General features: G+C 27.8%; 3 protein-coding genes across 4 annotated transcripts; 2 read left to right on the top strand and 1 right to left on the bottom strand.

Moving 5' to 3' along the window:
• Positions 1-3,957: 3,957 nt before the first annotated feature.
• Positions 3,958-11,559, top strand: LOC111042262 (epididymal secretory protein E1-like). Its single transcript, XM_022326808.1, has 3 exons — positions 3,958-4,155; positions 5,367-5,483; positions 11,210-11,559. The coding sequence occupies exons 1-3, from the start codon at positions 4,065-4,067 to the stop codon at positions 11,473-11,475; spliced, it is 474 nt and encodes a 157-aa protein (XP_022182500.1). The 5' UTR covers positions 3,958-4,064; the 3' UTR covers positions 11,476-11,559.
• A 175-nt stretch (positions 11,560-11,734) lies between these two features.
• Positions 11,735-23,067, top strand: LOC111042261. Of its 2 annotated transcripts, none has more exons than XM_022326806.1 (8): positions 11,735-12,302; positions 14,094-14,369; positions 15,411-15,543; positions 16,712-16,851; positions 17,715-17,846; positions 18,484-18,666; positions 20,620-20,889; positions 22,835-23,067. In XM_022326806.1, the coding sequence occupies exons 1-8, from the start codon at positions 12,167-12,169 to the stop codon at positions 22,963-22,965; spliced, it is 1,401 nt and encodes a 466-aa protein (XP_022182498.1). In that variant the 5' UTR covers positions 11,735-12,166; the 3' UTR covers positions 22,966-23,067. The 2 variants fall into 2 exon arrangements, with proteins under 2 accessions (XP_022182498.1, XP_022182497.1); XM_022326805.1 differs by having other exon boundaries at positions 14,064-14,369; positions 22,835-22,965.
• Positions 23,068-28,432: 5,365 nt separating this feature from the next.
• LOC111042260 lies at positions 28,433-29,921 on the bottom strand. The gene is made up of 2 exons (XM_022326804.1): positions 28,708-29,921; positions 28,433-28,614 (listed from the first exon to the last, which is right to left on the bottom strand). The coding sequence occupies exons 1-2, from the start codon at positions 29,390-29,392 to the stop codon at positions 28,433-28,435; spliced, it is 867 nt and encodes a 288-aa protein (XP_022182496.1). The 5' UTR covers positions 29,393-29,921.
• Positions 29,922-55,839: the final 25,918 nt, after the last annotated feature.

Here is a 55,839-nt window from a genome sequence, read left to right as displayed (position 1 = left end):
TATTTGTTTTTAATGTACATTTTTTTAATTTGATTATTAAAATTAATTTGCCTGCGGGCGCCCATGGCTCCCTTCAAATTTTTTTTTCAATTATTTAACTATAGTTCAATTTTTTAAGCTCATTTTTAAATTTTGATAACAATAGTTAGTACCCTTAAAAATCCATTGTTTAAATATCTAATTATTGACAATGAAGCTATGAGTTTAGGAATACTGATATTGTAGACTTCAGTCTTTAATATTTGTTTTTAATGTACATTTTTTTATACTTTTTTAAAATTTGATTCTTAAAATTAATTTGTCCTCGGGTGCCCATGCCCCCTTCCCATTTTTATTTTTAAATTTCAATTCTATTAAATTTTTAATATTTTATTTTATTTTGAATCTTAAAACTCATTTGGCTGCAAGCGCCCATAATCCCCTTCAAATTTTTTTTCAATAATTTAACTCAAGTTCATTGTTTTATGTTCTAACTATCGTAAATTAAGCTATGAGTTTAGGAATACTGATATTATAGACTGCAGTCTTTAATATTTGTTTTTAATGTACATTTTTTCATACTTTTTTTTCATTTCATTCTTAAAATTCATTTGCCCGCGGTCGCAAATGCACCCTGTCCCATTTTTATTTTTAAATTTATATTCTATCATATTTTTTTACAATTTTTTTTATTTTGATTCTTAAAATTCATTTGTCTGTGGGCGCCCATGCCCCCTTCAAATTTTTTTTTCTATAATTTAACTCAAGTTCATTGTCCTAAACCCATTTTTTAAATTTTGATAATAAGTTAATACCCTTAAAAATCCATTGTTTCAATATCTAATTATTGACAATGTAGCTATGAGTTTAGGAATAGTGATATTATAGACTGCAGTCTTTAATTTTTGTTTTTAATGTACGTTTTTTCATACATTTATTTTATTTGATTCTTTAAATTCATTAGCCCGTGAGCGCCCATGCCCCCTTCACATTTTTTTTTAAAATTTAAATTCTATCTGATATTTTTATAATTTTTTTTTTATTTTTTAAAGAATTCTGTAGTTTGATGTGACACTCATCATCTTTTGAATTTCTACCGCTTGAAAAACTTTATGTGGGAATCCTAGATTAAAGTAAGTAAAATAATGCTTCAAATAATTTTTTGAAGTTGCTTAAACATATTTTGAACTAATATATTATAGTTAAAATATTTAGTTTGTACAGATGTTATAGACATTTAAATTTTTTTCACAATATATTACTTAAAAATAAAAACAAAAAATAAAATAAATGTTTTCAATTCAAAATTACGTATTTCAGTACTTGTAGTTACAGTGTATTATGTATAATGTATAATGTATAATGTATAATGTATAATGTATAATGTATAATATATAATATATAATGTATAATTACCTTTATATTGTAGACAATTTAGCATAAATAAATAATATTTGGCATAATTTTGATATAATTATTCAGTGACTGCTTGACAATGACTAATGAAAATAGCGCACGTTCTATTTCAATAAAACAATATTAGTCATGTCTATAGACAGAAATGTATTGTTTTGACTACGCTTTATTAGTGTGCGTGTTTTCCATAAAATATTAAGGTTTTATTTTTGATTAGTCATAATAAAGCGACTTTAGTCGCTTTATAATAGTTTTGCTTTACCAGTGTGCGGTCACCCTTAGAGTTAGTTCAGCCTTAGGGGTATAGTAACAAAACCAGGAAGCAATAACGTAATAATTTCAGTAACATTTACTAGTTGCACTAGATTTAAATATTAATTTCTATTCTAATAAAATAAAACGAATTACTAAGAAATATTACCTATAACTGTAGTAAATTTTAAGTCTTATACGCTTAAAAATGTAATAACTAAAAAGATTTTTAAAAAAGTTCGTGATACTTAAGAAGTATTTATACTTGTAATTCACAATTAATATTAATTTACATCTGTTTCTTATAAATTCTTACGGTAACTTAAAAAAAAAAATATGACTACACAAGATAATACACTTCTTAAACTATAGAAACTGTTTATACAGATTTGAAAAATGTTCATTGAAATAGTTGCGAACAATATTTGCATTATGGGCCGGTTAGGTTAGGCATCTTGTTAAAATATTAAATTTGCTCTTGTATAGGTTTCTAGTGAAAGGTCATCTAACTTAGCTGGGGCTGAATTATGAACATTTTCAAGTATTAATATTTTACATACTCTGCAGAACTCACTTAAAAATTAAAATATCGTAAAAACACAGATAAATTTCCTACCTTAAAGTTTCATAGTATACTATTGAATTGAATTCACTTTAAATATATCAAAACTAACATCATGCTATTGAAATTAGTGAACTGAATTTTGCAATGTATGGGTGCAAGCGGAGACAACACATAATATGGCGTACGACGTTTTCTTAAGAAATAGTTTCCTATTATTTGTATAATGTATTCAGTATCTATATTTTTTAATGTTAATAACTAATAACTTATATCTAGAATCAATACATATAATAAAAACTATAAACTGAACATGTTCTTATATACAGTGGTTTGAGTGGATCCAAGATATACTATTGGGTAGAAGATTAAAAAAAATTGAAAGTGCAGTGGATAAAATCATAAATAGATAAGGAGTACTTTTATATTAATGCAATATACATTTAAAATTATTATGGATGACTCATAATATTCTGATTATGTATAATGTTCTTAATTAAAGTTATTAAATAATTCAAATCTAAAACAATCTTAGGAAAAACACTATAATTAAACAAATATATTTATTTATGCAGGTATAATTACTATTTCAGCATTTTAAATATTTATCTCTATAGATAAGAGTGAAGGTTTTACTTTTCAAGATCATCATAATTTATCAAAAAAATGTTAAGTACTTACCTTGATATCTTTACTGGCTATTTAAAATATGTGAAAAATCAAAAAATGTATAAATTGTTATTTAAATTTTAGATGGTTTTGAATCGTTCATATTATTAATGTAATTAGGATTACTTGATAATCAGAGAACGCATTTTTGAGCATATTTGATAGAATTTAACTACCTACCCCTTACTCCTATTAGGTGAACACGAACAGGCTTGATTTTCTTTAGATAATGAATTACCTACATTATTGTTGGTTGAAAATAATCGAAACTGCTCCGAATAACTGCAACTAATCAAAATAGCTGATTTAAATTGATAAAATTCAATATTTAATTTTTCTGTTTCGAATATCAGTTTCGTTTATCCGTTATCCGCTATTGAATGGTTATTGAGTATACATTAGTGTTTTAATACATAGATTAAATTGACCCATCTGCTTTCTAAAATAAATCTTGTACAGGATAATAACCTATATACAAGTAAATTTATAATAAATACAGGATAGAATTTAAAATAGACAATTGTATCGCTAGTGTTTAAAGTAGAATAACTCAGAAAATGCTAGTTTAAATTTCGATCACAATACATCAAGATTTTCAGAAAAATCATCTGATTCACAAATTCCAGTAAAACACGTGGTTCTCATTTGAAAAAACTTTCTAAATGTCGTAAAACAATTTTAGTAGACGCCTTGGATATTTGGAAATATCTTCTTTAACTACATTTAAAAAGTTCAAAATTCAGAATTTGAATTTATGCACAATTTAAACATAATAATATGGCGTGCACGCTTATAATTCATCCTGTATGGCTAAGTACTATATTTGCAGGTATAATGTACAAAAGACCCAAGTATTGAAGTATGCTATAAAGTATAAACAAGCTTCGTATTATTTGAATTATCCAACCAATCTAATGTATAGGTACACACCAATACACTTTATCTATAATACATATATTATAATCTATATATGCACGTTACATGATATATGAATTAAAATGTATCAGATAAACTCCCACTTTAAATACTGTTTTAACATAAAAAATTGAGTGCTCCACAATATTTATAAACGACAACCTCACCGTGGGTTATTGTCGTAGTATGGTAAATTGTACCAAACCACTTGCACTGAAATCAAAGTTGGCTCGTGCTAGTCATTATTGCACGTTACTAATACATAGACACAATGGCGATTTTCGTGTTAACAGTAGTAGGATTAATGTTTGCTGCATGTGCAGTGAACGCCGAAGAAGTCACCGACTTTCGCATGTGCAGGAGTGAGTATTGCATTGATACTCACATTGGTTGTAACTTATAAATTATATTATTATGTCGAGCAAATATTTCTGAGCGGAGCAATAAATGCATTGATTATGTTAAAATTTTGTGGGTGTGTTTTTTTAAATTGTTATTTGTGTCAGAGTACACAAAAAATAGTAGAACGAATGCTTCGGTTTTCAATTTTTGGGTTAGTTTTTGAAAGTAAAATTAATCTAGTTGAAACTTTTAAAAGCTTTGAAAAATTCCCATTAGTTTCCAAAACAAAAAAAACAATAATAAGAAAAATGTATTTTACGCAAAATTAGTTTTCGATAATTTAATCGATTTTGTTTTTTGAGTAACTCAAAAACGAATAACTGTAGTTTGATACTTTCATTTTCATCAATGTCTTTATGACCATTTTCCATATAAAATCTAATTTTCAAAATATTTTGACTCTTTTTAAGCCATTTCAATAGTTTTGAAATTTGAATGTTTTTTCTATGAATGATGATTCTTATAGCTAGGTACTAGTTTTTTTTCAAATTATTGTCGATAAAAAATTTTTCACCTGGTAAAAAACCTTGAAAGGGTAGATTCACAATTATTTTCTTGATCGTCTAAATTTCGAATTTGACAAAATACGTAAAAATTATTTTGAGTTAAAAATTCATAAAAATTTTTATTTTTAAGTCTAAGATTTAAAAATTTAATACAAGATTTCTCATAAGTTTGTCTACTTTTATAAAATAAAAAATATCATTGTATAATAAATTTCTAATTATTACAATATTGGATATTTGATCGATCTCATTTAATAATTTTCCTATTGTATTGTAATTCAAAAACGAATAACTGTAGATACTTGAAATTTATACCGAATATTTATTTTATTAATTCCTATACTCGATTAAATTTTCAAAATATTTCTACTTTTTTTGACTTGTTTACTGACATTTTCAGTTTTCAATGTTTTAGTTTTTTTTCTGTGAATATCAATACAATTTTATTGTTTGGGTCAAAAAACTTGAAAATTTAACACAAGGCTCCTGATATATTGTTACAATAGCAGTTTAAAAATATTAAAAATATATAGCTCGAAATTTTTTTTTAAAAGCATTTAAAGTTTAATTTTGACAAAATTTGATAAATTGAAAATGTACAAATTATTTAGTAGTTAAAAATGAATACAACTTTCAACTGTTCACTGTTTATATATTTTTTTCAGATGCTAGATGTGAAGTTTATGATGTGTATATTGATCCATGTCCCGAAGCTTTAAACCACGAACCATGTCAAGTACCACAAAACAGTACCGCGTCTATCACATTTAAATATATTGCTAGTATGTATATAAATATTCTTCAAAAAGTTCAGTAACAGTTAATACACTATAACAGGATAAGAAAGAACATCAAAAAACTTGGTATAATATTATGTTGTTACGTACCTATGTGGTAATGGGTAATATTATGTATATAGAACACCAGGAAAAGCATTCGTCATGTATATCTATGGTTCATAGCCGAAATCAACAGTGCATTCATCTTGCAGCATGCATAAATGCACAATGCACATAACACATTGAACGCATATTTATAATAAATGTAAATTATCTTATAAACATAAGAGAACAACGCAAGTTCATACTACAGTGACATTAGTATTTATCAAAATATTTATTACATTATGTATTGGAATAGTAAATACAATAAATACATTTTTTCTTTCAACAAAATTTAGTTGAAGTCCAAACTAAAAAAAAGATAAGTGTAGAGCCAAAATTAAAAATTACATATGTAGGTATTTATAAAAAACATTCTTTCATTAACTACCTTTCTTCTCGTATGATGACTACTTACTATTACTTCTCTTAATAACTCAATGATCAACTTATGTAAATATTAAGGCGAATGATAAGTTAATGACTCTTAAATTATACACAAATTCTAAGTTTTTATTTATCGTCGTAAATACCTATAGGGCCATCCAGGTTGGAATAGTATAGGCTATACATACATAATATATCCATCATATAAGACACATACATATCATTTATTAATTATTGTATTATATATAAATGCATGGTAATTACTTTACATGTTTCAACTTTCAATGTCCAACCTTAAAAAAATAAATGAATCCCTATTTATGATATAACACAATATACATACAAATATACAATGGCTCCATGACAGTACCTATTCATACAGATTTGGTGGTGCCTAATATACGAACTACCTTAATAATGTATAAAACAACTTTAATATCTAACTATATAGATTCGAACAAAAACAATTTAAGTAATATCTATAAGTTATAATTGCAATGATAAAAAAAAGTATTTAAATCAACATCTTTTTTAGTATTTCCTAAAGCTATTGATTTATTACATTGATGATTCATTATGTTATTTTTTGTTATACCTATTCTTTAATAATGTAATCGTATTATTATTTTTAATGATTCAAAACCAAACATATAGTAACCTATATCATTGAAATACCTTTCTCCGAAGTTTTAAAATCTGATTGCGTTGAAAATAGAAAAATAGCACTTTTAATATACACATTACAGTCAAGTAAAATAAATACATTTTTCTCTGATCACTACGTGCAGAATCTATGAAATAAAAAATAACATTAAATTTGGTTAGGTCATTAATTAATATGCTGCTTAAGTGAGTAAGTACATCATATTCATTAAGTTTAAAATACAGGTACCTAATAATGACCGCACACGTGTGCATAAAAATGAATTGTTTACAAAATGAAATATAGGTAGAACTTATTAACAAAATACAAATTACGTACGTATATTCACCACGTTGGTGATTTTTTTTTTTAAGTTAAAACTAAAAGCTTTCACTCTTAACTATACTAGGGCTATCGATATTTTATGTTGATATAAAGCAAAGAGCTTAATACCTTAATGGAATATTTAATTGAACAAACAAAGAGTTAAGTTTAAAGTTACACTGTTAAACTGTAATGCTTAAACATAAAAAAATGCACTTTAAAATCACAAGTGCCTTATGGCTATTGTGTTATTACTATTTAGTTACTATAAATGAGGCCAAATAAATCAAATAGTTCGCATTGTAATATACCTATTATTTGTAAGTGTTTATTTTTACATTACCTATATTATTTATTTGTTCCTACGCCTGACGGATATTGTACTAAGATAAATATAAGTATTGGTAAAAATCAAAGATTGCATATTAAAATATATATGATTACCTGTAATAATTTATTGTGTTGCAAAGTATATTTATCAGGTGGGTAATAATTATTAAAAGTGCAGTATTGTTTTGATATCTTCAAATATGTAAAAATGAATAAGATTATATTTTGTCCACCCAGACACATTTTTAAGCTATGAAGTATTATTAAATGTTATTTTTTTTATAACTATTCGACAATAAATAGATGCATACTTGACTTGAATTTAACAGTAATTAATTTCAACTTCAGTTAACAAGTTGATCATCTCGAATGGTTTATGCCTGAATCACAAATTATCAATTACCTACCTATTAAATATATACACACTGATTAGATATAGGTAGTTACTATAATTTCACTTAATTAATTTTAAATGGGTTTTAATTGATACTTAAACAATTAATATAACTTAATTATTAACATCTTGAACATTAAACAATCAAAGCATAAACTGTTTTTTATTTAATTTCATCCTTATGTCTGTTGAGTTAGATACATAGTACTTATAGAATAGGTAAAATTTAAAGTTAATTAATGTCATTCTGCTGTATATGGTAGGTTTCGAGCGTACCCATAATCCTTGAGTGAGTTTCTGAATAATTGATGTGTTAGTGGGTTAATACTTAAATTTGAATTCAACGATGAATCATTGCATTCAAAAATTAATTTTGAGTGGAAGTTGTAGCTTGTTATAAATGTATATGTATTAAAATTTACTCTTACACACTTACTGAAACGTTCTAGATAAAACACAGTTATTATAAGTTTATAATTTACATAGTTTTTTTTTTATTTCTTACTAAAATACTCATAAAGGTACCTACTTCTTCTATTTTACTAGATCTATACGTGTACCTCAGTTCAGATATTATAGTTATTAGTATATATCCAATAGTAGGTGCTCTCTATACACATCCCCGATGTCTTAGAACAATTTCTAATGTTCAAAACGGTTGAGTTGTCGAATCTATACGCATATATAGAGAATTATAGAAGAATCATTTTATAAATACATTATACCAAATAGCTGTATATAATTTGTTTATTTGAGGTGATCAACACGACGATTTGATGCATGCTTTTAAATCTTATGCCCGATTAACCATTGGCAACCAATAATCATTTATATACAAAAAAGTACTAATTTACACCATGACTATTATATCATATGTAAGCAAGAGCAAACATTTATAAACAAAACACAATTTTATATTTCCATTGTGAATCTCAAAATCTTTGTGCGAGTACCTTTTCAAAATTCGAATTTTGGAATATCCTTTCTTAATGCACATAGTACACGGTAGTACGATTGTACCATGAAAATGTCAAATCTCTTCTTCCATAATTTAAGCTCTATATTGATCAGTTAGTTAGTCAGGACACGTCCAATTATATATAATTTATATATATATTATGTTGACTTGACTGTATTAGATATTGACTATTGCCGGATACTTATGGATTGTACAGCATAAATAACTTTTACCTTATTGGATCATACCTATTATTTCCTTTTTGATTACTTCGTGAGTATACAATTATTTATTGCATATTTAAAAATCATACTTTCAATTATTTAATTTAAGCAAATAATTATTATAATAATTATATACCTAATAATAATTATTATTATTATAATTATTATAATGATTATATTTATTAATTAAAAAAGGTATTTTTACTTAATTTATGCATGTGAATAGTATATTAAAACGTTGTTCGTGTATAGATATCATATTAGAAAAATAAGGCTTAATTGATATTATAGTGAGTACCAATAATTTCGACTACAATAGCATAGATAGAATTCGATAATATTATGTTTCTATAAAATAGAAACATATAGGCAAGTTTATAATATTTATAACTGCAACACAAATTCAATACACAAAAAATTACTTTATCCTTTGTGGATATTATTTGTAGGCATATAAGCTTTACGCTGTAAAACTGTTTTCTATGCACAATTTTCCCCACATAATTACATTCGAACAAACACATTCAAATACAATCAGTAAAAGGCTAAACACTAAATACAATCAATAAACATATCCTATTACATAACTACAATTTAACAAATGGAATTTAAGAATTCGCAACGAATAAAATCCTTAATACCAATATAATAGCATCAATACGAACAACTAAATTTATTGTCGACATACATTTTGTTTAGGATTTGAATCATAAGAGAATATTTACAAAGCTGCAATAGAAATAATTTTACCTAATTATAAAACTATTATTTGGAAAAAGTTTCTCAAAAAAAATTATAATATCCATAATTAAAATATAATATGACTTATTATTGTCGTATATAATAAACAGTGTTCATACGATTAAAAAAAACTGAAAAATATACTGACACAGTTTTCATTGAATAGCCATTTGAATAGGAAACATAGGTAGGTACCTACTTTTAGTTATAATAGAACACGGTTGTATAATGATACGTAGGTACATCCGCCGACATTCCTCGTCTGCAGTATCCCCGGATGCGAATAAAAATTAAAAATGCTACAAGGAATTCTGATGGCGATGGGTTTGTTGTCTGGCTGATGTACGTAAAACTTGTCAGGTATCTATAATTATCTATTATTATCACCTAGTAGACAGTAGACTGTTACAAATTTTCCATCATACAACAATCAAAGCATTCTACAATCCAAACCCAAAATAGTTTTAATAGTTTAAAGTTACCTAAACATAAATTTAACTTTACATTCAAATTCTGCAAATATGAATTTCTGTTAATTGGAACTTGATTTATAGAATATTAAAAACTATTAATGTATATATGTTACAGTTAAAGTGTTGAATCAGTTCGTTTATGAAATAACTAGTTAATTCATAAAATAACTAAAACTTGTAGGTAATGTGTATAATTTATACTTTAACTAGTTATTTTATACATTCCCTGGTATCACTTCGTTAATGTGTCAAATTGTAAATAACAAAATATAATAAATATAGTTCTAACATTTTCATCAATTTAATATAACAAAATCAGATAAGATTGACCTCACCTTTTATTTTTTATTTATTCGATACCTACCTACACATTATAATTACAAGAGTGTTATTACAACTTACTATACTCTCGATCCCAGTTCACAGTTCACAGTATGTTCAGAAAATTTGTTAGCTGTAGAAGTTCCAAATAAAAGTATTACATTAAGATCTGCGGCAACTGCGCAGTCACTGGGAACTGGTCAGGGTTTTTTTAAGTGAACTTTTACCAAAACATGTGGCACGAAGCGATATGTTTGTAGAAAAAAAAAGTATTGTGCAACTCTAAATGCCATAATAGCCTTACATGAACAAATATAAATAAATAATATAACTATAATTAATTCAGTAAAATAAAATATTTTAATATATAGGTGCTTTAAATTTTAATGTATTTTATACTTTAACGGGTATCAAACTGAAATTGTATATAATAACTAGATATTCTATGAAATAACTAGTTAAAGTACAATTTTCATGTATTGTTTCATACTTTAACTAAAATTCGTAGGTAATTCATGAACTACCTAGTTAATTCATTAGGTTAGTTACCTTAAGTCCAGTACAATTATGATATACCGTTTACTGCGTAAAATGTTTATGAAAGTAAATTAATTTTTACATGAATGTTATTACACCTACTTATTTTAAACATTATACATTTCAAGTTATAATTCTCTGAACACTCACAATTATAACTCATATACGTATTATTATATTTATAATTTAAATGCCGTTTGTAATATTGGATAAATACCCATAGTTTATATTATTGTTTGTGATATTAAAATGTTTGATTTCTCTTTTCATTTATATACTTAAAAAATAATTTCAGAATTCGGTTCGAAGACACCAAAGACAAGACTATACGCTGAAACTGCTACAGGGGACTTGCCGTTTATGGACATGGACCCGAACGCATGCTTATACACAGATTGTCCCATTGTGATGAACGCCGAACAAAATTGGCTGTACAATTTATACATTACCACAAAATATCCTAAGGATGATTACACAGTTAAGTTGAAGTTCTGGGATGACGGACCTAAAGCCAATAAGAAGGACGTATGCTGCTTTAAATTCGATATTAAGATCGTTTAACTTGAATGGAAAATACTCACAACCTAAACATATATATATATTGGCACCCATAATGGCATATAATATAAATATAATACATCATTATTCGTTGTATAATTTAATATACACATGTATAACTTCAAATAATCTGCGTCTATATGCTGTACCTCTACGGCTATACCCACATTATAACAATTTATATACATAATTATCATATAATAGTAAAAAAAAATTATATATTTATATATTATACATATTATGAACTGTTGGCATTGTTATATTTTTATTTGATGTTTAACAGACTTTTTTTGTCTGGTGTGTAATTACAAAACAAAAATGAAACGTAGTCCGTCTCTGTTTGGGGACCATAAAGTACATCTCTCCGCTCGCAAACACGCACTCACACACACACACACACACACACACACACACACACATGAACTAATGTATAAAGGTGAATTGCGTCTGCGATATGACATAGTGGCGACAAACTGTTAGGTTGAGAATAATACTTCGAATAGTAATAATAATTACCTTTTGAACAATTGATTTTTAACGGTCCGGAAAGAGGAAAGTTTAATGATCCTTTGAGAGACGCACTGGGTGTCCCAATCCGAATAATAACGACGATTAATTAAAATACGCTGACGAATGCCGTACGCACATTTGGGTCGTTGTATATAAGGTGGAGTTATCTTCCGGAAACGATCACATGTTTTCGCGCAGTAGACGGGTGAGCACCGAAGCTCTAAACATGATACGTATCAATAAATTTACCCTGTTATTGGTGATGGTGTGTTCGTGTTGCGTGACCAGTATCAAGCTGGACGAGCTCAAGAACGATAAAAGTAAGTACGAAATGCCGGAAGTAGATCTCACTTATCGATATTATTATTTTCGTTAACTGTAATATACTATATAAAATATAAATTGTAACATATAAGCGTCATTTTGAGTAAAAGCAGATACCTAATTATGCCATGAGATATTCAATGTTTTTACTTTTAATCATCAATAGGATATGCAATTACAATATTAATAACATTGTTATTACTAAGTAGGGTATTAAAATATACTGTCGTACAATAATACCCATTATAATTTTGTGTATTTCTTAAATAATGATTTTACGTGTTTCTTTTCTCATAAATAATAAACATAGCTATGCCGTGTTTAAATGCTATGTAACAATAATAGTTTTAAATGACGTTACGATCTTTGCCTCAGACTGATACGCCCATATAACGCATTAACTGTACAATTACATTATTATTGACACTGCCAATATGTAAAATTAACCAACCTCCAATTGAACAGTATATATTACTATTATCATTATTATAATTAGGGGGAACGAGTTTTCGTATATAATTTCCACTCCTCCATAAACTTTTATAGATATTCTAACATCTGGTTAAATACATTTTTATTTTAAATTAGACAACAAATTAGAAAAATATTCAATTCAATATTATATTTATTAAAAAATATTTCGATAATGTCTTAGACAAATTATTTATTACTTATCCTTAAAATAATATGCCTATACCAACTTCAATAATATGTAAAATAAAATAACTTATAAAACAATCTATTAGTTCATAATAAAGTCATGAAGCGTGATGATACTCACAATATTTTATTAGTATAGAGATATCGAGTCGCTTACACCTTATAAAAAAATATGTATTTACACAACAATCCGTTCGTTAGAAGAAAATGATATTACAAGCTGTTTAAATTTTAGTTTGTTAATCTAAAAAACATTTTTAAAAGCAGTTTGAATTTTCTTGGTATACAATATCCATTATGAGTTTTTATGATTTCGAGAACAATTAATTATACATTTATGTGTTTTACTTTAGAATTGATCAAAGTTTTATAATTTTTCAACTCATGGTCTCTAATCCAATAAGTTTTGCTAGTAATGAAGTATAAATTGTCTAAATAGACAATTACCGTAAATAATGACACAACTATGCACAGTATCACAATCATTAAAGTACAAACAGTTTAACAGTTTAACAGTTTATCTTCACAATAACAATTAAATCTTAACATATCTTTATATATTATTTATATTATAATATAGCATATTATTTTACTGCCTATATTAAATTATTATTAGACAGTACGTACCTTTATTTTTTTAGTCGTATACTAGTTTATACACTAATGATTCGTATTATGATAAATTATGGACAAGACATTTCGGAGGTTTATAATATGGCCCCCAACATTGCAATTGAATAATATAGTTTATATTTTACTGCCATAATGTAGGCACTTCTGAGATAAGTTTTACTTCAAAAAAATAAAAATAGAAATAACAAATTATTCCCATCAATCCTGTTCCTGTGTATTGATTGAAATAAAAAGTTATGTTGTAAACAAATTTGGAAATGTATCATGCAATACGGACATTATTGACAAAAATCAGTAAGCTATATAAGTAGTACCAAACTACCTTAAGTATCTACTATACATAATTACACATACATATTATAATACATTATTCAGGTGACAGTACAGTTCAGGTACACTCGTACCAACTTTCGGCGCTTCTTTAAACATCTATAAAAAAAGGAAAAAAAACACTATAATTTCAGACCTGTTATATCAGAATCTATTTAAACCAGATCAGCTGGGTAAGAGCGGCGGCAGTAGCATACCGTCCACGAGGGCCGCCTCCAGACCCTCGTCCGGCGACCGCGACGGCGCTCCGGGACCGATGGCTAAGCACGCCGTCAACAAATCGTCGGCGGACGGTGAGGAGACGACGTCGAAGACGAGAGCTGTGCCGGCGGACGCTCAGCCGAGCGCCCTAAAGAGCACGATGAGTGAAAAACGGGCGGATAAGTGTAAGGAGAAGTGTCCGGCCAACATCAAAGAGTGTTGCCGAAACGCCATAGCAGGTATGTGCCTGACAATAATATACGATATAATTATGATGAGCGGCTGTATAGGTGTTTAAAATGAATGTTTTGTATTTTGTCCCGAACTATTTTTTCAACGTTTTCGACATCGATTTAAGGTATCATAATATTGCTTGTAGAACGATTTGCTATTCAAGCACTTCGGCATATTGCCTTGTACAGTTGTACCTTAGTTATGTACAGCTCGTGTGCCTATTTATATTTTAAAAACATGATTCCGGAAAATTAATAACATCGTACTATGTTATACCTATATTTTATATACGATTATTACGATTCAAGTCAGGTATTTTTTAGTTTTTACGAAGCTCAAAATAAAACTATGAAATATTTCTTGAAAATTATTTACTATTAAATGTAGGTAAATAAAGTTTTTTGGTTTTCACTTAGACGTTTCAATCTTTAGACTTCACGAATGACTGACGATTCTTCTATATTGTGGTTTCGATAATAATATATTATTTAAAAAATACTTACGCAAGTATGTATGCCAACATAAGTTATATCTAGTATGTGATACATGTTTGACGCGTATAAAATATATATGATTATTATAATATGGTAATAATATGTACACATTGTGTTATACCATAAATAGATTTCTATATGAACGTCGAACACATAATAATTACGTTATCTTCGGTTACAAGCAAAATACCCAATATAGTGTGTACACTGTACAATTTTGATACATTTCACTCTTGTTGGAACATCGGAATTTAAGAGGCAGTGTTAGTGTATAAATACTGATTTAAATGTACCTCATCATGAGTAAGAAAAATAAAATAAATAGATATTTCGTTTGTTCCCCGAGGCCATAATATTATGACAAATTGTGTATATTGTGTATACCTATACAGAAAAGTGCCTATCTATTATATAGATTCTATATTCGGAAAAACCATTCGAACACCAGTTATTATTTCGAAATGTAGAACTCTTTCTTTTTCCATATCTACTCAATGCACTTTAAACCACATATTTGACCGGGAAGTTAATAAACTTTGATTTGTGCCGCAGAAAAGAGTTGCCACAACGCCACCGATGACCCCGTATCATATTTTGTCAACCCAAGCTATCCAAATGAAGACTGGGACTCTTCTTTTTGCGACTTCCGTGTGGATATCAAGAACAGAAATGTGTGTCAACTGAGGTAAGCGATTTCATTAATTATATCAAGTGTCGAGTGTTAATGTAACGATGACATTGACACTCGACACTTGATGTTATTCGTTACACAATATTAACTACAATATAAGGTCAAATAGGGGATGATAGGAGGTGGGGTGGTACTTAGAGCAGTTTTAAAATTAATTTATAAATTACGGATGTGACTTAACCAAATTAATATAATAACCTGGCCTTATTCAATTTATTAATAAGAATATATATCATGCTTTCATATTTTTTTTGTGACTGTCCCAAATTACCTTAAGTAATAGGTGATAAAACAAACTTGAACTAGTCATAAAATTATATAATATCCTAGTTCTACTATTTAGAGGTGTGGTATCACATGGCACAAATAATAAGTTTTTAATGTATAAAATGAGGTAATTGGAAAAAAGTAGCCGGAAATTATAATTTAATTGATTGTGATTAAGTATTTTGTATTCATAATTCATATAATAAAGAAAAATTTCCTAACTTTTTAACAAAAATAGTTATAACTTAAAGTCATAAGGAAATATATCTTCTTTAATTAGCTCATTATCATTGATCGTTTACTTTCAATAATACATTAGACATTAGTACATTATATAAAAGTACTTTATTATTAAGCCTTAAATATTTTTTTAATTAAAATTATTATGTATTTATTTTGATTTAATTTTTTAGTTTACTACCTAATATTAGTTATTACAGTGCACACAATTTATTGATAATTAACACTAATTTTTCAGTTATGTTTTTCCCGGGCATTCATCAATCTGATTTGTGCCACGCTCATCAGTTGCACAGTGTTAACTGTTTGTTTTAAATTGTTACTTACAAAAAAGTCTTGGTTTTATTGTTCAATATTTAAGTATGTTATTATGTAGGTACTTGAAAGTTCACAAAGATAACTTCTTATACAAATAATTTAGATACCAAGTTAAAAGTTTGTACCATAATAGTTAAATCTTAAAAATAATATTATCTAGATCTGGACTCTAGAGTGTAATGATAATATATTTCCCGCGTGTAAAAAACTTTTTCCTCAACACTTTTTTTACAAAACTTTACACGATTGTCGATTGCAGTTTTTATTAGTTATATACTTGTATAAAACGTAGTTAATACTAACAACACGTCAACATGTTATTGTTTTGTCATTCCAGATTGGACCTGGAAGAGTTTTCGTTGAGGGGACCACACAAGTACTTGGGTAGTTGTCGACAAGACCGTCTAATCATATCTACCACATTGCCGAATGGCATTGGAATAACCGAATTGTGCGGAAATAACACCGGTCAACACTGTATGCAATTTTTTTCAAATAACTTGAATAATCGCTTCCTTAATACTCGATCCTCTATTATCAGTCCATTCACGTAGAATTTAACAAAATTGCATTTATAAATCTGAAACCGTGAGTTTTACGTGACGAATGTCATAAGGAAAACGTGTTGATAATATTTTTCTTTTCACGTTTTCTAATATTAATGAACAGCTCGTTCATAATAATATTTAGCTCTAAAAAAAATTACAATTACAGGGATTTAATCATATAATAAACCATTTACCAATTTAGAATTTAAATTATACTCTGTCCGAAAACAGGTGAGTTTTCACCTGGGCGAAATTCCTAGAATCACACATCGTTTGGGAAAATTTATAATGTCGTTTGGACGAATTTATTTAGATATGTCGTTTGGCTGAAAATTGAAATTGATATCGATGGGTACGTTACATGTATAATTCATTTTCCATTTTAGACGTTCAAGACTCTCAGTTAGTTTTAACTGGTATGGTTCAAAATATTTCTTGTGCCAATTCATATAAATGTTATATGGTATTGGCTTATAATTTTCGTTTATTTGTATAAAAAAATATCGTAAAAAAGCCAAACATATTAACACAAATAATTTTCTTAGCTTTGAGTTTGATATTAGATTACTTAATTTCTATTAATTTCTTTAATTCACTATAATATTAAGCTAACAACAATAAATCGATGTTTAACACAAATTTGCTGTTCGTCAGAAGATGAATACAAAATATAGTGTGTGCTGACACCTCGTGTTAAATACAAATTTACCAAAACGATGGATGCAATTACACCCTAAACATGATTCCATATTTTTATTATGCGTATAATAATATACGTGTTTTTGTTTCCAGTGTATTTCCCGGTTGACCCTAAAGCTGGTGGCTCGTCTGTAGCACTCATGATGATGACGTCGCAGTCTTCAAGATATTCGTGGAAGGTGCGTATCACCCAAATCGACTGCCTTGCCGATCCTCAGTCCGTCGGTGAGTTAATGTTTGATCAATCGATAAGTATTTAAATAAGATATTAAACTTTTATATAATATTTGCACACGTTTTCACATGCTAGCAAACAGTCTTGAAGTAAAACAAATATACCATGTCAATTGTATATATTGCAATCGAAAATATCGTTAAATCCTAGAAATATTATTGCACATAATATAAAAGTAACCCATATAATAAATATATAGGTTAATGCCTAAATTTATGACATTTAATTGATATGTAAATTCCAATATTGCCTATAATATTTTTAAATTCATTAGATGTAGGCACCTACGACCTACGCAATCTATACCTTGTAATATCGCATACCTTATACTTATATCTACATGGCGCAAACAATCATTATTCGTTTTAAAATATTAGCTTGATATTATGCTGATCTTACTACGAAGTATGCATAGTAATATTATATACCTATAGGTAGTAAGCATCATATTATACGATGTTTATCTATTATACTTATATAATAGGTATATCATTCACGTTTTATAATAATAACTTGCAGCAATGTAACCCCTCTCCCCCGGTGCTAGACATGGCATCGTGTCTGAGATCTCCAGAGCAAATTAAAATATAATATACCTTTACCTGTTTGTGCCCGTTTGCACTGTAGCGCCTACCGGATGTCTACAATACCATACCAGCCTCAGCGGCACCATACAGAGCTTCAACTACGCAGGCGGTATGTACCAATCAGGACTTGACTACGCGGTGTGTATCAAACGGTCGGTGAACACTTGTCGGGTCGAATTCCAGCAGGTGCCCGGCTCTACGTTCGGTATAAACTCTATGGAAGGTCAGTTCATGAAATAATATATTATTATAATTGTATCAGTATATTATTATCATGGATACTACCTATATAATCGGGAACCGGAATCGCCCCGTATTCAAATAATAAGCGCTTTGTAGTGATACACTTATCAATGAAAAATGTTTATTCGTTTGTTCTCGCTGTTTCGAAACGATAACATCCGTAACGTTTCGTATATGATATGATATGATATGGACGTGTGTAGCTGGAAGGAATCTGGTTGTAAAAACCAAATTTGTCCCATATAAACTACGTCAATAATAATTGTTAAAAACTTAACAACATTAATACTTAGGTAGGAGTGTTCTTCAGTAATAAATAATAACAATCAATGGATTGTTCTATTCGTATTGCAATATTGTGTAAAACGTAACACTAAGTGATTTTTTACTGTTCATAATATGACCGTTGAAACTTGCTTTCATTCCTATTTAATTCAATTTAATATAAATAGGTATTTTCAATTTTCTATGGTAAAAACAAAACTTGATCACGCTCGATAAACGGTACACACAATTTTGAACCGATATCATAACCGACAAGTTCACTGCATTATAATAATATCTACATATACAGTTGATATATGGAAAAATAACACTCTTAAAATAATCTTTTATGTTTATCTGTTAATTAATATTGCCTATATTCCTATAATTGTCTTTCATTACTGCAGGCTTTGATCGAAATCTATCCTATTAAGTTTGTCATACAATTGATGCTGTGTGGCCTATTACTTATACAATACAAAACATAACATTATAACTATTATGTATAGGCAATAAATAACAAGCATTATTCAGAGGCGAATTATAGTTGACGATATTTCATTTGGCCTGGTTATAAAAACCCAAAATCGTTAATAGGGGACTGGGACACGTGGTCCGTGTCTATGCTGCTTAGTGCTTACTCGACTCGGAGGTGGATGACGCGAGAGCGCATATAATTACAATAAAAATAATATCTGGTTGTCCGTCTAGACTTTTAGAAATGTAGAATAGGTACTAATAAGTTATTCCGGTAGGGTTATATGGCAGGTACCAGCTCGCGTTCGTCCTTGTATAGGATTTTCATTTTGGCGGCCTAAAACCACTACTTACAATTATAGGTTCAGTAGATAATCACCCACACACGCTCATGCCTATTTCTCTCGTTGTATGTACTTTGGAACGCACTCTATACTATTATAATATAATTTTCTGTATATTCTGAAGTAAATACTATACGCGGAACGACGTATCGTTATCCGATGAAATCTGAACTATAATGGATTGACTGCAACCAGTGCAACCGCATATGTACGTATACGTATATATATATATGGTTTGAAAAACTCGCAACTTTCGAGAGCCAGGCTGTGTGCTTCCCACGACATTGGGTAACAAATAAACTGTTCTCTATTCATTTACCGTGTTCAATAAACTATAAACTTCTTATTTTCCCTCTGCGGTGAGTCGGTGACCAAACATCCGACTTTTTGCATTCCCTTCGAACGTAAATGTAGGTAATAGGTATAACGTATACACTATATGCACTAGCTATTAGCATATAGATTATAGACACTAGGCAATGTAGCTACAACAGTACATAATATTATGGTCATAAATATGTGAATATTGCATTTTAATATACATTAATATATTATGCTATACATTAAAAATGCCAAGATTTTAAAATACTGTATTATTTACGAAAAAAAGTGGTGATCGCATGCTGGGTGAACTAACCTGTATAGTGTATACCTACTGGTGTACCTATATATACCCTCGCATAAAAAAAATCATTGAAAACTCTTAAACATTAGCATATTCATGTATATTGCGTGCTTATATAATCCTATATATAAGCACGTTATATATAACTGGCTAGTTTATGTATGCAAGTTCACTTGGGTATAATATAAAATAATAAACGTGTACCTATGCTTGTTTGATGCAGGACCGTCGCTCGAAGAAGGCATCGGACGGGCGGGAGAAGTGAGTTGTGATCTCGTTACACATGACTACTTGCACATTCCCGGAGGTATGTTGGACATTGGCGAGGAGATATTAGCGGCTACTGGAAACGTGGAGGTGTATACGCCGACGGCGGAAAAATTCTGCGGACGGAGTTTGTCAGGCCTTGCCATTCAGGAATTTGCAGAAAAAATCAAAATAAACGACCCTCTGGGCGCACAGGACAACAACACAATTGCAACTCCGGTGACGTGTAAGTAATCGATCCTCTATCTATTTTTTATAAATCACCGTAACGCATGGAGAAAAATACAATATTATTAAACTATTTAATAAACAACTAAAACTTAGTTGTATTTTATATCCGCTCGTCGATCTGTGGGAGGGAGGATTGGTCCCCACAAGAAAGTAGGTACCTGTTGACCTGTTGATATCAAAATAACTAAATTGGTAAACCTCAAAAGTATTTGGATCAAATAAAAATATCAAATAATATTAGTATTGTAAATAGCAGATGACATACCTACCTAATTTCATATTTATTGATGAATGTAATTGTATAAATGAAATGCTTTAATAAAATGTCCAATCAATAAGATATTATTGTATACCATGTTGAATATACAAAAATGGCTTACCTATTATTTTATTAACTATATTCTATTAGCCTATAGGTAGAATTCCATATTTTTTCAAAGTATACTGATCAAATAGTGATCAAAGTATTAATAAATGCTACAATTTAGATACTTATAAAATATATATTATACTACTGCAGTTCTGCAGGACCTATATATCACCGACTCCACCCGAGAAAAAATGAGCGAACATATAAAATAGGACGCTATATCGGTGGATCTCGATTTTAGTGTACCTACCTAAAGTTACCAAAGTTAACGGGAAAATCGACATTGCTATTATACCTTGTTAACTAATTCATCCCAGATAGGCAATCCGCCTGCGGTGGATAAGATATAGTAGTTGAATGTTGGTTTATTTTCTAACCTTGGTCAAACTACTAAACTCTTTTGATATCTCTAAGAAAAGTCTCAGAAACTTTCGTCAAAATCGATCCAATAGTTTTTTAGTCTATAAGTTACAAGCATAAGAACATTGCATTTTGTTGTATATTTGAAAAGTAACAATAAATGTTCTTAATATAGTTTTATTTTATTTTAAAGGTTAGTTCGTTATAGTCCATATCAATTTTTAAAAAAATATTTATTCTGTAGCTTATAACAAGTCTATATATATTCATTATACAGGTGTACAAAAAAATATTTTACGTTCATGAGCCAAAACAAAACAAATGCTTGAACCACCAACTTCGCCAACTTACAGGAGTCGGTTTTAAGAATAATCTTAAAACACCCTCTGGCTCTCAATTAATTAATTTATTGAAGTCTGTCCAGTAGTTTCTGAGATTAGAGCGTTCAAACATATACAAACACTTCAGCGTTACAATATTAGTATATACTTACTATATATTGATATGAGTTCAATTTTTTTATGTTTAGTATGCTGTTTTTCTGCAGAAAAATGAAATGAAATGAAATTGCAACAACCACTAAGTATACCCTCCCATATACACCTGTATACTGTATAGTAGCAACGAGAGTGATTTGTTTTAAAAGTAACACTGGAAGAATAGGGTTTTTAAATTTTAATTTAGAGAGAAACATACAAGATGTAAATTTATGAAAACCGTGGAAAGTAAATCGTCATAATAAAATGCATAATAAGCAAAAGTTAATTTAGTGTTAAATTATAAAGGTATTTTGTTTTTAATGATGTGATTCGTTGTTTTCATAATGAGTAATGACTGCTGAATAATAAAAACATCATAAAATCCAAAACGTCATAACACTATGCCACTATAGCAGGTACTGTACATAGGTACATACAGTATACGTAATATACTAAACTATAGGTAGGTACCACCGTATATATATACGTGTATATAATAAATTAGTCTCTCCGAGAAAACGTTGAAAAACAGTAACACTCAAATTGGAAAAAAAGTTATGTGAATAGTAGTTTTTTAAAGACAATTACCGCAAAAACGAAAGCGACTGAACAGTTAGCCAAATCAACGTTGTATGTTTATTATTGTAGCCTTGTAGATAGCCCGCTAGAATCCATGGAACTCGGTAATTTACGGTTTCAAAAAATACAATAAATTAATTTTTACGTTTCAGCTTATGCATCTGGACCGATCATAGTCAGATTCCATACGGACAGTGTAACCGTCAAAGAAAGAGACATTGGATTCTCGATCGCCTACCAACAACTCGGCACAGGCTGCAACAAGAACAAAATCAGACGATGATTTCTGAGTTCCTCTCTTTATTGCGTGTTCAAAATATAATTTATTGGCGATCAGATATAATCTATAATATACGTGTATATATAAATATTTTAATAATTTATTTGTTAATTTTTCCTTGTATAAATATATGATTAAAAAAAAAGAAAATCCGATTGTACCTATATTATGTTTGTTTCATTTTTGACAATAATAACTGAAAGTACAATTTTATTGTTTGTTATTGATTAATTTATTGTTATATAACACCTATATATGCACTAATATTTGATATGGTTTTGCGTAAACTATAAACGAATCTATGAATCTATATGTTCCGACATTAGGAAGTTTCTCCCAGGAAAAGATAAAAACATCAACGTATGAAAATTAAAAAATTATCTCTAGTCTATATTTTTTTTAATTAAAATTAAAAATAGTTTTTTTTTCAAAATTAAACTAACTAATTTCAGAAATCTGTTTTAAAAAAAAATTATATTTATTCCGATTTTTCGATTCAGTCATCGCATTCAGATTTAAGTTTATTAGAGTAAATAATTATTTGTTTTCTATTGCTCAGTGTCTTATCAATACCCTATGAAAATTCCCGTGTGCGATTATATTAATGGCATATATACACTATTGCTCTTTTAAATACATTTTCTGATTATCCAAATCCCAATTGTTTGGCCAGTGAAAATTTGTAATGCCATCTAATATCTATAAGTGTACATCAAATTAATACAAATAAATAATAGTTAAAGTTTAAACTATAGGTAGTATATTCTAAATTCACCTTTCAGAAGTAGAAGTATTATTTGTTCGTCCAATTTCTAGTTGTGTTTCGGAACTCATATTTTAATAGAGCGGATGAGGAAATGTTGGTGGAGTTCGTACGAGTGGTGCAGAATGCGTATGTTTGCATATGTTTTATATTTTCCATTTACAAAATTTGAATCAAAATAATGCAATACTTTTGTATTATTATACGCATAGGTTAGATACGCATTATATTATATGTATGAATTATGATCATGTTCGCCCTATGCCACCGAATACAAAGCTAGAGTGAATTCGCCTATTACCAAACTTTAGGTTAANTATGTGACTGTGCGTGTGTGTGATTCGGTCGGTGGAGGAGTGGTGGTACGAGGTAATATAATAATAATAATATTTATTCGTTGGCTTGGACAAGTATACTACGGACAAAACTTTAAAAAAAAAAAACGTTACAGATAATAACATAATATTATATAAAAGTCAATGACAGTATAAAATACAATACAAACATAATATATATACCACAACAAATTAAAAACTAACATTTTAAACTATATTAATTTCGAATTTTATTTTTAATATTTAAACACTATTTGAACTTTTGAAACAGGTGAATAATCAAATTCAATGGAATGTCAATAGATTTAAATTTAAAAGTATGTACAACTATTTCAAATCAGTACAGTTCTTCCGTAATCTATGCCCATGCGCATTAATAGTTTCTACCAATTCTGCTAGCTATCGCACGTATGGCACCGTCTAATCTTATAAACAACACGTACGACTTAATATAGTAATATACTATGATATAAGCACCAATTAAGATAGTACTAAATAGAAACTATCTTAATTTGTGGTTATAAGTGATAAGTGTATTATACTAATTTCTATCTTGGCTAAATTCACTGGTTCTCAACTTGGTTATGTGTGTGTTACATCACGCTGCCTGATTGGAAGTGTTGTCCACCCACTGCAAAACGCAAACAATCCTACGTCATAATCAATGAATTAACCATAATAATCATAGTAAAAATATTCCTACATCGGCTGTAGGATATTTCATTTAAGATGAGAACGTATCAATGTATTTAGCCATGATCTATATTGCAATTACGATAATATTATAATCTATAAGACTATAAGCATTTAGAAGATGTCAATTGTCATTTGTCAATCGCACTATTTGTTTTCTCTCTCTCTCTGACCCACTAGCAACATAGCAAATTTACATTTTACTGAACCATGTGTTTAATACTAGAGTGAATTCGCCTATTACCAAACTTTAGGTTAAGAACACTACCTGTAGCCATATGTTGGCTATTTTATGGTATTTAATCTTTGTGTAAGTCATGAGCGTGCAAATGTTTGCAATTTAAAAATGCTTATAAATTGTATAAAAATTAAAATATCGTAAAAAGACGAAAGTGGCGACCACGTGTAATATTCTTAGTTTAAAGTTTAATATTAAAAGTAATGCAACACACGGTTGATTCTGCAGCAAAATACAAATTTGGTATATAACACACGAGTCAGAGAGAGAAGAAAAATGGTGCCCTGACATCTTCTGATAAAAATAAGGAAAAAAATAAACATATGAAGAGTGAAGACTAGAAAAAATCTACTGATTTAGATATAATAGTTTAGATATATCTACAATCCTCGTGTCTATAAGCCATAGGGATACAGAGTAAAGCAGCAGAAAAGGTAATTTTAAGTAAAATGTATTATTTAAAGTAAAATAGATAATACCTATAGGCTATAATTATGTTTGTCAGAAACTTATTGATACGCATGACCCCTGCAGAAATATGACCGCACCCAACCATAAGTTTATAACAGTGTCATGCCACCGCCTGCTACTCATGCTCAGTGTCAGTCGCTCAGGTAATAGGTAGTGTAGCGGAATAATGTTGGTTGTTATGTGGTTGAATGTCGATTGTGATTAATTGCCTTTTTTTACATTTTACTACTCCTACTATAAAATTATTATTAGTAAGTTGCTAGTGTTGCTACTTGCTATAGTTATTGGTTAACATTTTATAAAATTACATTGATTTTTATTTGTGAACATGAAGGCACCCGGAGTTATATCTCTGATTGCCATTACTTTATCAGTGGGTAAATAAACTATATACAAGTGACAACTGTTTTCCAACGTGTGGTTTTAAATAAGTATTTTTTTCACGTAAAGGTTTCTCAATATTCAATGAATGGGAAAAAATCGTAGAAATATTTAGTGAATTATCAGGAAACAAACCAATGACAGCAGGCGGGTTTAATGATGAAGTGTTTGAAATATTGCGACGAGAAAGAGAAGCAGAAGAACAAAGTACAGAAACAAAAAAAATAAAGACAATATCAAACGACATCGGAAGATAATTAACATCTAAAATGTATTGTATATATATATTATGCTTATTACTTTTAATACACTAAATTTAAATCACATTAAAAACCGTGTTTTTATAACTAATTAAGGATAAAAACATCTTTTTTAATGTGATTTAAATTTAGTAGAAGATGATCAACTTCTAAAATGTATTGTATATATATATATTATGCTTATAAGTTATAACTTTTAATACACTAAATTTAAATCATATTTAAAAAACGTGTTTTTATGCTTCATTAGTTATAAATTTATTATTATTAAGAGAACGTTATTTGTTGCTTCTAGCTGTCTTACAAACGTGCATCATGGCAAGTTATAGGTACATTCATAATAATATATTTTGGTATATAACTCTGTAACTTCTAAAATTAGAGTGAATTTACCTTTTATACAATTTTAAGACAAAAATATTATCATTCATCTAGGGCTTCTCTGAGGATTTTAATGATATTACTGTTTTTAAGTAAGTTATTCTAGTTTTAAACTGTACATTGTTTGGTTATAACATTGTAGTCATAACTTACTTAAAAATAATAATATCAATAAAATCTTCCAAGACGCCTTAAAAAATATTATTACCTTTAAATTGTACAAGAGGTATTATTCACTCTAATTTTAGAAATTACAGAACACAATGTGTTATTGAGAACGTAACATTTGTCATGTTGTATACACGTTTTTTGTAAGACGGAGACAACTGCAAATGCCCGAGTAGCGTCTTCATTAATAATAATAATAATAATATGGTAGGTAGTAGGTACATGTTTAATTGTAATTTTTATAAGAATCGTAATGATAGTAAACTAACCAGAAATATTTTATAAATAAAAAATAACACTAATGACTAATGAGTAAGTTAATCAAAAATGTCCAAACCATAACTTATTGAGCCATGGTCCAAACATTTTAGTTAAGTACCTACCCAATATTCATTTTGTACATTCTATTTCATTAGACTTAACCTATCAACAGACAAAAAATTAAAATCGATAAGTATTGTAATAGTATAAATTAATATCTAGTCTCATAATTATCTATATTTTATTATTCTATTATATTGCTGTATTTGTAAATATTATTGTCTTCTGTTTAATTGTTATCTAGAATGTCGTACTATTTTAATCTGCATTATACATAGACAGTGTCATAATATAGTACCTACCTACTTGTTATCTGTACTGTTTACTCTAATGCTATACATAAAAAATGGAAAACCCGTATATTTTCAATTTTGTAATAAATAATTTGTAACTATTGCGGGAACATTCATGAAGTTAAATTATTTGTAGAAAAAATAACAACATTCATCAAAAGTGTTAAAATTGAAGATAGACCAGGTATTTACACCCGTTCTTGAATCGCAACGAAAAACTGGATTTATAGTCAGTTTAAATAGTATTCTACAGTTATATACTTTATATGTAGAAACTGATGAAGTACAACATATGGAAATTTTTAAATTTAGCCAAGATCACCTTGAATTATTTTTTGGTAGTTTAAGGGCCCAACAATAATCTAACAGTGAGGCAGTTTCGTTCAGCATATCGGAAATTGCTCTATGGGTTGTACACGCGGCCATATAGATAGGTCTGGCAACTCAACAGCGTTTGTATGTGCCATGTGGTCAGGATGTGCTGTTGTTGTTGTAGTCACATCAGGAGAATGCTTAGTGGCGCTATTAACATTCATAATATAGAATTCTAAGTATTACACACTTACTATTTTGGTAAGATAGATGGCGAAACAATCATAATATACAAGCTATCATCTTTAGGACATATTATGGTCTTGAATTATATAACTATCTAAAAATATTATTTATTAAATATTAATATTATAAATTATTTGAGTAGGTATCCAATTTATGGTGAAAATTAGTTAATATATAGTTTTCTTGTTCTTTAGTTTCTAGCTCTTGAAAATAATAAATTTAATAATGCCTATTGCCTAGAGTATGTGTAATATGTAAAGAAAAAAAAAATGTTTTAACACTTGGTAGAGTGCCGATCAATTTAGCCCAAAAATGGCAAGATGTTTTTGGTAGGTACTCGAAAAACATTAATTCTAAAATCTGTAAGCCGTGGTTGTACCACAGAATAGATTAAATGTACCTAACCTAACCTAATAACCTAACCTATAACGAGCGTCTCGGGAGCAAAATTGCGCAACCAATCAGAGGTGTTCACATTTCTTATCAATATTTGTTAAAATCACATTTCTTATCATTCGTTATACAAATATTATAACATGATAATAATTTATATTGTAAATTGTAATATGCGGTGAATGGTAATATATAATATATTGATATTATTTTAGTTACAAACTTAGTACTTCAGTTACTTCACTTTTACTTGCAATAAGGGACGATAATACTCCTATTCCAGCTTCTAATTGGTTTTTTATTTGAATTAATTGTTCATGTTCTTTGTCCGTATTTGTTTTTACTATTGATTTTTCAATTAAATTTATTTCTGCAGCAGGAATTAGAATTTTTTTTTCTTTTTCACACAAATTATTTTGAGTATTTGATACAGAAAGATTAGCACAGGCATGAATATGCTTGCATATATTTAATTTAATTATATAATCACTACATTCACAAGTATAATTATGAATGCATATATTACACATGCGACAAACTAATCGACAGTCTTCAGTGTTACACACATCTATAGTGTGAATTACTTCATATGCCATATTTGTTTTTTTAGCAGATATCTCCCAACGATTATCATCAATTACTTTAATAGTTTCAGGGTTTATTTGTACTCCAATATTATGACTCTTAATTATATTTTCTTCTTTAGCAGTATATTTATTTTTAACCAATTTAATAAACCTCTCAAAAATTGTATTTCTTGTGAATTTCAAAAGCGCATTTATACAGGTATCTAATCGCTTATTTTTTTTACCATGTAAATAATAATATTTTAAGCACTTATGCACTGACTCCAAGTACATGTTTGTGTTAATACCACAGTTTCTTCGGTGAATATTTAGTAAATCGCATTTACCATGAAGAGTTGCAAACGTTTTTTGTTCATTTAGTAATCTCACACCATGGTCTGACTCTATATGACATTTTAACATTTTTTTGTTGGTGAATAATTTATGACACGACAAATCAGGGCATTGCACGCTATTAATATTTTTTGATTCCTTAGATCCACAAGTAATTGAATGTCGCTTTAAAGTTCTTTTGTAACTGAAATATTTATTACAAACTAAGCACTTAAGCTCTTCCATGTTACCGGTTCCAATTTCCAACTCTTCCATATTATTATTATAATTAAAAGTAATTACCTAATAATAGTTAATAATAATATTAATAATTAAGTATAACACCTGTAAGATTATATCACAGAATAAAATAATATCAATATATTATCACCTCATTGTCAACAAAGATAAGAAGTGTGATTTTAACAAATATTGATAAGAAATGTGAACACCTCTGATTGGTTGCGCAATTTTGCTCCCGAGACGCTCGTAACTAGCACAGGACTAGATAGCCGACTCCTTACGATCATTGAAGTCTGGCAGCCATATGCAGTTTGGGCAATGTTTACACTTTGTTATCATTATCAATCATTGTGATAAGTAATTTATTATAAAAAATCGAATTTCAATTTCAAACATTTAGCATCACCTATGACCTATTAAGTATTAATATTTAATTATTATTATTCTATTTGTCTAAAATTAATATTTATCATTGTATAACACTCCAGTACTACTACTGAGTGCCCACTGCCAGTGGTGTATATTGGCCTGTACAAATTTAGCACTTGCACCACCAGAAACTGAACATAACATTTACATAAGGTTATAAAATTATTGTAAAAAAAAAAATACGATTTAAAGAACCTACATTTTACAATAAAAAAAATATAGTTATACAATTAAGTACAAAATATTAATTAATACATAATATAAAATTACCAAGTTAATGGTTAGAAAATAAAATTAATTTGTTAAACTTATGTCTTTTACTTGTAGTATTTACTAATGCTGAATAATGTTTACCAAATGATTTTAATCTCACACTTAAATACCTATTTATTAGCAAGGAAATCAAAATCATTTTATGGGGTCGTTCCAAAATACTGCTGTTACAATCTAATTTACTAAATATATTATAGTCAAGAGACAACTTATTACTACATTGATACATTATTTTTTTATTTAAATCAGGTATGTTAAGGGTTGTAAGATTATTAGTTAAANTTTAGTACATTTATTGGAACAACAATTAACATGGACTTATGATGATAATAGACATAAATATCTCTCTGTGTTATATAATTATCAAATATAACAAAAGCTATTAATATATATTAGATATTAATATTCAATTTATAATGTATACAAATATTTTGTATTTACATGTGTTTGTTTAATGATAGCACAAGTCAATTCATTTTATTTTATAACAATTAATAAGCGTTTTAAACAGAATAAAAATCCAAAATAGCTATAATTTTGATGGTTAAATGTAATTAGATCAAATTATCCATGAAGTAAAATAAAAACTTAAAGTAATTAAAATTTACATATATTAAAAAATGTTAAGAATTCTAATCAAAAAATATTTCTTATATAACTTAAAATGTTAATATGTAGGTAATATATATATTTTTTAATTATTTCAGCATCAAATACAAGGTTAGGTTATCTTAAAAGTTATTCGGATAGTTTTGATATTTACATTTGGCTTATAAGTTATAATATATTAAAGTTGTAAGTACACCTATATTTGAATTTTTTTTAAGAAACTAATTATTTTATTTGTATCATATAATTGCTTTATTTGCTCCAAATATGTTGTCTACAATGAGATATTCTTCTCTAGCCTTTGTTAACTTTTTTGTAAGGTTATCCAGCTTGTATATACTTGGTGCCATTTTGAGTTCCATAAATTAGTACACAGTAAATAGTAATACAGTATATACGTGTATCTTCAACATTCAAGTGTGTATGAACTGGTGACAAAAAGAAACATAATAAGTCACAGTTAGGATTATTAACTAATAATAATATATTATATTATGAATAAATACAAATTATTATCTAATTATATTTACACAGTCAATCTAATTTTGCTAATTATTAATTATTATAATATAATATTATATAATATATATTATTATTTATTACATACATACCCAATAAAATTATAAAACTTCTATATATAATAATAAAATAAAGAGTTTTGGAGGTTAATTGATAGTGTTTGAATAATTTGATAAATACAAATTTCAATTGTTAATTTAGGGATATGTAAACATTAAGTGGTAAGGAATTAATACAATAATTATTCCCTGTAGTCGGCCTGTACAGTAATATGTTTTAAATAAAGGCGCCATAATCGTTGCTCACGAACCGATTGCATGAATCCGAACCAACACGAACAAACACGAATGCACAACTGCAGTATGCACAAAAACACAAGGCGATGCACATGCGCGAACTAGGACGAAAACACGGTTCGTGTTGAGCATACTTCTTATTCCTTATACTATGTTTATTATAATGGATGATACGATATGATAACAACTTTGTTTTTGATAATAACAAAATGATAACGACGGTGGTGGTCTAATCGACTGCGTATAGACAGTCCCCTTTTTAGCACGGTTTTTAACTATCATAGCTTTTTAGTATAGGAATAGGACATCATTATATAGGACAATCATTCCACAGTATTACGATATGAAAATAAACTGATTACACCTGTAAAAGTAGTAAGTATAAACCACATACAGCTACAACTTACAACTTTAGTTTTCAGCTCGGACATACATAGTGGTTTCACATTGGACTTATAAATAACTATTGCGTATTATTGTTTATTATATTAAATTGTTCGATAATCACTTCAGTTTCAGATTCAGACGTTCAAGAAAGATAAGTCAGAATAGATTAATTTATTCTGAGGTTCAGTCTCCAGTTGCTACTTGCTCTTGTACTATTTTAAATAGTATAGTGTTTCATTAAATCACTTTAATTTGTATTTTACAAACATGGACAAGACAGTAGCGCTAAGGAATGGCAGTAGTATATTGCTTTTGATTTCAGTTCTCCTAGGAGCTGGTAAGTAGACTACCTACAAATTTCAACTGTTTTCCAACATTTTGTTTAAACCAAACCTAACTTAAAGGTATCCAATTATGGCAGAATAGAGAAACAATTCTAGAAAAACTAAAAAAAATGTTTAACCAAAGAAACAAAACAAAACATCCAGAGATGTATGATTTTTTAGCAGAATTGCTTGAACGAAAAATTGAAGAGGAAAAAAATAAATGAAGACAATATCAAATTCCACCAGAAGATGATACACCTTTAAAGTATATTATATATTTTTTATTTTTATAACATTGAGTTAAGAACATTTTAATTATAATTAAAAATTATAAATTAGTTAAACCGTTCATGATATTTATTTTATTGGAACACCTAATAAATAGTAAATCCTCTTGGTCCATGATAAGTAATATCAGAATCAGAATGATACAAACTAAGTAGGAATATTTTCTAATAGATGATAAATAATTACACTTATGAATTGGTTTGATGATTAAATTAATGAGCATTGTCTAATTCACTTCAATTTACATTATGCGTGTCTTCTAAATTACTACTACCTAAAGTACTAAAGCTACAGGAAAGTAATATTATCTACAAATTGATGAGGTATGTCTTATACTCTTATTATCATAAGCATAACTAGAGAGGGGAAATATAAGTTAGGCCCCTTCAGCCCTAGAATTTTTTATAATAAGTTAATTATTATGTAGAGGGCTCCTCTCTCCCCCCCTCCCCCCATAAAGAAAACTTGTTATATAAATTATCAATAAATGTACTATTAATATTTTATTTTATTTTTAAAATGCGTGTGTATAATACAAATCTAAAAAAAGTGGTAAGAGGATGTAAAAATTAAATTATAAAATATATTATTTTAGTTACAAATTTATTCAAGCTTTTTATTTAATTTTCTTAAAATATAAGTGAAAGTTAATGCATTTTTTTGGTTTACATAATACATAATACATTAATCATTACTGATTAAGCATCCACTCAATGTTACCATATCTTTTTAAAATGTCTTCTTCATTTAGAAAAATTGATGAATCTATTGCAATTGCTTTAGTAAACATTTTAAAGAATCAATCTGGCATTGCTGAAAATGTTCTACCATTTGATGTGGTACTTGTTGGTACAGAAAGTGATAAATGTAGCATTTTATATAAATTTGGAAAAACAGATTTTTGAACAATACTCTTTAACAAAATTTGACCAAGTTATTATAATAATAATTACAACGTTAACGAGAATACCAACTATCAGACCTAAGCACATTACCGTTGTACTTATGAAGATTGAAAGACCATGAAAACATAATAAAATAATACAAAATCTAATAATGTTTTTAGTAAGACCCCTGTAAGGGATTGGCAGGCACTGCGATCGTCATCCAGTAATCGTTAGTTATTATCGTTAGTTGTTATCACCATTTTATACTCTATGTTACAAAAATAAATTTATGATTATTCTTCTGGGTTACGACTATTTTTGTGTTTACTTTATTGACAACTTCAACTACAAAATAGTTTGTAAATTTTCAATTCGATAAATGTTGTTAAAATTTGAACTTTAAATGCTTATAAAAAAAATTGTGCCTATGTATTTTGAATATGTTTTAACTGCTATTAGGTACAACAATATATTAAAAAAAGCGGATAAGTGGATGTTGCTCTGCTGTCTGCTGTACATTAGGTGACTAGAAGGTCGTTGTAATGGATTGTATTAAATTTGAATTCAATGATATCATATTATTGTATACGACAAAACGATACTGAGCGGAGACTGTATGTCAGTCTATGATATTTGTATTACTTAGTATTAATATGGTAACCGGTGAGTTGAATTAATATTATTCTTAAATTATCAGTGATGCTGGAAAAATATTAAATATATGTTTGTACAATTTGGCTGTTTCTTTATCGAATTACAACAAAATAATAAACTTTATTCTTTGTGTTAATATGCAATTTTGTCCAAATTTGAACTTTAAGTTGTCATTTTAAATGTCTGTCAAAAATGAGTAACTTTATTCATATATTTTTTAGGTTCTTAGTTATGGAAAAAACTGCTTAAGTGAAACTTTGTTTTAAATTTTCAACTAAATATAATTTGCTAGTTTTCGTGATTTTTAAGAATTTTGTCATAATTCTATATTTAAACGCTCATTAATAATTATTATGGATTTAAGTTCAACTTTTTTTGAAATTTAAATTAACAAATACTTAAAAAAAACCTTTTATTACATTTTCAAGTTTTTGGACCGAGCAAACATTTTTTTATTGACTTGGGTTTAAAAAACAAATAATAATCGAAAATTTCTTATGCCTATAAAATGTTCAACACAAATCAAAATGTTTTGAAAATTTTATTGTGTACAGAAAATGCTTACACAAATATTCAGTGCAAATTTCTTATATCTACTGTCGTTTTTGTTAGAGTTACACTAAAAACCAAAATCGATTTTTTCAAAAACTAGTTTTGGGTAAAAATTCCCGTTTTTCCTTAATTTCTTGTTTGTTTTACCTGTCGCTTTTACAAACTATTGGAAATGTTGACCCGAAAATGCACCAACTAGACCTCTAAAACGTGGGGCGCCATAATTATAAATACTTTTTAGAGCTGTGGCTCTTCGTTATGAACTATAAAGAATTAATGTTTAATATTATAACTTAAGTCAATAGTAATGACCAAAATTGTTTTAATTTTATTTCGATAAATATTTTATAATTTTAAAATGTATAGTTTTTCACTATAATAATAATAGTTAAACTAAATTTGAAGTTGGAGGAGTGCTAAATTTGAACTTCAGGGTGTTGAATACCCCGTTTGCACCCCCCTAGTTGCATCAATGGTGATGGAGACTGTGGAGAGTGAGAGAGAGAGAGAGAGAGAGAGAGAGAGCGAGAGAGAGAGAGAGAGTTAAAAAGAGAGAAACATGCTGTAACTAAATTTGATTTACTGTGGTGGTTCAGAAATATTCCAATACGATATATTATTATGTGTAATGTATAAATATCATTTAACATTCTTAAGAAACAAATGTCAGTATAACGATCGTTCAAGAAGACACATGTGTTATAAGGTTTTTATACGTATCTAGGCCAGGCTTACAGTAAACACAGATTTATCTATAAGATATTTAACTAGATATAGTGATAATTGCATTACACAATAATAAAAATATGTTTTTGAAATACATATATGTATGAATTTGTATTTGACAACGTCCTGAGTATCGTTAAAAAAATTGAATACTGCGTTCACCGACATATGGGTACCTAATAATAGTAATATCTTGTATAATAAATAAAAAAAACCAATATTTTTTGAACATTATTAATTTTGTGCTGATAGAGTATGGATTAGAATATTTAGAAAAGAAATTGAGGAATATTATTTTATTTTATTTATTGTTCATCTTTCACATTATTTTCATTATTTTTTGATGTTAAAACAAAATGATTTTTAATCAGAATATGTTCGTAACCTTTAAATTTATTCTAGTTATTGCAATTTGGGTGATGCCATCTACTGCAGATCAAGATAAATTGTTACGAAGTATGTATTAATTTATTGATTGACAATTATTATGTTTAAATTATAATTTTATATTGTGTAAATATATATCAGCTGCAGAGTTTTGTAAATTGTTTTTTGAATTAATTAAAAACATTAAACCAATTAAAATTATGTTATTACAACCTTCAAGAACGAAATGTACATAAGATGCCATTTATTATATTTTAATTCTATACAATATTATGATGTAGACAGAAAAATTACTTAAATGTTATAAGTACATAAAGATTTTTTTGATCTTAGAGAACTATCAAAAATTTTGTATATATAATTTTATTATAGTTTATTACTAAGTGAAAATTATTATACCTATCGTAATTTGTAGCAAATAGACAAAATGAACTAATAAAAATGTATTGTTTTATTTGTAGAGTATTGTCGTGGTAATATATTAAAATATTAATTAATAAACAGTAATAGTAAATAGTAACTTAAAATATAAATGATGTTCCGCATAATAAAAAAATTAAAAAATTAATATTGCGAAGGTATTATTCTTAAATTATGTCTGAGATTATTGACCATTATTCCAATTGTATGTTTCACGAAAACAGTAAATTCCGAATCTATGTTTGATTGAGGTTGATTTCCATTTTAAAGTCGATTTGTCGAATTCATAAACTATTATTTAAAATGAATTAGTAAATGAAAGTATCCTTAAAACTGTGTAGGCAATGTAAAGATTACCTAAAATTTTTTTATAAAATCTAAAAGTAGTAAGGAATGTATCCGGGGTTTTTTTTTAAATTATTAAATGGTTTTTCGAAAATAAGTACGGGCCTTGAAGGTTGAATACATCGACAAAACTAAATAATAATTGAGACATCTTAAAACTTAAAACCCTGAGACGGTGATAGTAGTGGCGATTACAAGATTGTTAAACCAATACCGCAACACCGGATTGTATAAAGACAAAGATATACTATCACAAAATATTTAATAAATCAATCTATTGGACTTAAAAAATAATTTAGGGGCATGTACATGATTGGTTTATTTGATATTTAGTGAATTATTTAAATGGATTAATTGTTCCTGCGACTCAAATAAAGTTTTATATCATTTTAAAATGTCATAGATATAATAACTGGCTATACTGTTTATAAAAGTAAGTTAATTAATAATAATAATAAAAATAATAATAATGGAGACGTGATGCATGCACAGCTACAGGCAGGTGTTTATCGTCGATCGGCGGATTTGAACACGCGGGACAAGAAACGATATTGCACATACACATAAAATGTAATTTAAGAGTTATTATCATATAATTTCTAAAAATGAACACTCACACTCAAACAACTATCTCTCTACCTGTAGCACGAAATTCCAAACGTACTACTCAAACAACCTAAAAAACCAATAAGTAATTTTTTCATCGATCTTAAGCATCGGCAATTATATGGCAATTACCATTTCGTATGTGTGGTGCGAGGATTTGTCACTAAAAGCCTGGAAGGTCACCCATTCTGGAACTAGTAACGTCATCCAATGATTGATCTCAGAATACGTTAGTGACTTAGGCCAACCAGACTACCCATATTTTAGTATAATATTATGTTACATTTATATATTATAATGATATACAATTTTAGATGAAATAGCAGATTACAATTATATGGATCATACACGTATGTATTAAGAACGTATTGAATGTAGCATGTAATCAGCTGATATGGATTGTGATTCACCAAGCGTGCTCCCCCCTTTTTTGTTTAATAATAATGTAGTTATTGTAGTTTAGTTTTAAATACACTCAAAAACCATATTTTCAAATTCTTGAGATTTTTTGTACCTCTTTAGGAGTGTCGTGTATGTTCAAACTTCTGTTTTTCAAATGAGAACACCACTTTTTTACTATACATTGTCTGGATAATTTTGTTAAGAATTTGATGTATTGAAATCAAAATTAAAACTAGTAGTTTTTTAGTTACTACACATTTTGTGCTAAGGATGTTGGTCCAATGGTCCATGGTTATATCCCGGGAACTGGGAGCTTGATTATGTAGGTACAAAGAACATATACAATTTATGTAAATATATTATTTGTTATGGTTCTATTAGTTTCTATTCAGACAATTTAGATAAATATAAAAACTAATTAATATGAGTAGCTTAATCATTATAATTTTTAAATCAATGAAAAAGCAAATTCTATTCTTGAATTCTTCTTATTTTATCCAATCTCTAATCTAACTTATTTGTAAATATAAACATTGTACAGGTATGATGTAGGTACAATAAGCGGTAGTTTATCTACTGCTTTCCCTCTTAGACTTTAAAAAATACAATATATATAATGAACTCAGTGAAGAAACAGGCATAAGATTTCTAAAATGTGAATTTAATATTTACCCAAGTATATAACCAAATAACCATCTTGATACCTCTGATATTATACACAAGTCTTAAAAAATTGGGAAAGAATCGCTTCCCGATTACCACTTTCGTTTCAATCATTGTAGTTATTTAGCTAGTTCCAAGTAATCATTTTTTATTTTTTTATATAGAATTAGGTACCTAATAATATTTTTAATAGTCTATAGTTAAAATAATCAGATTAATTAACTATAAGTAGTGTGTTGTGTGTTATACCTACTGCAGTGTTCTAAATCAGTGTTTCTTAACCTTTTTGATATCACGGAACACCAAATAAACATATTGTTTTTTATGCGGAACCACTATGACAATTATCTTAAAAAAATTATGAATGCCAGATGATGCAGATAAAGTGAGGTCCGCGGAACACAGGTTAAGAAACACTCCATGTTCTAAATCAAAGTACGTAGAGAAACGATTTCTGAATCATGGGAGATAGCCAACTTATTACTATTAACTAATAAGTTATTAGTACAGTGAAACTTCCGTACAACGAAGTCGAATGAGCATCAAAAAAAAATTCGTAATATGGAGGAATTCATTAAATAGAATTAAATTTTTTTCAACTTTTTTTAAAAACTTTATTGTATGTATGTATATATACTTCTATGTTGTATAATATGTTATGTAAAAAACAACATCAAATATGATATTACAGTTTAATTTAGTTTTTAATTTTATAATTCAAAAGAAATAATTAGTGAGTTTTGTTTGCTTATTATTTTTATAGATTGTACTTTTTTCGTAAAAAGTTTCTATATTATTAAGTTTTAAAATATTGCAATAAATTTAATCAGTTTGCCTACCTCCGGTGTCTCATCTTTATCGGATCCATTGTTCATGTACAATTTTAGAACTATGTTTAAAATTTGATAGTGAACACTTACAAAACCAGTTTTTATCGAATAATTATTTCGTTATACCTATATAGAAACATCAGATTCGTTATTTGGAGATAAATTTACGTGTAATTAACAATGAAGGTCATGGTTCTCAAAAATAATTCATTAAATAGAAAATGTCCTTAAATGGAAGTTCGTTATATGGAAGTTTCACTGTATTAGGTTAGGTTAGTTATTACTAATTACTAATTACTAGATTATTGAATTTAATCGATAAGAAAATTTCCATTGATTTAGGGTTGGTTCTATTCACATCTAGATTCAACAGTATTTTTCACTTATTGATTTTACGTAATAACTAATATAGCGAAATTTTAAACACAGCTGTAGATTGTAGAATGCTATATAAACTTTTTCGAGGTTATGGTTATAGAATAAAGATTACAATAATCTTGTATTTAGATAAATTTTGTATTTACAACATGAATATTTAATACGTTATATTAAATTAATGATTAATACAATTTTTAATTCTAAAACGAGTAATATTGACTGTGTAGTTGAGTACCTAAATTATAAAAGTCTCTTTTTTTAGTCAAGGAAGGCTTGTTTAAATATGTTAAGTTGTTCAATGTTTTATTGCTAATTTATTTAATAAATGAGTTCATATTATAATGTACCTATTCTAAAATATTACCAGCTATTGACTTTGGTAATTTCTTTATTATTCACTAGGTTCTCACTATAGACAATACTCAATAGTCATGAATGCTGTACCTATGCTTTACGCCCTGAACTAATTGTTATGAAGTTGCATAGCTAAGATAAAGTTTTGTATTATGTTTCAAGTTTATGGATTGGATAAAAATAATTTATGTTTATGTTAACAATACTAGAATTTTCTATACTGAGTGACTACATGATAACAATACGTATTTTAATACCTAATTCATAAATATTAGGTTATTAAATTGTTTATATGATAGTTTATTGATCTCAACCTCAATAAAATCATAGTAAAATAAATTTGTAGTTGTGAATGCTAGTTGTATGGTTAATAATATGTTATAAACTAAATATTATTTGTAATTTTGTATAGATGACTACAAATGGGAAACATTAGGACGTTCGTAATTTTTATGTTTTTTAATGTATTACGTATTTGTGTGCTAAATTATTAAACTATGACTTTATGCGATACGTTTCGTACAGCAGTATCCTGTATTTTATAAATTATCATTATTTTGACCATAGTTTTCCAAATTATACAAAGACAGGATACTTTATAAATAAAAAAAAATTATATCCGTTGCACTTTTGTTATAATTTTTTTTACAAATATTTAATATCAGATTGTCACAATAAAATCACAGCCCTTTACTTTGTATTTATTTCAATTATGTTTTTTTTAAATCACATGATAAAAATAACTTAAAGCAATTAACAATGTAAATTACACTTCTTTTAATAATGCTATGCAAATTTTGTTATATTACCAGAATTTCTGAAAAAAGTTATTAGTTATTCAATTTTAAAATAAAAGTGTACTACAGTTTTCTATAGTTATCTATTAATAATATCATTATTTTTTTATTTTTTTCTAGGTTATTTAGGTACGTACGTTTTTTGTTCTGTTTTTATGATATTAAAATATAATATTTTATTCTGTGTGGTATACACAATGTTATTTTCAAAATATTTAGATTAAGTACAAGGTATTAATTATTAATACTATGAGCATATAGGTACGCCGTTATATTGTTAAGTGGTAAACGGTTAGTCCGCGTTCTTTATTCTAATTTTTCGTTATTTCATTATGACATTTGAGCTTAATGAAAGTAAGACAGGAATATGGTCAGGAGGTATCTCTTTTAGTCCCAGCTTCAACATAGTTCAGCAATCGAAAAACTATACACACTTTAAGACACATCTCCACCGTACATTAGAGTATTAGACAATCAGTACGCAAGAAGTCTGGGAAAGAACTAGTATGGATACCTGACACGTTGTGCATGAATCTGAAATACCAAAACAACGGCCAAAGTCACAGCTTCTTAAAAGTTACAACTGAGCTAAATATCATACAAAGTGAGTCTAGATTAGTGGAATGGGAAGTTGAAACCGATCATGATAACTAATGGTTGCAATCAAGTGAAACCCTTTCTCCGGGGCACGAGGTTTTTCAAAAAAACATTTGAAATATTTGAATTAAACACTTAATATTATAATATTTACAAACAATTTGTTTTCGATGCAAAGTATTTTATAGATGTTAAAACAAATGTATCTTTTTAATATTTGTATGAATTGGTTCTATTTATTTTTTAGCGAAACTACCTGGTAGGTTATATAATGTTTTTTGTTTTTTACTATTTATTAATTAATTTATAGAATACAGAGTTTGCTATAGTTTTGTAACAGTTAACAGTCTACTGTATTATGATTTGCTATACTCTTATACACAATAACTAAGATTAGTTATTATAGCTGTAATCAAACATATTAAATCAACTACAATAATGCCTACCGATGATATTTTAAAAATAAAAGAGTTGACTTCTCTTAGTCTCTACTTTATGAACTAAAATTCCAACATCAGTGCATGTAAATAATATTATATAATAAATTATATACACTTGCGAGTGGCGAATAACATTCTTGTGTTCTATTAACCTGATAAAATGTATACTGATTATGATTAAAGTTACTATACAGTAGTCTTTAAACCGTCAAACGTTTGCACTCGGTGAAAAAAAAATGTATTTGATAATTGATATTCAATTTTAAATCCCTTTGGTTAGGTCGTATGTATTATTTGTGTCTGTTATCGCCTATTTGGGTGAAAATTCTCAATAGTTTTCATAAATGTAGGAAAATACAACAAAAAAGCGTGTAAGTGCGTAACACTCTACTAAATTACTACATTAGGTGTCTTAAAGAGTCACTGTATAAGGGATGCGTTAAATTTGAATTCAATGATAAAAAATCATTGTATACGAAAAACGATTATGAACAAAAACCTGATCTGTGAGCCTATAATAATACTGAGTAGGTATTTATTTTATGATATTATTGTGATTAAAGACAATTATTTTACAATACAAGAGACCTTGATTAAGTTAGGTTAAGTTAGGCAGTTTAGTAGGCTAAATTCATTTTTTTTCGAAATAATTGCATTTGAAAATTACATTGTGTGTTTAAAATGTAATAATATACCTACTCTAAAAATTTCAAGTACCCACGAATAATATAATATTTTTAAATTACAACAAAATAACTAAAATCGCTATTCTTGGTTTAAATGTGTAATTTCGTTCAAATTTGAACTTAAAATAACCATAAAAAATCTGTTTATATATTTTTTTAAATTAGTTGGTTACAGAATTATCTACTAACATGCGATTTTGTTTTAAATTTTAACTTTAATCCATAAAAGTTGAGCATTTAAAAAAATTTTAACTACAAAATAATTTGTACATTTTCAATTTGATACATTTTGTCAAAATTTGAATTGGAAATCCATATAAAATAAATCATACCAATGCATTTTTAATATTTTTCAATTATTGTGGTAAAAATTTACCAGGAACCTTATATTCAATTTTCAAGATTTTCGACAAAACGAATACAATTTTATCATATTATAAACATTTTATGTGTATTTCACTTATCCACAGTTGTTCGTTATTGAATTATAACAAAATATAAAAATCGTTCCAAGAGAAATCGAGTGAATTTCCAATGTTGTAAGAATTTCAACTTCAAATGCTCATATAAATTTAATTTGTATTTCCAGTAGAAATGCTTATAAATATAGACAAACGTATGAGAAATCTAGTATTGAATTTTCAATCTTAAATTTTAAAAGAAAAATATTTATGAATATCTAACTCAAAATAATTTTTAAATTGTTTATATGATAGTTAATAAAATTGATCTCAAACTCCATGAATTCTAATCAAATATACATGTAATTGTGAATTGTAGGGTAATGGTTATTAATATGGTGTTAACTAAATATTATTTTTAATTTTTTAGAATCTCGGAAAATGGGGAAGATAAAAAGTATGTACCCCTAATGTTTGTGATTTTTTCAATGTTTTGCGTATTTATATGATATATTACTATAGTATAACACTATAACATTATGCAATACGTGTTGTACACAGAAGTTTCTTGTATTATATCAATAATTATTTTTACTATTGTCTTCCAAATATGCATGAGTAGTGGGTACAGAACTACAGACAAAACATATGGAAAGTGTTTACGGATTTCAAGAAAGCTTACGATAGCATCTATCGCGATAGTCTGTATAATGCAATGTATGAGTTTGGCTTCCCTAAAAATCTCATATCACTGCCAAAAATGTACATAAACAGGACCAGATATCAGGTTAGAGCTGAGTGTACAGTGCCGGAAAAATTTGAAGTGATGACGGGGCTTAAATAAAGTGATACACTATCACCAATACTTTTTAATATTAGCATTAGAAAAAGTGATACACAGTATACAAAGCAATAAACTAGGAATTAATATTGGCAAAACCAAGCTAGATGTTCTGAGTTTTGCAGATGATCTGAATGAGAAATCAAGGAAATGATTGTGAGAATACAAAAACACTCATTCACAAGTAATGGAATGTTGGAGGGGGGGAAGACCTCTCAGTAGACAACTATGTTTTTGAGAAAGCCCAAAGTTTCAATTACTTAGGAGTGACCGTTACTGGCAACAACGACTGGAATGCTGAAATAACCAATCACTTGCTTAAAGCGGAAACAGCTTTTTTACACACTAATAAAATATAAGTCAAAACAATTTTCTAGAAGAGTAAAATTACGCCTATACATGAATATTGTGAGACCAACGTTATGGATGCGAGGATGGCTGATGACGATGGAAATTGAACAGTAACTTAGAACCTTTGAGGATAGAGTACTAAGAACAATAAGTGGAAAAGTTTTTGATATTGAAATAAATATATGGCGTAGAAGGAGAAACGTAGAAGTAAGGGAAACCACCAAAGTACTTTACATAACAGGCTACGTGAAGGGGTAGAGAATCCAGTGGTTTGGCCACGAAAAGAGAAGAGAGGATACAAATGAAGTTAGGCCGTCAATTAAATACAAACCAACAGGTAGAAGACCAAGAGGCAGGCCCAAGAAACGGTGGATGGACGGAGTGCGCCAAGATCTAGAGAGACTAGAAGTAACAGAGTGGGAGAAAAGAATACAGGATCGCAATTATCCGAGGTCGGTGACAGTGGCAGCCAAAAATCTTTCAGAGTTGTGAAGGGTCATAAGAAGAAGTCATTCAAATTATACAAAGATGCTATACTTTTCAAATAAAATCACTCATATCCGGCACACTTGTTATTATTTTTTTTACTCATTTTTAATATTCCATCGTCACATTAAAATAAAAGGCCATTATTTTGAATTTATTTCAAGAATGGTTTTTTTCAAACCACGTACCTAATAAAAATAACATAAAGCAACACTAACAATGTAAATTACATATGTCTAACTTAAATTAATGGCATGCATTTTTTTATTCATTACCGACATTTCTAAAAAAAGTTAATAATTATTCAATTTTAAAATGCAATTCTTCTATTGGCATTGTTGAATGCACTTTTCTAAAGTAATAGGTGCCTAACTCATCATTATGTATTTTATTTTTTTCTAGAGATTCTAGGTACGCATATTTTTCTTTTGTGTTTTTATACTATTAAAATGTAATACTTTGTTCTGAATCTAATTTCGTAATCGTATTATAATATTCATTATTTTTTCTATTAGATTCAATGTCCATTTATAGATAAATAGACATTGTTAAAGATCAATGAGAAACATTAGAAAAACATACCAATCTATTGTCCATCATACTGATCAAACTTATACTTTTGAAAATTGATTCGAATTTGTTATTATGTCTACCTACTTGAGATCTATGAGTCCACGTTTTAAAATTTCTGATATAAATTCTGAATAATCAACGTTTGAAATTTCAAAATATTCAAATTAAATTTATAGTTGTTGGAGGGGTGGGAATGAAATTGGGAAAAGTGGACTAACCGATCTAAAGTAGACAAATAAACAATTCGAACTAGTCTGAAAAGTATTATCGCATTACAAGATCGATCAGTATGATAGACAAAAAAATTAGTATTTTTTGCTAAAATAACTGTCCTCTACCGATCCCCTTAAGTATAATATGAGAAGTTCTTTTCTAAAAGAGTCAAGTTAAAAATGGAAATTTCAATTACTGCTTTTTTTAATGTTTGTATGTTAGAATGGCAAATAAGATGTCTTCCATAAACAAAAATAATAAATGCATATATCCTTCAAATGTGAAACAAGTGGAATAATTTTAAGCATATTTAAATAATACTCTCAAATATAAATATATAATAGTTTAATTATATATATCTATTATTTATATCAACACATTGGAATTCATAAATTGTCATAAGCGTCAGAGAAAACCAAATTGAACTTTTCATATTGTGTAGATTATTCATAAATATCGCATATTACATTATTTTATTTTTTTGCAGACGATGTTAGTAAGTACCATCTGTTTTTAGGATATAAATCTTTGAACACTTCACATCGGTTTTGGAGCTTTAGCTGCTATTATATACTATAAGAATTTGATGTGAACTTTAATGCTTATCTCAGATATGACTAAAAGTAATTTTCATTTTTAAAATTCATTGAATAAATTTTCAATAGAGTTATCATCACCTCAACATACGAAGAAACGAATGACACGTGTGACGTTCACAGATTCATACGTCTGCTATATTATAAATGTATTACATGTGTGAATGTATCGTATTTTTGAAGAAAATAAATACATTTTCGTTATTCTCTTTCACAAGTTGGTATAGTTTATACCTTGTCTTAATAAGAGAAGCAATACACAACTCGATAAAGTGAACAATTGTTGTTGTACCTAGGTGTCTATAGATGTAATTGTTACTTTTTGGTAGTTTTTATAAATTCCAAATATGTTTTTATGTATCCCAAATTTAATATGATGAATTAATTATTAAAGTTTAGAATAAAATTTTATAACAATAATCTAAAAGACATGTGTACTCACAATAAGGAATTGTTACATTAATCATGAAATAAACATATGAATATAATATACGTCTTATGGAAAATATTTACGTATCTATAAATTAATTTAATATTGTCGTTTACAGAAGAAAAACGTAAGTAATATTCATTTATTTTTTTATAACAGGTAGATACCTAATCTATATAGGTATAAGAAAAGAAAAAAAAAGAGAAAAAAAATTAGAAAGAAAAAGAAAAGAAAGAAGAAAAAAAAGATAATTTTTTCTTTTTTTCTCTTTTTTTTGTTGGAATAAATTAATTTAATTAGGAACATGACAGGCACTGTTCACATAAAATAAAACAAGCTACCAAAACCAAAAAATAATTATATTGCTTTCATGTGCATTATTCCTGAATGTATTCATTTATTCATTATTAAATAATATTATTCAAAATTATGTACATACTACACTACTAAAGAGCAAATAAAAAAATAATTATATGAAGTCTGAACAATCCGTTGCCACACGTTATGATTAGTTGGTGTTTACTGGCTATTATAGTGTTATTATTATTTCATAAATCGTTGCTTTTCGGAAAAAAAAACAATTATGAAAAAATCAATATTGGATAAATAATACAGATAAAAAGTAAATATAATTGTAGTTTAAAATATCTATCTTAGGGAACTCATACCTTCTAACACAAGTTAAATATTAAGTAGATATTGTGTTGCATAGTTTTGGCAAGAACCTTGACTTGCTAATTTTGAAAACTAACTTGTTATTACCTTGCTAAGGATTCGATTTTATTGGAAATAATTTGCAGTGGATTGCGTAAAGAGGGTGGGCCAAGTTCAGTTCATGCACGTGTTAATTATTAAAATTATTATTTGATAAGTCATTAATTGATGTTCTAACTATCTATGACACCTAGTAGTGTAAAATAGAGACTTCTAGCACCGCCACCGCCAAGCATCACCTCCTCAACTCATCGTTTAGCCATAGATCCCGCAACCGGTACGGCCGTTCCTAGCTATACTTACTTACTTTTTTATATTAATTTTGGCATTTTTATTCTATAAAAAAATTTTTTTTTTAAATTATAGGCTTTTTTACTCATTTAGATTTTTTTATTCAGTTAAGAATATTTGTTATAAACTATACACTTATTAATTTAGGTTTTTTATGAAATTCTGATTTTTTTATTTAACTTTGTTTCTAGATTTATTCAGTCTTTTTTATTCTAATTAGATAAAAATCTATGTTTGAGAAATTATTCTAAATTGAATAAATAAAAAAAAAATGATTCAATATTTAATAAAACAATACAACTGGAATAAAAAATATTCTTGATTAAATAAAAATCCTAAATTAATAAAAAAATGTGATATTAATGAATTTACCTAAATTACTAAAAATATAATATTAATAAAAAATCTCAATTGAACAAAAAATATTCTTAATTGGATTAAATACCTAAATTAATAAAAAAAATGTATATTAATAAATTAACTTAAATTAATAAAAAACGACATAGTCTGTGCAACTGTATATTTTGACAACGAGGGCACATTCTACGTGAATGGGGATGTGGGTTCCATAATGATGACGAAGTCATCTACTACAATGTTACGGTCGGGTCTTTGCCATTTACTCCTGGCTTGCAGGGTATGCAGGTATTTCTTTTGCCATCTTTCCCTGGTATCATGAGCCGTTTTGACGAAGCAACTTTCGATTTACCTATGAATAAGAAACATTTTGCTGTATCGTTGGACGCCACTACACGCAAATATTTTACAGCTGCATATGTGTGGCTTTTGAGCTGTTCGATTATGACTAGCTCAAGAACAATAATAAACCATAAGTTACCATAATATTTTATAGTAACATATATAACTTTAAAATATTTTTTTTTTAGTGTCCATAGGTACGTAATTCTTATGTCATTTGAATGAATTAGAAGTTATACAATTTTATTTCTTTGAAATTTTAAATTTGTGTGTTCAGAACTAAAAGGTGTTAGACCATCTTTTTTCTTAAATCCTAAATCCGCTTTTTATATATTATATTGTAATGGTACACATACATATTAAAATAGTACTTAAGCGTCTTAAGCTACTAAGAAACCAACGTGACAAAAATCCTGCAGAACCACTCGATTTGATACACGGAAAACAATTTAAAGTGAGCTCGACACTCAAGTACAAGTAACAACGTGTCGATGGTTCGGTGTTCACTTGTCTCAATGCGAATGTCAAAACCAACCAAGGTTGACCACAAAGGTGTGAACAAAGATATCTGATCAAATACAAACATGTACGAGTCACACTAAACGACTTGACCCATCACTCAACATTCGCCAACATATCATTTCAACATTAACCAGAGTCATCATAACCCGGACTTTCATGTACCTAACCTAGTGGCATACTACTAAAGTTCAATTCAATTATCCTTTGAAATTTTTACTATAGATAATTTTATATTCCGTTAAGAGCTAAACTAGGTAACCTATAACTCAGGGATGGCGAACCTTTTTGTTCCAGCGTGTCAAATAAAAATGTTGGTTGAATTCTGTTTTTCCTGCGTGTCAACTAGTTCAATAACCCTTCAATTTTTTTTTCAAAAACTTTAATATTATCAAACTTACACATTCGTGTGTGTCACTAAAATAGTGTGCGCGTGTCACTCTGTGACACGCGTGTCATAGGTTCGCCATCTCTGCTATAACTCATGAACATGCCCACTATAGTTTTCGAGTTTGTTATTTAATAGCATACATTGTAATATAACTCTATGGATGGACAACGACAATGTAATAATTTATCATACTTTATTTTCAATTATATTTCACTCACTACAGTGGCACGTGGTGACTAGATACGAGTAGATACTATTAGTGTACCGATAACCTCCTGTCACTATGATACACACATTTTATAACGAGTAAAATCCAAATTTAAAAAAATTAGCGATAAATGATTAGCGTTGACCATATATAGTGTTATTTAGTTATGTTAATAATGATCTAAATAGAACCTTTTTGGATAGAATCTATAATTTCTATCAAAGTGGTAAAATACATTAGAGATTTGTTAATTATTTAAAATCATAGTTTAAGATTAGAGATAATATAGTTATACAAGTTTTAAATTGCTCTTCTAAAGAAGTTTATATTTTTAGATAGCATACATTTTGGTTCCAAGCCCAAATGCTAAATACTCGAATAATTTGAAATTACATATTATCCATATTATATTATAAAATATTTTAGTACATGGGTAGACATTATTGTTTTTGAAATGAGTCTACTACATCAATAATTGTTATAATATCTGACAGTACATTTTAAATTTTGGGCCTTTGACATTTTTAGACAAATAATATGATATGATTCTATGATACAAAAATTATTATTATTAATATGTTTTTGTTATTATCCAGACTGCCAAGGTATGAACATTTTTTTGTGTTATTTTTTTTTTTTTTTTTATTAAGAAAAAACAAGAACCCTCGGCAGCAAGGCCATTGGGATATATAATATATTATAATAATGTTACTACATGTTATGTGTTAGAAAACAAAACAAAAAAACAAAAAAAAAAAGACAAAAGAATGAAAAATAATTATTTAATGTGTATGGGTATTAGATAAGTTTGACCAAACCGGACTGTTGAAGGAAGGCTATTATATTGGAGACTGGTAGGTTAGGTCCGAGGCTTTCAAATATGTCTTCCGGTTTGTGTTATTTGTTTCATAGGTCTTTATAAATCATTTTTGTTTTAAAGTTCTTAGTAAACGTATAAAAGTACTAATTTTATTTCGCAAAATCGTTTTAAATGAATTGATAATAGTATAAAATACACTTTTCAAATCCGGAATACTCGTTAGACCTTATAGAAGTTATACATATTATGGGTGAATGTGAGTGTGGGACCTCTTCCGAATACGTAGTCGTATAGTTAAAGGGTTAAAAAAATATCATAATTTTTTATTTTTATTAATATTGTGGATTAATTGTGATACCTATAAATAGTAGTACACCACACAGATATAAAAATAATTAGTAAATATATACCTAATTAATTAACAAACTAAGAAATTTCAATGTATATTTTGTTTTTATTTCGTCAAAAATTAGTCTTCTACTGAAATATTAGTATTCAATTTATTAAGAACTCTTCAAATAAATCACTAGATTTTCATCTTTGGTCATAACGTTTTATAAATATTTTATAAATATTCATATCAATTATTACCAAATATTTTCTTTCCAATAGCTAATGCATGCAGTAAGTTAGACATTTCTTTTTAGTAATGATTATATTTTATATTGGGTGAGTCTTAAATGTGTACGAAAGTTAGTACTCCAATGTCCATTTTTTATAATATATCATAATAGTATTTAGATTGTTGTTGTGCATTTTTTTAAATACATACTTACATTCAACTAGTTCTTATAAAAACAACTATTAGCCATTAATAATTAAATTTAAGTATTGGTCTTAAAATTCGTGTATGTGATTTTTAGTTCAATCAGTGATCTAGAGTAGAACAATATTGAATATTATGAATATTTTATAACTAATAACAACGGTTTTAATTTTATACCAGGATCAGATGGTACGTAATCAGCTATATTTTGTAAAATATGTTTGTCTTATGGCTTTTCTTCTTTCAAAGTTGTCCAATAATATGAGAAGTATGGAATGCACACATTTTCCAACTATATTATACATTTTGAGAGGGGCGATAAATGTATTGATTTCTATTCATTACCTGTAAACTAAACTATAACTTTCAAATCTATCACACTCGTAAATATCACTATGGATAGCTTATTTATCTGTCAAACTGATAGATTTACCATGTTGCATGAACCACATAATTAAAATCATGTTTGAAGTAATAAATTATTTCATAATCAGAGTATTGGTAGTTAGTTTAACTTTAATAAGTAATAATAACACAAATAAAATATTTTGGAGGTCATATGTTCATTGAGTGAGCAAAAAAAAAATTTGAGATCTGAGGTTATCGATGAATGTATTGTTTTTACAATGATGTGAGCTTTTTTTCTGAGTGTTATCAACTTTTGGGGACAAAATAATTTCGATTTTCGACATCAATATCTTTTCTGGAAGAAACCTATTTCGTGTCTTTAAGGAGTCAAAATTCTCAGTAGTTTGCAAGAGCGCTGGAAAAACAACAAAATAATGCAAAAATAGAAATTATTACACAAAACAATTAAAAAAAAAAATCAATTATATATTTTTTTAGTGTAACACAAAAACTAATAACAAACACTTGAAATTGTCACCAAATATTTACATTAGCATTTTCCATATAAAATGGTAACATTTTTAAAATATCTTTTTGAGCTTTTTATACCCTTGAAAATCCAAGTCCAATGAGAACTTTAAGAAGTGTTTCTTCTCTAAAAAAAGTATTTCCTATTCACCTTCCATAACACGTTGATTCTGGGTTTATAAACTATAAAAATAAACCAAAATTTAAAAATGTATTATTTATCAGTGTTATATCGATTACAATTAAGTTTATTTAACTGAAATTGAATTCTGTATCTAAGATTTTACGGTATAGATCCATTTAAAATAATGTCACATCAATAACTTATGATTATCCAATTTTTTGTTTTTAGAGGATGTAGCTATCCGTACGTATATATTCAAATTAATTATATGTAAAATGCATTTAAAAGTATTAAAACCATTGAGTCGAAACTTTTACCATAATAATTACATAAACATGCTCTCAAAAATCTTTGAGTACCTATGATTAATTAAAGAATTTTAAATTTACTGAAAACTGATATAACATCATAAACTATTAAATTAAATAAAAACTAAACATGTATCAACCATTAAATATGTTGATTTGAGTAAAGAATTTTACAACATACAAGCAATAATGTTCATCTTATAAAATTTTGAATTATAAAAAAAAACTACATATACCTAGTATAATATATTTGTATTTCATATACAATATGATTTATCATAGAATTCATATTTAACACATCCATTATACAATGAAATACTTGATAACTACTGTACTGTAGAGTGGTATATCCTTGTCTAGCTCTTTTAAATATTTTTTAAATTAAAATATATTTAATATATATAAATATATTTATACATGATTATCAATAAAATATACGTACAACGACATAACATAAACATAAGTAAGATAAGCCTTGTAGTTTTCGAATAAATGTGGCAATTCAATTTAACTGTTTCAACCGATGAACAAAAATAATAATTAACTGTACAACTAAATAATTAAAATAATTTATTAAATCTATTGAATGTTTAACCTAAATAATTATATGATGTAACTGATTTATAAGATATAGAATTATTCTTGCAGTATTGGCAGATAAATTTTCAAACTATTTGTATGGCATCTACAGTGGTACGTATATAATTAGTGTGTATTAAAAATTAAAATTGATTAGATAGGTGCTATATAAGATAGGTAACTATAGTGTAATAGCAACTATGTCTACATAATCAATGTCTATCAGACATTTATCGTAAAATAAGAATATTCAGTTTGAATGCTGTTATACAATTGCTGTTTATATTGAATACATGATACTTCAATACAAAAATATTTCGGGTAAGTATGGTATTGGCTCCGTATCAAGTAAGCGATCCGCTCGATCCACTAAATTCTAAAATACTAATCGACCGTAGCGTCAATTGAACATTAGTGGGTTATATCATATATTCCTAAGCACATAAAAAACAATGCATTGTGTGGGAAGAACCTCATAATTTTTTCAGCTCAAGTAATCGCCGAGACAAGAACTGATTATCCCAGGGCACACACTAATTATTAATTAATTGGCAAGTTCGGGGTGTCATGTGTTGAGCATTGTATATTTTTGTGTTTGTTTTTTTTTTAAATTCTTTTTGATGACATTTTTCTATCCCGGTAAAAAGTATTGGTAAGATTTAAAAATATTGAGAAGTTTGAAAATAATTTTTAGTTTATAGTATTAGAAAATTCCAATATTTATTTTCATTGAAAAAATAATTCAAATTTAAAATCGATGTATGTTGAATAAAATGAATGGTTTGCAGTAAAGTGTTCTCTTTATATAATTATTCAATCGAATATCGATATCTACGAGTTCGTGGTAGGGCAATCTAAATATATCTATGCACACAATCAACAAATCTATAATTACTAATACTAATTTGTTTTGCAGCGGCTAAGTTGGGGAAGCCGATAACTACCTACTGTGAATCAGTTATTTCAGGAGAAGACAACAATTTATTTAAGAACATTATATTATTTACCAGTTAAATAAAATTACATTTCAATATTTTGTTTAATTATACTATGATGAATATAAATTCAATTATCTAATACAATATATTAACTTGATTGTTATTTGTTATTATATTGTTAGGGTTTTGTTAACATTCGGTGTATTGGAACATTTTACCAAACAAGATTTCGCTAATATTTTACACCAAATAACACGAGGTGACCGAGTGGTCTGACGCGTCCGCTGCGACGCAGCCGATCGCGGTTCGATCCTCGGCCACCGGGCGGCATTTTTCTAAGGACAAGTCGCAGTGACCGGAGAACAAGTGCCGCCATCCCCCAACTGGGCATGGCAGAAACCTACGGGTGCCCAATAGAAATTCTGCCAAAAACAAAAAACACACACGTGTCCCCCCCTACAGTCACAAAACCCTACAGTACCACACAACCTACAGCTAATAACCTCAGTTGCCGAAGCTTAAACCAAAAAAAAAAAATTATATCTTAATTTTATTTCACAACTACATTGTAACACAATTTTCCTTTTGTGTTCTGTCATTAGTATTGCTATTATTATTACTGCAATAAATTCTGAGCGAGTGATAAATATATTGATTTTAAAATGATGTGTTTTTTTGTTTGTCGTCACCTTTTGGGGCAGTAAAAATGCTTCAATTTTCTATTTAATCATTTTTTTTTTTGGTAGGAAAATGAATCTTCTTTATTGGGTCCATATCTAGTAATTATCAAAAGCTGATTTTTTTTTTTATTTTACATACAATTTAACTTTTTTAAACAATCTCAAAGATAATAGAGGGTAACCTTGCATGAAAAACAGGCTCATATCGATTATGAATCAGTCAGTTGAATTTTTATTTCGGGCCTAAATGTCTAGCATCTTCGGGCCGCATAAGCGCTTCTCTAGAACGCAAAAGCAGTCTACAATATTAAAATTCCTATACTCGTAGCTTTATTTACATTAATTACACCATGAAAAAATGAATATTTATAAGGCACTAACTTACTATCATAATTAAAAAACTCATTTGTAATAATTGAACTAGAATTAATTAATAGAAAAAAAAATGTGAAGGGAGGTATGGGCACCCACGGGCAAATGAGTTTAAGGAATCAAATACAAATAATTATTAAAAAAAATTTGATAAAATTTTAAATTTTAAAATAAAAATAAAGAGGGAGGCATGGGCGCCCGCGGGCAAATGAGTTTTAAGAATCAAAATAAAAAAAAAAATGAAAAAATTAGTATTAAAAATAAATATTGAAGACTGCAGTCAACATTATTTGTATTTATAATTTTATAGCTTCATTCACATTAATTATATCATGAAACAATGAATATTTATGAGGCACAAACTTGCTATCAAAATTTAAAAAATGATTTGTAATAATTGAACTAGAATTAATTTATAGAAAAAAAATGTGAAGGGAGGCATTGGCGCCCGCAGGCAAATGAATTTTAAGAATCAAAATAAAAAAAAATCTAAAAATGTATATTAAAAATAATAGTGTCTACAATATCATTATTCCTAAACTCATAGTTTTATTTACAATAATTAGCTGATGAAATAATGAATATTTATGAGGCACTAACCGACCACCAAAAATTAACAAAAGGTTTAGAAATAATTGAACTATAGTTAAATTTTCAATAAAAAGAAATGTGAAGTGAGGCATGGGCACCCGCAGTCAAATGAGTTTATAAGGAACCAAATAAAAATAAATTTTAAAAAAATTTGATAAAATTTTAAATTTTAAAATAAAAATGGAGAGGAGGGCATAGGCGCCCGCGGGCAAATGAGTTTTAAGAATGAAAATAAAAAAAAAATGAAAAAATTGGTATTAAAAATAAATATTAAATACTGCAGTCAACAATATCACTATTCCTAATCTCATAGTTTTATTTACAATAATTAGCTACTGAAATTATGAATATTTATAAGGCACTGACGGACCATTAAAAATTAAAAAAAGGTTTTGAAATAATTGAACAAGAGTTAATTTATTGAAAAAAAAATGTGAAGGGAGGCATGGGCGCCCGCGGGCAAATGAATCTTTAGAATCGAAATTAAAAAAAAATGAAAAAATTAGTATTAAAAATAAATATTAAAGACTGCATTCAATATTATCTGTATTTATAATTTCATACCTTCATTCACATTAATTATATCATGAAACAATGATTACTTATGGGCCACTAACTGGCTATCAAAATTTAAAAATGGATTTGTAATGATTGAACTAGAATTAATTTATAGAAAAAAAAATGTGAAGGGAGGCATGGGCGCCCACAGGCAAATGAGTTTAATTAATCAAATAAACAAAAATTATAAAAAATTGTATGGACATTTAAATTTAAAAATAAAAATGTGAAGGGAGGCATGGGCGCCCGTAGGTAAATGAGTTTAATGAATCAAATAAAAAAAAATTATAAAATAATTGTATGG

The sequence above is a fragment of the Myzus persicae genome, unplaced genomic scaffold (genome assembly GCF_001856785.1).
Source record: "Myzus persicae strain clone G006 unplaced genomic scaffold, MPER_G0061.0, whole genome shotgun sequence".
NCBI lineage: Eukaryota > Metazoa > Arthropoda > Insecta > Hemiptera > Aphididae > Myzus > Myzus persicae.
Note: the sequence above shows the minus strand (reverse complement) of the source record. Positions and strands in the feature narration are given on the sequence as shown.

Excerpts from the sequence above, each read along its gene's own strand:
- LOC111042262 (XM_022326808.1), top strand. The coding sequence starts at position 4,065 with ATGGCGATTTTCGTGTTAACAGTAGTAGGATTAATGTTTGCTGCATGT. Across the intron at positions 4,156-5,366 it reads CGACTTTCGCATGTGCAGGA|ATGCTAGATGTGAAGTTTAT; the intron begins GTGAGTATTGCA and ends TATTTTTTTCAG. Across the intron at positions 5,484-11,209 it reads CACATTTAAATATATTGCTA|AATTCGGTTCGAAGACACCA; the intron begins GTATGTATATAA and ends AAATAATTTCAG.
- LOC111042261 (XM_022326805.1), top strand. The coding sequence starts at position 12,167 with ATGTTTTCGCGCAGTAGACGGGTGAGCACCGAAGCTCTAAACATGATA. Across the intron at positions 17,847-18,483 it reads TGCCGATCCTCAGTCCGTCG|CGCCTACCGGATGTCTACAA; the intron begins GTGAGTTAATGT and ends TTTGCACTGTAG. Across the intron at positions 18,667-20,619 it reads CGGTATAAACTCTATGGAAG|GACCGTCGCTCGAAGAAGGC; the intron begins GTCAGTTCATGA and ends TGTTTGATGCAG.
- LOC111042260 (XM_022326804.1), bottom strand. The coding sequence starts at position 29,392 with ATGGAAGAGTTGGAAATTGGAACCGGTAACATGGAAGAGCTTAAGTGC. Across the intron at positions 28,615-28,707 it reads TAATTATACTTGTGAATGTA|AAAAAAAAATTCTAATTCCT; the intron begins GTGATTATATAA and ends TGTGTGAAAAAG.